This window comes from Rhinatrema bivittatum, chromosome 1 (assembly GCF_901001135.1).
Source record: "Rhinatrema bivittatum chromosome 1, aRhiBiv1.1, whole genome shotgun sequence".
In the NCBI taxonomy this organism is placed as follows: domain Eukaryota; kingdom Metazoa; phylum Chordata; class Amphibia; order Gymnophiona; family Rhinatrematidae; genus Rhinatrema; species Rhinatrema bivittatum.
In genome coordinates, this window is record NC_042615.1 from 275,728,687 (window position 1) to 275,800,775 (window position 72,089).

Genomic DNA, 72,089 nt, shown 5'->3' on the forward strand with positions numbered 1-72,089 from the left:
TTTTTCCAGGAAATATTGCGCACATACTTTTGAAAATGCAGATGTATTTATGACATTTCCAACCCCATCCACAAGAATACATCTTCACACTGCGGGTAAAATATGCACAGAAGCCCTTCGCACATATTTTGCTAGACTGAGTGTGGACAATTTTTTAAAAGCCTATTTCCAGGATAAAGCATTGTTTTACCCACAGGAATGGCTTTTACAATTACTCTCATAATGTAAAACACTGAGAGATGAAGCCATTAAAGGTTAGTTAAAAAAAAAAAAAAAAAAAAAAAAGGATAGAGAAGATCCAGTTCTAGATATCTGATGTAGTAGCTGTACATGGGGTATGAAGTAATTCATAAAATCTAAACTTATGGAATACAAGCATGGGGGGAGCCCAGGATGTTTGTGGGTGTGTTGGGGGATGGAGGAGTGATAAACAATACATGATATCAACTTTATTTTCTTTGGAAACAAAATTTCTTTCAAAAAAATGTATACCGTTTGTGAGATTGGCCGGCCTGAAGATCAGTGAAATAATTAAGTCAATATAAATTTCTTTAAAAAATAAAACAAGCTTTCATCTACTGCTTAGTAGTTACCAGGTAAGTGTTCTTAAAGGATTTTCTGTTTTGTTTTACAAATTTCCCTTGAGATATGTGCTCTGTGCCAAAACACAGTTGTGTTGAGGATATGATATTAACAAATTTTAATTGCCTTTTCTACAAATTATCTTTTGATAATTACTTAAGAACATAATTTGTTTTTCAAAGTAACATTTGAAATGAGGACCCAAAGCAACAAAGATCACATTTTTTGGATGTAATAAGAATATGTGTCAACTCGCAACTTTGCAAACTGGGTTAGTTGGTAGCGTTTTTGCACCTTTATATTTGAATTTATGCAATAATATTTTGTTTGATAAACTCCCACCACATGGCAGTTTCAGCCAACCCAGCTTTTATTGAGATTTTAATTAGCCACATCTGAAACGATGACAACCCCACATGCCACAACAGAATTTTAAAAATGAATAAAAATAAAATTTCAGTGTGATGTCTCATAAAAGTAAATGCTGTCTGCTAATGTCATAAGCAGCTAAAATACAGCTCATTGTTTACAATTGGCAGATACTTTGCCATGAAGCAGCATGTGTCAGAAAAAAGGGTAACTAGAGTGTGCAGCGGAGGAGACCAGGAACTCGCACAGCAAAATCGAACTGCTGCCCAAAGGTCTTACAATGTGTTAAGTGAGGCACTTTGAACAAGGTTGTGACCAACTTTGGAAGAACAGTGCATCGTTGTTAGTATGTAAACAGTTAATGAATTTCAAAAAGTCTCCCCTCCTCTCCCCTCAAAAAAAAAAAAAAACCCGCAACAAAAAAACATCTTTGGCTGAAAGTGGGATTGTACATTGTATAACCCTTATTATATTTTACCTAACTGCTCCTAAATTACATGCGATAAGGGCACTATTCACAAAGGACACAAAATTGTTGTTTTTTTTTCCTAATGAAATTTGGCAGCACCCTGTAAAAATTGTTTAACTCATGATACAATGGCGACACCCGGTGGTAATTTTGTAGAAATGCAGATGTTTGTATTAGGTAGGATTTTGTTGGCTATATGTCAATAGTGCTCAAACCAGCTCTCCAATCTGGTTTTATAGATATCCATACTGAAAATGCAGGGTGAAATTTCCATACATTGGAACCCTAGTTTATCTCATGCATATTCATTACAGAATATCCTGAAAACCAGACTGATTAGGGATGGCACACCCTCTCTCTTCCCCTCCCGCCCAAGGACCAGTTTGAGCACCACTGCTCTATGTCATGGAATATCCATGCCCTCATCTTTAACCTAAAGACTCTAAACAAGCAGCATGTAAAAACACAGCCGTGTGGAAAATAATTTGCATGTTTTAATCATGTGGCCCCTGTGTGCCACAGAAAGGATTTAAGAGTGTATAATGTTGAGAGTGGGAAGTGTAAATGTGCAGAGTGTATGGTGGTTAGGGTTATTATGATTTTCCCCTATGGGAAGTACCAGAGAGGAAAAAAAGAACAGGGAAGGTTGAGCTAAGAAAAGGTTATCTGTTGTGAAGGGGTGGTTCTGATTTTCTTGAAAGACACACTGGCTCAGCCCCTAAGGCCTGGATTTTGGAAAGGATAGAATTATCCTGGTTAGAGCAAGGGTAGGGGCCTTCTCCAGAGTTTCCATTTCAGGAGAAGGCAGCAGCCAGGGCCGGTGCTAGCTTTTTTGCTGCTTCCCCCCAATCATCATTCAGTCTCTGTCCCGCGCCCATCAAAAAAAAGCCCAGTTCCCTCCATCAATCTATATTTTTAAAAACTGACACACCCACAAATGGAACACATGGTCAAGGGAAGGGTATTAAGTACCCTAAGCAAACCTTACAGCCTTGCGCACGCACACACACACACACACACACTCTCACTCTCTACTGATGCACACACACACACAATTCAATTATGCATTTATAACTGATTTGGAAGGACCCAAGAAACAAATCGGAAGCCAATCCAAATTGCTGATAAGCGAAAAAAACACAGGTAGATCGTTAAAAAGCAGCCTTTGTTAGATAAGCCCGACTCTGGCCGAGTTTCGCTCTCTCGGGAGCTGCCTCAGGGGCTGTTGGGGGCAAAATAAATCATCCATACATTAAAATAATAATACACATACAGGTGTCACATAAATAGATGAAAACACAAGTGAAACACTAATTGTACACAATTACTGACAAAAAAGACATAATACATATACAGAGAATATGATGTGTACATATCTAGGTGACATGCATACATATGATCAAATATGAATGTTGTGCAGAAAGTCATATATGAGTATAGAAAACAGTTTGATTGTAATTGTATGTGTATTGTCACAGACGTAATAGACTAGGACTCAAACCCTAAAATAATTAATAATAAAGTGGAACACATATGCGTGCTGAGCACACCGGGCACTATCTTACAGTGAAGGTGGTTAATGGTCAGAGAACAAATAGAAGTACCTATCGTTGGTCAGTGTCTTCAATTGTGAAGGATAAATAACAATCAGTAAAATCATAAACTCCAGGCTGGGCAACTTGGTGTTGTAATCTATTAAAAAGGAAAAACCAAAATATCAAAAAAATCCCTAATGGAGATAAGAATCAAAAAATTAAAATTAAAAATGTGAAATAAAAGAATGAGGGGAACAAATGCATATATAATCAAAACCAAATATATATTAAAAGTCAAAAATTAAAAAATAGAAACCTAAATGAAACTTTAAAAGGTACTACCTTAATGAATCAAGGTGAGGTGGGTATCAAATTTATAAAATTGAATAAAATAAAAACGATCAATAAGGGACATAATGTTTAAAAAACTTGTGCTCTATAAATGCATTAAATTTGTCTGTTAATATACCTCCAACATGTTTTGAAAAAACACGAGAAGCCTGATGCTGTTCCAGCGCATTTACTAACAAATAGTATGCCGTGATCTTTTCACAGCCACGGTGAGACCACTCAGTGTGTGTTCAAAAATCTGGTAATGTGAACAGAACATTAAGTTGTCAAAAATAACACTGCACTCAGTTTGCAAATAAATATGCTTGTGTACAATTGGGCTGGTAATGTAACCAAACTAAAAGCCGCTATTAAAAAGGAAATCATCAGGTTGTAGGAAGTGATTTAGACCCCTCAGCAAAGTCTTAAAAAGACTGAGTTTGACTGATACAGAATATTAATACAATTTGTTGCAGAGGTCAACCGATATTAAAAGTGAATTTAACCATGCTGTATTGAGCCCATATTGGATTTAAAAGGTAGACGTTAGGGATGTGAATCGTTTTTGAACGATTAAAATTATCGTCAGATAATTTTAAAATCGTCCAAAATCATTAGAGTGCACGATACAATACAAATGCCCACGATTTATCGTCAGGGGCATTTGTATTGTATCGTTAAATAGGGGGTGGGAAAACCGGCACACCAAAAAAACCCTAACACCCACCCCGAACCTTTAAAACAAACCCTCACCCTCCCGAACCCCCCCAAAATGTTTTAAATGACCTGGGGCCACGGCGCGATGATCCCGGCGCGATGTCCCGCTCTCTGCCCACGGCTGCTGTGAATAGAAATGGCGCCGGTGGCCCTTTGCCCTTATCATGTGACAGGGCAAAGGTAGCGCCGGCGCCATTTTGATTCCTAGCTCCCTACGTCACGCGTCCAGGAGATCGCTCCCGGACCCCCGCTGGACCCCCAGGGACTTTTGGCCAGCTTGGGGGGGCCTCCTGACCCCCACAAGACTTGCCAAAAGTCCAGCGGGGGTCCGGGAACGACCTCCTAAACTCGAATCGTTTTGCCGTACAGCAAAATGGCGCCGACCGTACGGCATGGTCGGCACCATTTTGCTGTACGGCAAAACGATTCGAGTTTAGGTCGTTCCCGGACCCCCGCTGGACTTTTGGCAAGTCTTGTGGGGGTCAGGAGGCCCCCCCAAGCTGGCCAAAAGTCCCTGGGGGTCCAGCGGGGGTCCGGGAGCGATCTCCTATGCTCCTGACGTCGGGGGACAAAAAACAAAATGGCGCCGGCGCTACCTTTGCCCTGCTGTCATATGACAGGGCAAAGGTAGCGCCGGCGCCATTTCTACAACACACCGGAGGTCTGAGAGTAAAAGATCACACCGGGACCCTCCCTCTGGACCCCAGGTAATTTAAGGCATTTTGGGGGGGGGGGTTCAGGAGGGTGGGGGATTTATTTTAAAGGGTCGGGGTGGGTTTTAGGGATGTTTTAGTGTGCCGGTTTTCCCGCCCTCCCCCGATTTACACGATATTTTAAAAAACAAAACCGCGACGATAAGATTCCCTCCCCCCCCAGCCGAAATCGATCGTTAAGACGATCGATCACACGATTCACATCTCTAGTAGATGTATGAAGTAAAAGGAACCGCTAAAACGAAACTCCGATTACTGACCCGTGTTCAGATGGCATTTAAAGGCTCTGTTATAAACAAGACCTTGGATTAAGATGCAGTATTACTGTGCTGTTATTGAGTACTAGCGAGGGCTTACCTTACGCATGTCTAAGAATTGAAGAATCGATCAGTCTCAGTTCGGGGTATTTAAATGGAAAAACACGGCGTTTTTTTTTAAAAGGAGCCCGCCATAATGTGTTTAATGCTATTAATGCGCAGCTGTGGTAAAAAAAAAACTTTGTGTGTGTGCTGTATATGTTCTTGAACAATATTAAAAAAACTGTCAAACCACAATTGAAACATTGATCAATTCACTTTAAGAAAATTTTTTAAATAGATAGAACATAAGAACACAAGCCGTAAAGCCCGTTAAAACGGGCTACATCCCTCTGTCTCTCACCTCCCCCTCACTCTTCACCACCCCCCTCCCCCACCCACTCCTCTCCACCCTCCCTCTCCTCTCACTCAGTCCCCCCTCTCCCTCACTCCCTCCCACTCAGTCCCCCCTCTCCCTCCCTCCCACTCACTCAGTCCCCCTCTCCCTCCCTCCCTCCCACTCACTCAGTCCCCCCTCTCCCTCCCTCCCTTCACCCACCTCCATTTCCTCCCGGCGCCGTAAGCGCGACTTCCCGCAACCCTCACCCGGCTCCATTAACTCCTCCCGCTCCTGCCGGCAGATCTCGGTGGGGGGGGCGCGGGAGTGACACCCCCCCCCCCCCCGAGATCTGCCGGCAGATCTCGGTGGGGGGGGCGCGGGAGTGACACCACCCCCGAGATCTGCCGGCAGATCTGGGGAGGAGAAGCAGCGGCACCGCGCGCGGCGCCGCTGCTTCTCCTCCCGCTCCTGCGGCCCCACCGCCATTTTTTTTTTCTGATCGACATCCTTGCCCGCACATGCGCAGTAGAGCTGCGCTCTACTGCGCATTTGCGGGCCGTCGGTCACAGGCCATTTATAAGGTAGATGCCATACTGGGTCAAACCAAGGGTCCATCAAGCCCAGCATCCTGTTTCCAACAGTGGCCAATCCAGGCCATAAGAACCTGGCAAGTACCCAAAAACTAAGTCTATTCCATGTAACCATTGCTAATGGCAGTGGCTATTCTCTAAGTGAACTTAATAGCAGGTAATGGACTTCTCCTCCAAGAACTTATCCAATCCTTTTTTAAACACAGCTATACTAACTGCCCTGACCACATCCTCTGGCAACAAAATCCGTAGTTTAATTGTGCGTTGAGTGAAAAAGAACTTTCTCCGATTAGTTTTAAATGTGCCACATGCTGACTTCATGGAGTGCCCCCTAGTCTTTCTATTATTCGAAAGAGTAAATAACTGATTCACATCTACCTGTTCTAGACCTCTCATGATTTTAAACACCTCTATCATATCCCCCCCTCAGCCGTCTCTTCTCCAAGCTGAAAATTCCTAACCTCTTTAGTCTTTCCTCATAGGGGAGCTGTTCCATTCCCCTTATTTTGGTAGCCCTTCTCTGTACCTTCTCCATTGCAATTATATCTTTTTTGAGAGGCGGCGACCAGAATTGTATACAATATTCAAGGTGCGGTCTCACCATGGAGCGATACAGAGGCATTATGACATTTTCCGTTTTATTCACCATTCCCTTTCTAATAATTCCCAACATTCTGTTTGTTTTTTTGACTGCTGCAGCACACTGAACCGATGATTTCAATGTGTTATCCACTATGATGCCTAGATCTCTTTCTTGGGTGGTAGCTCCTAATATGAAACCTAACATTGTGTAACTATAGCATGGGTTATTTTTCCCTATTTACATCACCTTGCACTTATCCACATTAAATTTCATCTCTGCCATTTGGATTCCCAATTTTCCAGTCTCACAAGGTCTTCCTGCAATTTATCACAATCCGCTTGTGATTTAACTACTCTGAACAATTTTGTATCATTTGCAAATCTGATTACCTCACTCGTCGTATTTCTTTCCAGATCATTTATAAATATATTGAACAGTAAGGGTCCCAATACAGATTCCTGAGGTACTCCACTGCCCACTCCCTTCCACAGAGAAAATTGTCCATTTAATCCTACTCTCTGTTTCCTGTCTTTTAGCCAGTTTGTAATCCACGAAAGGACATCGCCACCTATCCCATGACTTTTTACTTTTCCTAGAAGCATCTCATGAATAACTTTGTTAAACGCCTTCTGAAAATCCAAATATACTACATCTACCGGTTCACCTTTATCTACATGTTTATTAACTTCTTCAAAAAAATGAAGCAGATTTGAGAGGCAAGTCTTGCCTCACTACAGATAAATTATATGGTAGCAGAATATCTCACCTCAGTCACACATGGAGAACACAGACAGACCCTGACCAAATGCAGAATAAAGAGACCAGAAATTATAAATAGAACCATGCAGAGAACTGAACTGGAACCCACAACAAGCTATTAGGGATGTGAATCGTTTTTTGACGATTTAAAATATCATCCGATATATTTTAAATCGTCAAAAATCGTTAGGGCCACGATACAATACCAATTCCCCCGATTTATCGTCAAAAAATCGTAAATCGGGGGAAGGGGGAGGGCAGGAAAACCGGCACACTAAAACACCCTAAAACCCACCCCCGACCCTTTAAATTAAATCCCCCACCCTCCCGAACCCCCCCCCCCCAAATGCCTTAACTTACCTGGGGGTCCAGCGGCACACTAAAACACGGCAACTAAAACCCCCTAAAACCCACCCCGACCCTTTAAATTAAATCCCCCCCAAATGCCTTAAATTACCTGGGGGTCCGTAGCGGCGGTCCATAGCTTAAATTACCTCCGTAGCGGCGGTCCGTAGCTAAATCGGGGGAAGGGGGAGAGCAGGAAAACCGGCACACTAAACCGTGTAGTCTTCAGCCGGCGCCATTTTGCAAAATGGCCGCCGCAAAATGGCGGCGGCCATAGACCAAAACGATTCGACGCAGGAGGTCGTTCCGGACCCCCGCTGGAGTTTTGGCAACCCTCGCTGAACGACCTTCTGCAGTCGATCTCCTGCCGGCGCCATTTTCCATACGGAAAACGATTCGCGGCAGGAAATCGCTCCTTGACCCCCGCTGGACCCCCAGGAACTTTTGGCCAGCTTGGGGGGCCTCCTGACCCCCACAAGACTTGCCAAAACTCCAGCGAGGGTCCGGAACGACCTCCTGCGTCGAATCGTTTTGGTCTATGGCCGCCGCCATTTTGCGGCGGCCATTTTGCAAAATGGCGCCGGCTGAAGACTACACGGTTTAGTGTGCCGGTTTTCCTGCTCTCCCCCTTCCCCCGATTTAGCTACGGACCCCCGCTATGGAGGTAATTTAAGCTATGGACCGCCGCTACGGACCCCCAGGTAATTTAAGGCATTTGGGGGGGGATTTAATTTAAAGGGTCGGGGTGGGTTTTAGGGGGTTTTAGTTGCCGTGTTTTAGTGTGCCGCTGGACCCCCAGGTAATTTAAGGCATTTGGGGGGGGGTTCGGGAGGGTGGGGGATTTAATTTAAAGGGTCGGGGGTGGGTTTTAGGGGGTTTTAGTGTGCCGGCTCACGATTTTAACGATTGACACGATACTTTACACACCCAAACGGCAACAATACGATTCCCTCCCCCTCCCAGCCGAAATCGATCGTTAAGACGATCGAGGACACGATTCACATCTCTACAAGCTATCCTCTATATGCAGAGCAACAATGGAAAAACAGAAACAGTATCATTCTTCATAAAACATTAAAAATAAAATCAATAAATATAAAACATCACTTATAATAGTAAAATCATAGTTATAAAAAGAATATTTCAAACCAGTTAAATAGAATATCCAAAATTTCCCAAACAGTATGTGGGGGCCAGAGATGTGCTCGGAGGGGTTAGGTAGGGGGAAATGAGAGTGTGGGGGCCAGAGATGTGTTTGGAGGGGAGTGGGGAGAGGAGAATGAGTATGTGGGGGCCAGAGATGTGCTTGGAGGGGGCATTCAGTGTGTGGGGGGCCAGAGATGTGCTCGGAGGGGTTGGGGAGGGGGGAATGAGAGTGTGGGGGCTAGAGATGTGCTTAGAGGAGGGAATGAGTGAGAGGGGCTGGTGTTTTTTTAATTTGTTCTATTCCACTTGATTTCATCTATTTTTTTTTCTCATTTCTTCTCCCTGCAGCAGATCACCTTTATAAAACAAATCCTTATTTTGACAAAAAGAAAGCTTGTCCATACCTGCTGACTACAGGTAAAAAATGTGTCATGGAAACTTGTAATGCTATTTTTTTTTAATTTGTTCTATACCACTTTTGCTTTCATCTAATTTTGCTTTGTTTTCCTTTCATTTCTTCTCCCTGCAGAAGATCCACCTCTGTAAGAAAGCCTGTCCATACCCACTGTTTCCGTCCTTGGTTGCTACACTACTTTTTTGATCTACTATGGCTAAAGAACTGGGCTAAGTACGGTAAAAAGTACTGCAAAGCATGGGAAGAGGAACGGGAACTAAAAGCATGGACTCAGCCTGTTGTCGGCAATGAAAGTAAGGCTATGTGCAAATTTTGTAAATGCGAAATTCGGGCACATCATGCAGACCTCCTGCAACATGCTAAAACGGAGAAACATGTAAAAAATTCAGCTCCTTTGTCATCTATGCGACTCACAGACATTGGTGTTACTGCAGTAAAACGAAATGTTACCGTGCAACAGCAGGAACTGAAGTACGCTTGTTTTATAGCCTGTCACTCTGCAGTATCTACTGTTGATCACCTATGTGAGTTGACAGCTGCGATGCATAACAAAGATATTAGGCTTCACAGAACTAAGTGTACGGCCTTAATTTGCAATGTGATAGTGCCCTGTTTACTTGAAGAACTAGTGCATGACATCAACAACGTGTCATACTCATTGATTATTGATGAAAGCACAGACATAAGTTCGACAAAACAACTGTGTCGTCGTCGTGAGATACTTCAGCATAGCTTTAAACAGAATTGTTTCTACATTCCTTGGTTACATTGATTTGGAGAGTGAAACAGCTGATGGTATAGCCTCATCTGTGCTGGAGTTTCTAAAAAACTGAATATTGATTTCAGCAAGTGTATTGGAATAGGTATTGATGGATGTAATGTTATAATTGGCAAAAACAACTCGCTGTACACCAACCTGAGACAAGTAAATACAGATATACAGCTGGTTAAGTGCGTGTGTCACTCACTTCAGTTGTGTGCAAGCAAAGCTGTAGAACAACTTCCTCTGGAATTTGTTGCCAGAGGATGTGGTTAGTGCAGTTAGTAGAGCTGTGTTTAAAAAAGGATTGGATAAGTTCTTGGAGGAGAAGTCCATTACCTGCTACTAATTAAGTTGACTTAGAAATTAGCCACTGCTATTACTAGCAACGGTAACATGGAATAGACAATTTCTGGGTACTTGCCAGGTTCTTATGGCCTGGATTGGCCACTGTTGGAAACAGGATGCTGGGCTTGATGGACCCTTGGTCTGACCCAGTATGGCATGTTCTTACGTTCTTAAAGTGGCAGGTGATCGATCGAATACAGCTATCAGCGAGGGGGGGGGGGGGGGGTGATCCACAATATCTTCTCAACTATCGGGAACAGCAATGGATTTTTTTTATTTGAAAAGCATGCAACCTAATGTTTTGAATGCGTCAGTTGAATGGTACACTATTTGATGATGTTTGATAATAGCAACTACTGACGTCACTTTAAGTCAACGTGGAATTTATCCATTGGTTGAATGATCTTTAAAAATAGCACATGTGCGGGCCCCTCTGGCAGAGGAAACGCATTACCGGCAGGTCGGCGTAAAAGCCGCTGGAAACATCAAATGTTAGTACCGCATCGATGAGTGTCTTTTGAAACTGTTTTAAAGTATTTACTTTTGCTTTGTATATTGATTCAGTTGACATTTACAGATACATTCGGCCCCCTGATGAAGGCAGACGCTGAAACACAGTCCGTGTCGGGCTACTACATCTTGAGCCTCTCTTACTTTGGATATATGTGTGTTTCTTCACAAACATTAAGTTAAGTAAAAACAGCATCTCAAGAAGCTAATACAATGCAATGACATGTTATGAATATGATCTTCAAAACGCTATAACTATTTCCATAACTGGACTGATTTCACCAAGCATAAAAAATTCATTTTGAGACCTATGATTATACTTATTGGGGCATACAAGTTCATGCTATTTAGCATTATGATCTATGCCCACATATGAGGTCCATCAAATGATACAAAAAAACTGTGATCCATGGTGTATTTATTTGGGTTGTAAAATTTTGGTACTTTAGCCTTTACTGTCAGTATCATCATCTTGATTAGCCTTGACAGTTCGGTATCTGGAGGTCAGCCAGAGCATAGCCCTGTGCAATACAGTCTGCCAGCCAGCAGGACTGCGAACGCTTGGCAACAGTTATATCCAGGATCAAGAGAAGAAAAGTTGAGAAGCCTGAGTTCTCTTCAGATAATATGCCAAGGCCCTTTTGCAGTCCAGTGAATGCAGGGCCTTTTCTCTTATGTGCATGAGGTATTGGGAAAACCCTGAGCAAAACAATGACTTGATTCAGATGAAAAGTCCAAAACTACTTTTGGCAGAAACTTGAGATGAGCACCATTCTCTATTGTGGAAAAGTTGCAGGTACCGTGAGCAATGAACCAATGGCTGAAGCTCATCAGCTTTTCTAGCCAATGTGATGGCAACTAGAACACTACTTTCTAGGTGAGGAACCTTTAAGTAAGTCAACTAATAGTCTGTAAAGCAGCTTCATTAGTTGTGCCAAAACAATATTATGTTCTCGTGACACTGGTGGTTTGGTGACTGGCGGTCTCACATGCCATAAGACTTCCATGAACTTCAACACTAAAGGATGTATGGAGATCAGTCTGCCATTCACTATAACATGCTAAGCCACAAGGGCACTTTCTGTCTTTAGCTCCTTGACCCACAGCCTCCTCAGCACTTAACCCTATGTTTGAGCCTTGAACATCTCTCAGCAAATTTCATCTTAGTACTTCGTTATGCTTTATTGTAATTTCTTATTTTTATGTATGTGATTTTGTATCCTGCCTGAACTTTTGGAGGGCATGGGAAACAAATATTTTAAATAAATAAATGCTATGACTAACAACATGCTGAGACCCGATGAGGAGAGGGAAAATAAGTACAGGAGCAAATCCTTTGGAGCACAGGTAAAAGGCTCCAGGGAGTTTGCTTGACACCACGATGAAAATCTTTTCCATTTAAAAAATTGTAAGCTCTCCCAAAGGAAGGCTACCTGACCAAAGTCATAAAATCTCAACTTCCCTGGACAGCGACAGCTACGAGACTATAAAGTGCTCAACATCTATATTGTCAAATTGAGAGAAAGATTTGGAAGTTATAGATGCCCCTCTTTTTTTTTAAATAATTTTATTTTTAATACATTTCACATATATAACACAAAAAATACTTTGTACCAGCAAGGGAGAAAACATACAAAAATAAAAAATAAATGTAAGAAACAGGTACAAAAAGAAAATCAATACCCAAAATTTCTAATGGGAAATAGGAGAGATCAAAGAAAATAAAATGGAGCAATCAGCTATAGAAAGGAAAAAAGGATGGAAGTGTACCCAGCACCTTAATTTAAATGCCTTCTAGAATGAGTGACTCTTAGGTGTGTGCATCCAGAAAAGTTCATAACTGTGACAGTGTGAAAAAGACAATTAGTATTTTGAAATTTCCCTGTGCATTTATATAGGTAAAATAATAAAAATTGACCACCACCACATGCGATTGCTTCTGATATCATTGAGAGAAATTTCCTTCTCCGCTCCTGGGTAATCCTGGTGACATCTGGGTGAATCCATACTTTCTGGCCGTAGAATAGAGAACTCCTATTCCTAAGGAAGAATCTATTTCAGTCATGCACAAAAGCGAAGGTCACTAACAAAATCCCCCTTTGTAATATCTCAATTTCTTGGGTCAACTCCAAAATATCTGTAATATTCATAGAACGCTGTTCTTGCATTTCACTTCCAGGAGATCCCATTACTTTTTGAGGAAGATAATAGGCCTTCGTAATTAAAGGCATAGCTTCTGCTGGTATCTTAAGGTTATTTACCAAGTAACTTTTAAAGAGATCCATTAAGGGCATCAGCTTAATAATAGAGAAGTTTAGCACCCTTAAATTCAAACACCTCAGGGAATTTTCAATATTTTCCAGCTTTTTAGCAAAAACACTCAGATTGCACTAAATTCTGCTGAATTTTTTTTCCACAGGAGCAATTCTTTTTCCACAAATTCTAAACTTGATTCATGTTGAGAAACCATTTTTTCTGTATCTATTCCTCATTTATTTGTTTCAAGAAAAACTTGTGTCAGAGGTAATTGCAGTTTCAATCGAAACTAAGGCATTCCAAACTGTGTCCAGTGTAACTATTACAGGCTTAAGAGTAAATATGGCACCTGGAATTACAGAGGTAACACCACCTTCACTCAATGGAATATAGTCCCATACCGAGTCCGTCGTCTGTGTAGCAGAGGTGATCTTTGCAGAGAGATTAAAAGTAGAAACCTCCGTGGAACATCTTTTAGAAGTTTCACCAACAGCTAATTCGGCGTCAGAGGTAGGCCCCGGGCTCTTCGCTTCCTCTCCCGGTAACATTGGCTCTCCCCTAGTATCAAACAGGGAAGCCGTAGCTGGACCAGAATTCACCGGGCTCAGTCCATGGGGCGGGGATGGTGTTGCAGGAATGCTGGGGCTGGGCGATATCTCTTCGGCCATCAGGGGTGGCATTCACTCCTTGCCTACACCTGTTGTAGTCTTCGCTCCCGGCAGTATAGGCATGGAGGAGAAGATGTTCTCTATCTTCTGTTGAGTAGTATCCATACTTCCTGCATTAGGTATATTTTATCGCAATTTAGCTTTACGCTTAGTATGAGGCATTATTTGGGAGGATTTAATGAAGAAAAATATAAAAGAAGCAATTAAAGACAGAGATCCGCTCCAGCTCCTCATGCGTCGGCCATCTTTGATCTCTCCCAGATGTCCCTCCTTTTGAGTTAGAAAACTCAGGCAATATCCCAAACTGATTGGAGGGTTGACTATCAGCCTGACAAGGTAAGAGAACCACACTTGACTGGGCCACGCTGGAGCAATAAGGATCAGGCATGCCCAATCCTTGAGTGCCTTCAGCACCACTCTAACCGATGGAAATGGTGGAAAAGTATTACAGCAGATCAGCATCACACTTGAGCAGAAAAGCATCTGGCCCAGATCAAAGCTTCCATTGAAGAATAGAGCAACATTTCTCGATTTTCCTGTGGTCCTCTGATGTGAACTAGTTCATTGATGAGCAAACCAGAGAACAAATATGCTGTCTGCTACTGTTTGATGGACAGTAGTGGAGGAGTAGCCTAGTGGTTAGAGCAATAGGCAGCGAACCAGGGAAACCAGGACAAGCCACTTTAGCCACTATATTGCCTCAGGTGCAAATTTAGGGGCTTATTTCTTAAAGGCTGTCTCCCATTTTGTGTCCATGGGAAAATGCTTAGTACATGACCCTCTGATTGCAAGCCCTCGGGAGATAGGGAAATATCTACAGTACCTGAATGTGATCCACTTTGAAGTGCTAAAAAGTGGAATATAAAATAAATACATTGAAACCACTTGTGGGGATGAAATACTTTGCTGAGGCAATCCACTACTGTGTTGGAGATCACCGGAAGGTAGGTTTCTTGGAGGAAGCTCTATGGCTGCAAGCCCACGCCCAAAATTCTTAGACCTTCTTCACAGAAGGTCCACAATCCTGTGCCCCCTTGTTGGTTTACATAGAACATTACTTCCTGGTGGTTTGGATCAGGAGATGAGAAGAAGACATTCTCCATGCATGTTCAATTGTTCGAGACACCAGAAGGTTGATCTAAAACAGATGTTCTGTTGCCAACCAGATCCCTTGGGTTCAGAAGGAAACCATGAACCCCCTGGTGGATGCATTCATTGTCAGTGTTATTTGATGAGGGATAAAACAAAGAGCAGCCCCCATCTCCAGGACATTTGGGTCTAGCTACCACTGGAGATCCCCCCTTCTAGTCTGCAGTGACCCCCATTGGGTGCAACAAGGGCTAAAGCAAATTCCCCTGAACAAGGACTGCCCACTGATGAATCCAGCATGCTGAAGCGAGTCATGGGAACCACGTGTACTGCTTCCACCATATGCCCCAAGACAACCACAACTTCTTAGGCCAAGACCTTATCCTGTTGTAGTAGGTTCTGGATTAAGGATCAAAGGCAAAAAGCCCACTCAGACGAGAGGCATTCTCTCCTACAGGAATCTGTCCATGCCTTGATGAATTTGATTCTTTGAATAGGAATGATGTTCAACCTGGCAAAATTGATTATGAACTCTAGTTAACTGGAGGAGATGGCTCATCTTCTACAGGGAGTCCAATACGCCTGCTTGCCATCGATGATACCAGAATGTCGTCCATGAAAGGAAAAAAAATTCCCTAGCAATGAAAGTGCACCACTGCTAGGAATTTCGTGAAGATCCTAAGGGGTGCTGAAAGCCCAAATGGGAGAACTTTGTATTGATAGTTGAGAGGAATCCACTATGAAACAGAGGTATTACTAATGGGCGTGACAGATAGGTATATGAGCATAAACATCTTTCAGGTCCAGGGCACACATCCAATCTCCTGCTTCAATAAAGGGAAGGTTGGTGTGGAGGGTGTTCATTTTGAACTTCTCCCATCACAGGCCCTTGTTCAGTCTTTGTAAATCCAGGATAGATCTTAATTCCCCTAACTTATTGGGGATAAGGAAATAGTGAGAGTAGAACCCCTTGGCAAGCTCTTTGGAAGGGACAGCTTCTAGCCCCTGCTGGCTGAGAAGCAACTCCAATTTGAGATGGAGCAGAGTTGAATAAGACAGATCTGAATTGAAGGCCAAATATTGGTGCAGTGCTGGAGGACAGGAGAAGTGCCAATAGTAACTAGATTCCACATTTTGAGGACCCAACATTTCATTTTGATCTTCCTGTACTTTCCTACAAAAAGGTCAATTGTAACCCCTCCCCCCCTCATAGGAGAGATTGTAGCTTGGAGGTCAACGCCCATCAAGAACTAAGCACAGGTTTAGTCTGGACTTTGGCTGATGTTGTTTGTGCTGTTATCCGCATGCCAAAACTGCTGTTGAAATTGGCAGAAAGGATGTCTCTAGAAGAAGGTGTCCTTTGCTTTTAAAAGCAAAGGGCACCTTCTTTTAAAAGAAGCAAAGGGCACTTAGAAGATGACAGCTATTTGGTTCTGTTGATAAGAGACTGAATGGTGGCATGTTGCTCCTTAATTTGGGCAACTGTTGCCCTGATGTTGTCCCCCAAATGAGGTACATCAGCCAATTTGAAAGGAACATCTCATACAAGCTGCTGGCTCACAACCAGGCCATCCAGCATGCTCCGATGGCTGCTGCAAAAGATCTCACTGTGGTATCAGTTCATATACCGAGCAAAGAAAAATTGACATTCACATTCTGATTTTAAAAGAGCCCAGTTAGCTTTCCTGCTCTCCATCCAGCAAAGCTACCAGCTGTTTCAGCTTGTCAATACAATTATTGTATCATGTAAAATTGGTGGGCTGTGGGTACTGATCATCACGATTTGAAAGACCTTTTCCAAAACTGTCCAACAATCAGGGTCCTTACCTGGGGGGGGGGGGGGGGAGTGTTGGAGAAGATTCTAGTCTTTTCTGCTCATTTTAAATGCTGACTCTAATATCACTGAGTGATGCAATAGTTGGCCAACTTCAAACTCTGGGGTTTGTTGCACTCTGTATTTCAAGTCCAAATTCCTGGCTACTGGGGAACAGAAGACTGGATTCTCTCACATTCCTATTTGTAAATCCCATTGTATCGAATGAACTGGGATTGCTGTAGACTCCGATGGTATTTACAGAATATGGAGAAGGCAGAAGACCTTAGTGCAGGGTCTCAACGTTGACTCCCATTGCCTTGGCCACCTTGTTCAAACTTTGAGTATGAAAGGTCTTCTGGTGGTGAAGACAGGTCGTCTGAGGGAATTTCTTAGAAACAAGAGGCAAAGGGACACTAACCTATAAACCCAATGTTGATGAAGGTGATTGAAATAAGGTCCTCTCATCTTGGAAAGGGAATACTCCCAAGGCACACTCAAGACTGTGGTGGCTCTTGCTCCTTTTTAAGACTGGCAAGATTTCTCTACACAGAGAAATGGTTGGGAACTAGATCCTGCCGTAGGGACCTCTGAAGGGAGCTGTTATAGCATGAAGACAAAAGGGACTCCTCCTTGAGGGAACAAATCCGCCACCCTGGGCAGGATTGAAGGATAATCTTGTTACTTGCTGCCAGGGAGGCAAAGAAAGTGATCAAAAGTTGGGGAAGAGACATCTTCTGAGACGAGTATGGGATTATCCTCCTGAGAAGCTACTGGACTCCAGAAGGGAACTCCCTCCTGGATCAACTGCACTGATGGACATGAGGAAACCAGAGGCAAAAAAAACAAAAAAGCATATGAGATCTGGAGTCTCCAAAGTCCTTGATCAAGGAGATGGAAGGGAGATCAGGATGTTGACATGGAGGGGCATAAGTGCAATGACTCATCCCCAGTTCTTGCCTTGAATGCTTCGACAGGGCTGGGGACCAATGTTCCAATTTGCTGGCACTGGGTGCATCTGAGGTTGGATGTGACAACTGAGCAAATAGCTGCATCAGTTGAATCAAGGCCTGATGCTTTGGAGATGCAGGGTCCGAGGGTCGGTGTGTCGATGGGACTAATCCTGATCCTAGCTTTGATGGCACCAACCGTGCTACCGGCTCCAACTTATGGTGCTTCTTCTTCTTGTTTGCTGAGTCCTGCGAGGCATGCAATGAAGGGCTCACTGATTCCTGCTCATGTCATTTTTGCACCCTGCTCGACTCTGGCAGAGTGATGGATCTTGGAACCAGCATCACAGAAGAGGGAGTTTTGCTTAAGAAGCTCCTGCTCAACTAGGAGCATGGATGGCGCTAGAGGAGGCCCTGTTCCAAGAGGAGGAACAACTCCAGCTTTTTACCAACCAGTAAAATTCTTTCATCTTCCAGGCCCTGTTCCTCTGGGACCTCAGTGACATCTAGCCACAGTCATAGCATTTGGCTGTGTCATGGTGTGGCCCCAGACATTTGTAGCAGATACTGTGGACATCCGTGATAGACAATCCTTGAAGCCACTAGAAGTGATCTTCTTGGAGTTGGATGCTCCTCAAATCTTCTCTGTATTGTTTTTTTGTCTGATAGCTCTGAAAAGTGCTATAAAGGGGCTGTCATGTCAGCTTGAAGTGAGTTTAAAGAAGAACTACAAAGGAAAATTAGTTCTTACCTGTTAATTTTCGTTCCTGTAGTACCACGGATCAGTCCAGACTATGGGTTAAGCCTCCTTTCCAGCAGGTGGAGACAGACTAAAACTGAAAGGATATCCTAGATGAGGACAGAGCCTATCCCGTAACCCTTCAGTATAACCATTGTCAAAGCAGAAAATAACAAAACCAGAATAGGATCAAGCAAGTAACCATAAAGCTCAATGGAGCAACTGTAAAACAATGTAAGAAAACATGGTATGACTAACCGCTCTTGCATATACTTGGTACTTGTACAACCAAGGCTTCCGGTATAATTGCTCAGTAACTTGCAAAGAATGAGGTATCAAAATTTGCGAATCTGCAAGAATAAGCTTCAAGAGGACAGAAAAGAAAGACAAACAGGGAAGAGCGTCTGGACTGATCCGTGGTACTACAGGAACGAAAATTAACAGGTAAGAACTAATTTTCCTTTCCCTGCAAGTACCCGGATCAGTCCAGACAGTGGGATGTACCAAAGCTTCCCTATCCCTGGTGGGACCAAGACAGTCGCGCTCGAAGCACTTGCCGCCCAAAAGAACCAGAAACCGAAGCTTGCACATCCAGACGGTAGTGTCGAGCAAAAGCATGCAAGAACGTCCATGTGGCGGCCCTGCAAAACCCCTGCGGAGAGACCAATTGACTCTCCGCCCAGGAAGTAGCTTGAGGATGTAGCAAATGAGCCTTTAGACCCTCAGGAACCGCTCGACCTTGGCAGAGATAGGCTGAGGAGATCGTTTCTTTCAACCACTGCGCAAGAGTGGTCTTAAAAGCCGGCTTATCCCGATGAGGACCACTCCAGAGGACAAAAAGATGGTCTGGGACCAGAGAGTCATTGGTAACCTGGAAACCCTGAAGTAAAACTAATTTAACATGCAGCTTACGAAGATCGCCCCCCGCCGTACCCGCAATCTCCCTGAGGAGAACGCATTGAGCTCTACCAACTGGTGGACATGAAAGGTAGGGATAACCTTAGGCAAGAAAGAAGGAACCATCTTGAGGAAACCCCTGAATCGGACAAGCGTAAGAAAGGTTCCTGACAGGACAGTGCTTGGATCTCGGAGACCCGCCGAGCGAAGGAGATAGAGACAAGAAAAAAAAAAAACCTGTCTTGAGCGTGAAAACCTATAACGTAGCCCGACGGAGTAGTTCTAACGGGGCAGCACAGAGGATCCAGAGGACCAGGTTAAGACTCCACGATGGGCAAGTGATACGAGAAGGCGGACGTAGGTGTTTGACTCCCTTAAGAAACCGAAACACGTCCGGGTGGCCTGCTAAGGGATGACCCAGGAAAGAGCCAAGAGCGGAGACTGGAACACACAGAGAACTGAAGGAAAATCCTTGGGAAGACCCTTCTGAAGGAAAGAAAGTACCAACGAGACCAGGTCGGAGCGCGCTGAGACACCAGACTCCACACAAACAGACTCAAAAACCTTCCAGATACACACAAGGCCAGGGAAGTCGACTGTTTCTGGGCCCGCAGCAGGGTGGAGATGACCTCCTCCTTATAGCCCTTACGCCTCAGGTGTCGCTGTTCAAAAGCCAGGCCACTAGACAGAAGCGATCGGCCTGGTCGAAAAATACAGGCCACTGCCGAAGCAGATGACCTAACCAAAGAGGTCCGTCCATCGCCAGGTGATGAGATTGGCGAACCATGGCCTGCGTGGCCACTTGGGTGATACCAGAACCACGGGTCCCTGGTGGAGCTCTATTCTTCTGAGAACTTTCCCACCAGAGGCCACGGGGGGGGGGGGGGGGGGGAACACGTACCGAAGGACGTCAGAGGGCCAAGGGAGAGTCAGAGCATCCAAGCCCTCCAAGCCGTGCTCCCTCCAGTGGCTGAAGAACCAATTTGCCTTGCAATTGCGCAAGGTTGCCATGAGGGCCAGGCGGGGGGGGGGGGGGTGGGGGGAACCCCACCTGTAGGCGATCAGATCCATGGCCGTGTCCGAGAGCTCCCACTCCCCAGGATCGAGCGATTGACTGAGGATATCAGCCTGAACATGCTCCTTGCCTGCAATGTCGTACTGCCCAGGTGAAGAGACGGCTGGCTTCTCGGGCCACCAGAGGACTGCGGGTGCCTCCCTGACGACTGATGTAAGCCACGGTGGTGGAGTCTTCGGACAGCACCATTACCGCTTTGCCGCGGATCAGGGGGAGAAACTCCTGCAGAGCCAAATGCATCGCCCGAGTCACCAACCGATTGATGTGCCAGTGAGAATGGATTGGCGACCAGATCCTCTGGGTGGACTGGGATAGACAGACCGCCCCCCAGGCCAAGAGACTGGCATCCATGGTTACTATCAACCACTGTGGAGCTTGGATAGGCATTCCCTGGAGAAGATGAGGGAGCGAGAGCCACCACTGCAAGTTGGCGACGGTAGAGTCCAAAAACGGGAGGACTATGTGAAACTGTTACGACACCGGCCGCCAACGGGATAGCAAACACTTTCTGTAACGGTCGCATATGAGCAAATGCCCAGGGGACGAGGTCGATGGAGATCATGGACCCGAAGACCGGCAGGTAGCCTCACCCCACGCGAGTGTCGAAGTGGGCTCCCAGGATCCCTAAGTCCTGGGAGGGCTGAGGGTTGCCCACGGGAGAATTAAATATCCACACGAGAGACGCAAGGAGAGCTAATACCCGATCCACCGTTAGATTGGCAAGAGCCACTGACTGGGCCCACACAAGTACCACCACCAGGACCTCGGGGAAGGTGCGCGGCTCAGTCGCGAGGCCGAAAGGCAGCGCCCGAAACTGGGAAAACCTGATGAGGAGGTGGGAGCGAAGATACATCAGGCCATCGCAGAGAGTCAGAATATGGGAGCACGCTGCTGTCAAAACGAGCGAAGGCAAGGAACTCTCAGAGGCAAACCGCCGCGATGACTGCTCGCAAGGTGTCCATGCGGAAGTATGGGATCTGAAGGCCCCGGAGGGTCCCCTTGAGTGCTAAGATCGGCTGAAAAACCCCGTCCTTCATGGGAACCACTAAGGAAGTAACATACCGGCCTGCGCCGCGCTCCCTTTCCAGAACAGAGACCACTGCGTCCGGACCCCGTGGTGTGGCGAGGGTTCGGACAATGTCTGAGAACCGCCGGACCACCGCGATCTAGAGCCATTCCTCCAAGAAAAAGGGGGGAGGTAATCGCCCCAACAAGAGACCGAGGGACGGGTCCGCTGAACTCGCTTGCGGGGCAGGCTCCGGGGCGGAGCGCGAGGACAGCCCTCGTGAAGGGAGCGACGCCCGCTAAGAAGCTGCGAGCAGGACTGAGAGCGAGAAGGATAAACCCTGAAGGAGTAACCTTGTCCGCGGGGCGTAAACCGTCTCGAAAGGTGGGCGTGAGGTGTGAAGGAGCGTGAAAGTTTCGGATAGTCCTCCGGAAGCATATGGACCTTGTCTTCCCCTAAGGAGCCAATAAGCTTCCCAAGGTCCTCTCCAAAGAGCAACTCACCTTTGGCGGATAAAGCGCTGAGCCGCGCCTTGAAGGACGGGTCGGCCGACCAATTTGGCCAGAGGAGTCGTGTGGCGGACACCACCAAGACCATCGTCTCCGCTAGGACGCGGAGGAGGTCGCAAAGCGCAGCAGGCCCGTAGGCGATGACGGCTTCCAGACGTTCAGCCTGCTCCGCCTCTGCAGACGGGAGGTCCTGGGTGCCGAGTAATTGTTGAACCCACCTGAGACCTGCCCGCTGCTTGAGACTTTTGCAGACAGCCGCATGGACCCCCAGAACTAGGATTTAAAAAATGCATGGTATGTAGGCCTCGAGCTTACGGTCTTGTCCGCACAGAGACCAAGAAGTATCCAGCTCTCGCAGAGGCCGAGAAATGCCCAGCGGGAAGTTTCAACATATCTAGAACATACCTCGGGAGGGTGTGGAGCACACCCCACACCCCTGGGAGGGTGTGGAGCATGCTCCACCCGGAGTCCCGCTACGGGAGCCTCCCATGCCCTCCAAAGCAGGAGCTTGCGCGGGGGAGGGGGTGGAAAACACTTGCCGGGGCCCTGAGGCCCGCCAGAACCTGGTCCATATATTTATCATACATTTGTTTTTTGTTTTTTTTTTACAAGGAGGCCGTAATAGTATCCACGGAGGACCCCTCCAGCCCCAATTCCCCTTGTGAAAAACATGCGGAGGACCCTAGGAACATCCCCCTCCAGGGACGGGAGGGTGCTCACAGAAAAAGACGTGGGATCAGTATCCTGAGGAACTGGGGCTGCCGGGGGAGGGGGGGCCCACCCCCGGAACCACCCCCAACCCAGCGAAGTGCCCCGGGGGCTTTGCGACCAGAGAACGACGCGTGGCACGGACCCTCCTCCTCCTGCAGGCTAGTTAAAAAAAGATTTGTGCAGGAGGGGAAAACGCAGAAAAAACAGGCCCTGAAATTCCTGGGGGTTGGGGGAGAAAGGGGGAGGCGAAGGGGGGCTCAAAAAAATACGCCCCCCCCAGCCCCAGGCAGCTCCAAAATCGGAGCCACTGAAAAATTCAAGATGGCTGCCATTCCCGGGCTTTGCCAGCCCGGGAACAGCCTGGCCATGCTGAGGGGAAGCAATCCCCGAACTAAATTTGCCTGTCCTGCCGAGGAGGGGCCTTCCCAGGCAAGCAGGCAGGCAGACAGGCGCGAAGAACGCAACGAGGGTTGCTCACAGGGGAGGCAGGCTGCCAGCCGCGGCATGAGAGCCGCTCTTGAAGAAAAAAAAGTTTAAAGATAGATTTAATTGGCAGCCTGCTGGCAGGAGTGAAGCAAGGGAGAAACCCCAGCTGACTCCTGCCTGTCTGGCTGCTGGTTCAAAACCCAAATACAATGTAAAATACAATATTAAATCACTGCTTTAATATAATAATTATTATTTTATTTTTTTGAACACAGATGGAGCACAGTAAGGTCTGAGCAGCCAGAGGAGAAAGAGGGGGGGGGGGGGGGGGGGGTGGAGACAAACACTGGACCACCAGCCTCGGTCCCCACACCGGGAATCACTTACGGACTCAGGCTATGCCCCCCTGAGTCTGGCAAGAGCCAGGCGATGGGGCTGTCTCCTGTACAGAGGAAAACTAACTTCTACATTTTTTTTTTTTTTTTTTAACCGAGATAAGCCAATCAAGATCCTAACAAAATAGTACTTGCTTGATCCTCAGAAAGGAAGAAGAGAAGGCTGACTAGCCTAAATCAGGAGACTGAAGGGTGAGTTGATGCACCTGCTGGAGACAAATACTAAAGGGTTACAGGATAGGCTCTGTCCTCATATAGGATATCCTTTCAGTTTTAGTCTGTCTCCACCTGCTGGAAAGGAGGCTCAACCCACAGTCTGGACTGATCCGGGTTCGTACAGGGAAAGTACAATATCAAAAGAGAAAGTGTATATCTCTATGAGGAAACAGACAAAAAATTAAAGACTGAGGGGCTCAAAGGAACATGCATGGGAACTCCTGTGTATGCTCAGGACAACAAAAGCTCTGAGGTAGAAGAGAAGGATTGGATGATATCACCATGTGTCATGGCTAATTCAGCACTGCTTGTCAGAGGACATGGATGGAAATAGTCACCAACATAAGGCATTCTCCAGCCATTTCCTCTATAGACCAGTTAAATATGGAAATACATTCTGAAGACAAGTTGGAATGGTGAAGGGCTACAACAAAGTCTATTGACTGAAGCAAACAATGAAAGAGCATGGTAACAAGGTGCAGAGAATGCTCAAATGTCTGTCAGAATCCCAAGTAGCCCTCCAGCTAACAGTGTCATATGCACTTAAAGGGGCAACAATTTTCTTAAAAATAATTTTAAAAAGTTGTCTTATACAGTTGCAGGGCCACAAGTGACTAGAACCCCAAGTACCCCTTATCAGTAACTGATCTATAATCCATATGCAGAGCATGCACTACCCCAGCTGCACCCTCTGGTACCACATAGAACCCCAATTTAAAACTATAAAATAAAGTGTGCTTAAAAACATATTTGTTGTAATACAGTGATAGCACTTTGAACCCAGCTATGGGTCGTGTTGCAGCACTGTAGGAAATTAAAATAGTTAAGACTGGAAAAAAAGTTTGGGGTTTTTACCACTACATATAATCCTTAAATTTGCAAAAGTCAATATCCTATTCCAATTTTCATTCTCATTGTGTTTTACAGGAGATGTGTGTTTATGGTTTCTGAAAACTCTTTCTGCTTATCCATGCCCCACCCAAAGTAAAATTGGGATGCTATAATGCTGGTCCCCATCCTTGTCAGAAACCCATGCAGGCATCGTGCCACTACATATAAAGTACAGAACCTATTTTGAAAAAGGGAATCAAGTCTGATCAATAAGACACAAGAGGAAGGGAAAGCCAAGGAAAACAGAATCTGGCTACTGCTGCTGTTTTTGTCTTGTAACATATTTTATTTCCTTCTATTTCAAGATCATACTTTGAAAATTTACACAAGAGAAGAAAAAAATAGATATTTCTTTATTATTAAAGTGAGCTTTTCTCAGTTTTGTCTGTGATATGGTATCCTGCAGATGTGCTTCCTAAAGTTTCATCTTGTAATCTATATGTAGCACAGGGATTCACTATTTCTGGAATAATTCACAGAAGTCTGTCATATTATACCCTAGTCTTTCTGATTTTTCCCCTTTAAACAAAAACAAACAAAAAAAAAACCCCCACATTCCTGCTTGAATATTTCTTTAACGTTAAAGTCTTGGGGGGGTCCATATTCAAAGCGTTTGTCCGGCACATAGCCAAACTGCAGATTTTGAAAATCCACCAGGGTTCACCAGCCCTGACTTATTTGGCTAAATAATAAAAACGTATCCACGGGTGGCCTGGGGGCACTCCAGGGTGGAGCACTGTTATCTAACTTAGCCAAACACCACAAATATTCAACATTATCCAGCCATGCTAGTCTGTTAATTCTAGGACTGCCTAAGAGCAGACCTAAAATTATCCGGCTGCCTATACCCAGACAGCTTGATACTTAACCGGCTATATTCAGAATATAGCTGGTTAAGTGAATTAAAAAAAAAACAACCCAAAAAAACCCCCAACTTTCCAAGTCTTGCAGGCCTGATCCCCCAACTTCTGACCCTCGCCTCTCCCCTAACATACTTTAAGAGCAGACAAGTGCCAAATCCCCCCCTAATTCCCAAAATTAAAAAAAAAAATGCAGCCCTAGCAAATCAAGGTTGCCCCCTCCTCAGGATATTTAATATATCCCAGAGTCCTCTCCTGCTCCCCCACCCCAATGCCAGCCTCTACTCCACCAAGACTCTCCCCCAAACTGCAGCCAGGGGCACAGTACACTCCTATCCATTTCCAGCCACTTGCAGAATTGCTCTCAAAGCAATGTTGGAAGCATACGCCAATACTCCTGCTAGCAGAGAAGTGGCTGGGAGTGGATAAGGGTGAACTGTTGGCTGGATTTCAGGGTGGGGGACAGGAGGGGCCCAGTGATTTTATATTAAATATTATGTAGGAGGGTGGACATGGGTCATTATAGCCCACCTTCCATATTTTTTTTTTTAATTCTGGAGGTTAGGAGAGGTTGTGGGGGAAGAATTGGGGGGGAGGGGGGGGGAGGCTGGGGCATTTCAGGTTCCGAAAGGTTTAAAAAAATTATTTGGTAGCTGTCTGGCTATATTCCAAATATAGCTGAGTGTGATTAAAATGTGTCCAGGTTACTTTAGGAGAGTTTATTCAGTGGGAGACTTGTCCAGATTAAAACATCAGTCGCTAACCTCATCCAGCTAACTTAACTGGAAAACTTGTCTGCTCACCACATTTCTAAAATATTGACCTCTTGATTTAACACTCCTGACTTAGAACAGGGTGTACTGGAAAGGTGATGTACTGCAGGGCCCAAGGTGGCTGTGCATTCTGGAGAGCACACAGGCAGTAGGGTTAGTACACAATCAGCCAAGAAGCCAGCTTGCTAGCATCTCCTAGATCCCCTTTGTCATCACCGCACTAAAAAAAAGGCTTTCCTTTGAGCATTTTTTTTTGTCATTTATATATATATATTTTTTTTTTTATAAATGCTCCCACTGCTAGGTGAGGAAATCTTTTAAAATTGCAAATGCTTTAAAATGTGTACTTGTTTCAGTCTTCTCTGCAGGGAACAGGAAGTGGTGGTCTTTGGTTTGACCAGTAGCCCTTTAAGACTCAATAAGGAGATTACCACCCATGGCATTTTCTAATAAGTATGTGCAAAGATTCAAAGCAAATAATTCGAGCAATGGAAAAGAACAAAAGTATACAAGAGAAGCATCATCTGGGGGTGTTCAGGGGGGGGGGGGGGGAGATTTTTTTTTTTTTAAATTTCACTTTGTTTTTTCAGTTTTGTGATGCCATAGTATACTGGTAATACTGATATGACATCACAAAAGCAACCCAGGTAACCAGGCTTACTGCTTTCATCCAAAGGCTTCACAATACTCTCTTTTCAACTTTGGTCTATGTTTCTGACGACACCGACTTGAGCAAAAGACCCTCTTACCAAAATAGAAAACTACTCAAACAGGCGATAATTACAGCCAACACAGCAAGCGTGGATTTCAGCAGTTCAGCACTGTATGTTACGCAGCTGAAATGTTCACGGTAGGTTAATAAAGAATTGGATGGGCTGTCAGGAAATAGTATGACCAGAAGCTCTTGTGTCAACATATACTTAGAGAAACCTTGGGAGTTTCCTAGTGTTTTAAGGCCACTTGGCTGCGTCAGTCCTCCCTACTTAGTTTCTGGAGGGTAAAAGTTATTTTCCCTTGCCTAGAATTCACCTGGTGCTGCAGCTCCATGAGGATGCTGCTTGCTGGGCTCTGCCATGGAACCTACAACCTTGGTCTCCTCGGTATGGCTAGAGCAGGTTTTGACTATCACCTGAAGGAAGGACATCAGTCTCTTGCTCCAACAAAAGAGCAGTGCCATCCAAAGCAGGCGCAGGGTCAGAGCCTGCAGCCTCCCTATGCACAGCGCAGAGAGTCCCCCGAGATGGCATTTTATTTCCAGCACTGGCTCCTGTGCCCTCAGTCAAGGTGTGATTACTATAGCCGGTTTCACTGCCAGCTGGAGACAGGCAGAGGCTGCAGAACGTCTGAATGGAACCAGGGGCTGGAACTTCTGTATCCATGGTAACAGTATTTTCAGTATCCGTCTCGCCTCCGGGATCCTGAGCTTCCTCAGCAGCAGCCTGCTCTTCCTCTCCTCCCTCCTCAGCTGTTTGGAGCCCTGCTCCGTCAGCCTCTGGGGATGAGGGTGCCACCTGCTGGTGGCACATGGGGCAGGTGTCCTGTACATAGAGCCACTTGCGCAGGCAGCCACTATGGAAAAAGTGGCCACAGGATGTGATCACAGCTACATTCATCTCCTGCAAGGAAAAAAAAAAAAAGTTGAGACAAAGTCAATACTGTTCAAAGGGATGCTCATGAAGAACAGAAAACAAACTGCAGGGTTTCCTAACTTAGCATGGGATTGGACAATGGGTGAGTGTAGCAGAGTTGCTAAATGCCCCATATACAGGACAGGACAGGAAAACTGGCCTTCTTAGCGTTGTTTCTCTCAGCAAACTCCTAATCCAATGTGTACCGCGGGGAGTGGGTGGCGCAAGCACATTTAGTATGAAAAGTGCTGGACTGACAATACAATAAACACATGCACTGCAGGCCTTCCTTTCCTAAAAGGCAGAATAGTAAATGCTATAAAAATGCTATAAAAGGGTCCATTTTTGCCAATATACCCAACTATCTTAAAGACCGTCACATAAGTTTATCCAGCTAACTTTAGGTCTGCCCTATGGCATGTCTACATTTAGCTGGATAATCTACCCAGCTAAGTTAACTCCTCCACAAAACACCCTCAGGCGGCCTCCAAGTTATCCGGGTAAGTCTGCCAGCAGGGATTTTCAAGTCCTGCCAGACAAATGGCACAGACTATGGAGCTCAGAATTCCCTGTTTATGCACAGAATAGTTACAGCATGCGCAGCAGTTCATAGTGCAAAGCTTCCCCAATACTGTTGTGCAAATACACCTCAAGTCTTTGGAGAGACCGCCTCCTGGGATGAGATTTATTTTAATCCTTAGGCTTGCAATATTTGTGCCTCCTACTGAGGTGGCCAACCAGAGCAGAGTGCCAATCCACCATGGTGGTGTTTGGGATGACTGACACCTCTCAAATCAGGAACCGGACAGAGGACACTGATTCATGCCATAGAGTCCTTACCACCTGAAAAAATAAAAATCAGGCAGCCTGCCACTACCAGCCCAAGCCAGATTTGAACTGCTAACCTAGAGATGAGAGGCTCTGTAACCCTGTGCCAATCTTCAGAGCCATTGTGTCCCCGCCTCCTGCTCAACAAACCCAATACATTTCAACTGAAGAACTCAAGGTGTCTCCCCCTTCTGTTTTAATAATGCATCCTTTGTCAGAGATTTCAAACAAGCACAGCTCTCGATACTGGCGTCAGCATGGAGCTGTTAAACTAAGGACCTCCAGACTGATTTCTCACACTTCCACTGAAAGACCTACAGCTAGCCACTTAGTGCTCAGTCTTATTTAAGGGGGGGGGGGGGGGGGGGGGGGGAGTGTTTGTTCTGAAAATTAAGAAAATTGAACAGGCATTTCCCCACTCCCCACAGGCCTTCTGGTGTGCTGAAAGAGACTGGAATCTGGGGAGATGAATATTAGGAACCCTTCACTACAACAGGATATTCACTACAACATATTTACTGATACGCCAAGGTTACCTTATGCAAAATTTAGAGTTTACTTTAACCAAAATTCTCTTTAAGAATTCAACTGGCTCTATGGACTGGCGGATGCTTCAGAGAAGGAAAAAAAGGTAATTTTATTTACCATACAAAACATCTTTTGGGGTTAAAACTTTAAGAATCATTATTAGTGATTTCAGGTCCTCCTTCTTATTCCCCTCAGTAAATTGTTAATAAAATAGGCAGCACTGTGCAAATCTAATAGCACGATACAGGGCCGGTGCAAGGTGATTAGGTGCCCCAGGCACCTTCTGCCTTGTGCCGCCGCCACCACCACTACCCCCCCCCCCCCCCCCCCCCCGGACACGGCTCAGACTTCTTCCTCTTGGTTTTTCGGGCCATCACCGCCGCTCGTGCCCTACATGGCCCAACGCCCCTAATAGTCAGCGCCCTAGGCCCAGGCCTAGCTCGCCTAGTGCTTCCGCCAGCCCTAGCGCTATAGGAATGAGTAGTAGCATCTATTACCACACAGCTCGCTTTTATATGGTCATCTTATTTACTGAAGGTTGGTGCACTAAAGGTTCCCATTATGGTTTTCTATAATTTTTTTTTTCATAATACAAAATTAAGGCTGAAGTCACTCAACCAATCAGCCAGAGACATCTTTTGGTCTCTACTGATTTGTGCTGGAACGGAAAATAGAAGTGAAATTCTTAAAAAAAAAAAACTCTTTGCGCCAAATCCACTGTCACCTTCCCCTGTTATGCTGCACCACAGCATCCCTGATTTTTTTTTTCCCTTTCCAAGGGAAGTAGAAAAATTATGCTTTCTGCAGGAATTCGGACAGATTGCTACATTGGTCCTGGATTCTCTGCAATAAATCCAGCTTTATTCAGGGCAACACATGTTGTAGAACTCTGCTCTATAATAAAAGCAGGCTATGAAGAGGAGGCACCACTTGTGCCTTAGGCAGAAGGCCTCTGGGTTTCTAGTACTTGGCATGGCTTGAGTAAAGCCAGCAGAGGTTACCTGGAAGCAGATGGAGCAGATGTCATTGTGGGCCTGCAGCTGCCCTCTCGAGGCCCTAGGAAGCAAATTGATCTTCTTGGCTGCCTCCCGGCGCAGGAGAAAGCTCTTCCAGCCTGACTGGGCCCGCAGCCACACATTGAAGTATGAGTGGATGATAATCACAGAGGCACCCATCCAACTCCATTCGCCGAAGAGGGACTCCCAGGTTCCATAGCCAACCACGCAGACGGCCACCAGGAACTCCAGCACCCGGCTCACCGCATTCACGCAGTAGATGATCTCATCCATTTTCTCCAACGGACTGCCCTGGAAGAGCTCCACCATGAACAGACTGTAGATGAAGAGGGTTCCCATCACCTGAAGTGGAAGTGGGTAGGTACAATAGCAGAAAATGTCTAAGAGAAAATAGTGAGCAAGTGTGCGTGTCCATCCCTCACTTATAAAATTCAACAGCTGCACACCAGGGTCAAGTCCAGAATCAAGCTGATGTACCCCAAAACTCAGAACACAGTTGCCACAGGGTATGCAAGCTGGGTAGACTTTTACCTGCAAGGATGTGAGCATACAGCTAGACACCAGAATCAGCAGCCAGAAATCCATGTGAAAAAAATGGGATATCTTATATGCCATGAAGCAGGGGAAGATCAACAGGAAGACACACATGCTGATGCCACGAAAATGCTTCCAAGGACTCCTGGGAGGGAGACATAAGAAATAACATGCCTGGGATGCACAAAATAAGGCTGTGAGGCAGTGAAAACACTTGGCAGTAGGATGCATAGCTGCAGCAAAGCAACATGTGACTATAGCGTTAAAGGCTGCACACTTCAGTATATTAAAATGGTTCAAAATAACCTTCAAAAAAAAAAAAAAAAAAAGACTTTGTCCTTCCCTCCCTCCACCACAAATGCTGGAGCTAAATGAATTGCATCTTCAACCTCCACCCCCCCCAGATATGCGACTGGGTTCTTCTTCCCGTTCATCAGAATATTTACTGCACTTCAGTTGTAGCCGTGATCCAGCGCAAAGAATCTCTGTGTTTGCTTAGCAAATTGGGCACATGGCCAATAACTTGCCCGAGCTTTCACAGACCTCTGCCTAGAACACAGCACACAGCAGCGATGTAGCTGGCAGAGTAACTCTTTCCTCTAACAAGTCCTATGACGTGAACCCCCGTAAGCAGCACACGCCAGGAGCCGCCCCCCTCCCTCGCTTTCTTTTCCCCCAGGACATCACTGGGTCACACACTGGTATTCTCTGATAAATTTAACCCCACGACTGCTTCTACACTTCCGGGGTTGAACCAAAAATCACCATCAACACACACACACACTAGGAATGCTCACACTCTGCCAGGAGTGGGAATACATTTCTTGTGTTTTTTTTTTTCCTCCTTGAAAGCAGGTTCCTACAGCAGGCACTATACAGTGAAGTACGCATGACCATCACAAGCGTGTCCTTCTACCTTGTAGGAGTCCCCCCACACCAAGACAGAACCAAGGAATGTTTTGTTTTTTTTTATAGGCCAGTTTTTCCCTTAAAATGTGCAACCGCACAAAAAAGTTTGAATAAAAAGGTGAGCGCGTTTTGTCACACTTGCTAATCCAGTGATAACAATGTACCCTTCAAAAATACGCTTCCAGGTCACCCACTGCAGACGTGGCTGCCTGCCCGATTCTAAAGATCTACTAATTGTACAGCTGCTTGGATAAAATCCACTTAGTACCTTACATTAGAACTGCATCATTGTCATTAACAAGGAGGAGAGCAGATGGTCAGAGAACAGGTGAGCACACTGCAAGATGGGTGGTTACCGGTTGCGGGAGGCTCCAAGTGCCAGCACTATGGGATCAGCAATCTCAATCATAGACTGCAGGGTGGAGGTCACCACGATGAAGAGAATGATACTGAGGAGGAAAGTCCTCTGCAGAACCTGCAGATCCAGTAATCCTGTTTGCAGGGCCAGAAGAAGCAGCGTCACTCCCTCTGTCACACCCCTGCAAGGAGAGGCCAGCACACCCCGTCAGCACCATACAAACTGCATCAAGAGATCTTACCTCATTCAGGACCTGATTCATCAAGACCTTTCTCTCTCATTCTGTGTCTAAGGGGGGGAAACAAATCCCTTGGTGAATCAGGCTTCTTAGTGCCACTCCCTCTGCTCCACAACCCTTGCACAGCCCCTCACAACACAGGCAAGTTTCTGTAGCACAAATTTGCTGAAAACCCGTACACGTCAGAGGGAACAGCAGAGGTCCTGCGGAGCTCTCTAGCTGGAATGATCCTGCTTTCACTGCCGGCGTGATCTCACCTGTGCATGACGTTGCCGTTCTGGAAGGCACTGTATCCCATGAGATAGAACTTGCAGAGGGTAAGCATGCCCAGGGCGAGGTAGGAGACTGTGAAGGTCAGGCCGATCAGAGAGTAGGGGGTGCCGCAGCACTCTGCAATGCTGAGGAGTCGGATCACAGACCAACAGTCAAAGAGGGGAATTTAATCTCGGGACGCGCCTCTGAAATGAGCAGCCTTATTCCCACTACAGGCAAGGATCAGAACATTATTTACTGCAGCACCTCAAACTACTGCCCAATCCCAGGTGCAGAGAAGAAAATGCATGCCCAGAACTTCCACTCCCATCGGAGTGGATCCAGTGGCATCTCTGCCGTTATTCATGCCCCATCAGCCTCACAACCCCCACCATTCATTTTCTTCATCAAGCCTGGTCTGAACCCCTATTACAATCCTGAACCAGAGTGCTTTTTCTTTTAAAAAAAAAGAAGTCTGGCTCAGAGCACCTTCCCTCCCCTGCACATATTCCCAGATGCCCTGCCATGGCCTCCCATTCCCCATATACTCACTATTATTCCTCCCCTCCTTACCACTATCCCTGCAAGCACTGGTATTACCTGCTAAGAAAGACAAAAAGCAGCCCCTGCCGATCCAGCAAGCTGGTGCGAGATGCGAGGGAGTAAATCTGAAGACTGAAGAGCACCAGCCAGAAGACTAGGAAGAGGAGGGGGATGGAGAGTTGGTTCCAGAGGGACATCACCAAGGCCACCAACCGGTACACTTCCAGCACCTGCAGAGGGAGACAGACACACAATGTCACTCGCCAGGGATGCCAAGGCACATCTGGAGACCCCCAACATCACCAACTATTGCCCCTCCAGTCCCCAATGTGCCAGTGGCTGAGCACAATACCATAAAAAACAAAAACAAAAAAATCCACATACGTGCAACATTGATATCTACTGTCAAAAATGGGAAAAATTCTCCACACACACCCATTTACATGAGTTTTTTCTTCCAATACTGTGCCTTGTTTCCCCAAAATGAGCGCCCACAGAGCTGAGATGTGCTTTGGAAAAGGCAGCTGTGAATGGCTAGCTGCCATATAAAATACATCAATGCCAAGAATGAAAGAGAGGAAGACAACTTCAAAAGCATAAACAAACACGTGGTAGGTACATCGTATTTGGCTGTCAGTCCTCGTGTCTGTGTTTACGTTCACACTTTGTGCCTTTGGAAAAAGTACGTGTTACGCTCTTCTAAATGCTTTGGTACATTTGGTCAAGAGATGTGGCAGAAATTTATTTGGAAACTTTTCACAAGCAGCAGGAAGGGACAGAAAATAAGGCACACTCCATGGCTAAAAATGTCCATCTCATTCCGAACGTACTCCTCAATAAAGCATCGTTTTTCCCTGGACACCATGAGGTAGCTACTGGCCCACTGCACAGCTCGGCTAGTTAAGCCAGATAAACTTAGCTCATATATTCGGCAGCGCATCCACACCGCTGAATATATCCGGCTATCTTAAAAGTTAGCCGGATAATCTTACAGGCCAACCAGACTTAGGCAAATAAGTTATCTGGCCAACTCTGAATATCCAGAAAAACAAGACAATGGATGGGAGCAGGGGCGGGGTCACTGAAGATCTGACCTCTCTCATGATCTAAGGCAGTACGAGTAATTAATGAACCCAAGGGGAGGATTACTAACCTGTGCCACCTCCCTGCAGGCAGTCTTGGCAAGGTGTAGCGGAACAAACAAGTTGGTCGCCACGACATACAGAACTTCCAAGGAGGTGAGGATGGTGGCAAAAGTGTTCACCACTGGCAGCGACTGAAGCGGAAAACCACAGAGACGAGCCAGCAGGGGGAGCAGTGGTGCAGAGAAGAGCCACACCTGCCTGGTCTTCATGAGGAAGGAACAGAGGGTGCTCACAATCACCTGTCCTGGGGGGCGCAGGGAAGAGAGGATGAAGGAGCACGAGGGAAACTTGCCATTGCTATACAAACGCACCGCACATGAAATCCTATGCAAACGCTTGTCATATAATGTTAACAAGGAGCTTACATTCAACCTTGCGAGCTGTTTTAACAAAAACAGCCTCCATGCAAGCAGGTGTAGAAGAAGGGTTTCGGATTCATGGAGTTTATTTTTATGACACCCCCCCCCCCCACCAAGATAGATTTTTGTACCCTCACCAACATCAGCTCCATGCAGCACTCTCCAACACCCAACTTCTGCAAGCCATCTTTTCAAGAAGTTTGTATAGACAGAGGACCAGAGGTTGGCCTTCCCAAGCACACCCTTCCCCTGCTAGGCTGTGCACATTGGCAGCTTTGCATTCGATGCCTGCTCAGTCCCTCGCTGCAGATGGCTGGGAAGTGACTTCCCCAAGACCCCAACAGCCTAATAAAATTTAGATGACAAATCCAGAGCATTCTGAGAAGGTGGGAGGAGCAAGCCCCCCGAAAGGATTCCGGTAGCAGACCAACTTTGCCCTGAATTTGTAGTGCCACGACTTTCTACCACCAATGCAAAGTTTCTAAAAAAAAGGGGCTTCCTTCTCAAGCTGACAGGGAACTCCCAAAACAGTGGCGAAGTGTAAGCTAAGGACGTTACAAGCGCTGCTGCCAGTGCAGGTTACAGAACAAAAGGATGTCAAACACCGCCCTCCCCCAAACATATCTTTTAACAGACATTGAAAATACAACCCTGTATCACACTAATAAAATAGAGAGCAGATTCAGAGCATTTAAAACTGGGAGGGGCGGGGGGGGGACATTAAAATCGTGAGCAACCACAAAACAAGGCCCCCAGAATCCACTTATAGGAAGAGCAGAGGTACAGCATCATAGAAATAGGCCTGTGCTTCCCTCAAACAGGCATGCAGGATCCTTAATATGGAAACATTTTCTCTGGTTTCATGCTATGGATTCTGCACCCCATTCTCCTTCCCGCTAATCTTTTTTTTTTTTTTTTTTTATGGATCTAAACTTGTTTTCTGAATTTGCTTTCTTTCATGGAAGATATCACCACAGCACTAGTAAAGCTTATACAGTATTCTACTCAGCTGTTTGTCACAGCAGCTGCATCTCCATGCTTATTTCCTAGCGGTAATTGCAAAAATCCTCTCCTCTCACTAGCAAAATGAATGAAAAGCCAGATGTGTGACAGTTTTATGAACCCTCACTTCCTCCCCACCCCATCTCACCTTTGCCCAGTCAGGCCAAAAGTGAAAAGCGCATACAAAGAAATAACCCTAAAAAGGAGACATCAAGGAATTCCAGTTAGGCCTTCACCTATTTAGAGCAGTCAGCCATGCTTTTGTTTCAGGTTCCCTGCTCTTTTGCTGTAGCCCTTAGCACATACTCTGCCTTTTCCCCCAGAGGATGCAATGGCGGTCTCTCTGTAACGAAGGGTGTTGAGGAGAATGAATACCGAGCTGAAGCAGCTCACCGGTCAGTGCCGTCACGATGCGATTCAGCGCTATGGGATCCCTGTACACGGCTCCTTGGTACTCTGATTCAATCTCTCGGCGAATGTAATCCCTGAAAGAGAGAGAGCGGAAAGGATGGGAGGCGGGGGGTAAGGAAGACTGCCAGGAGCAAAGCTAAAATCGTTAATGGTTAAAGGTCTCAGTTACTCTAGCTATGTTGCGTCAATGTGCAGAGATTCAGTGTTGGATGGTCAACAGCAACTATTGACAGCGAATGTTACTAAAAAGTTACCATCAGGCTTCAGAGATGTTAGCTTCCATAACATATCAAGATCTATCATTTGGTTTTGTTCCTCATCTTCTACAACCCTCAGACTAGCAGCAGGGGAAAGGTTATAAAGCAGGGCAGTGCTCAAACCTGAATGCCGGCGGGAATCATCTAGAACCGGGGGGGGGGGGGGATGGCAAACCCTGGTACAACATCCCTCACTGAATTTTGGCACTGCAATGGTTTTAATACTCCCAAACCTGCTGTGCTAATCTTTGAAGCGCTGAAAGGTGAAACAAACCTATATAAAAAAAAAAATGTCCTAACCTAACCTTGTGACAATGTATTCACTGATATTAAGTCATTAAGACTACTGTAGCATTTTATATCTGGGTTGCACTGAAAAATTGTTAAAGTGTCCTCAGATTATTCAAAACACTACTTATTAATTCTCTTCTCTTAAACACATGTGGAGCAGATTCAGCAATCAGACTTTTCATTTGCCACTCCATACTGGAGAGGCCGATATTCAGTGCTACTTACCCAGATAAGTGGCAGCTGTCAGCAGTCGCCACTTAGCCGGACAACAAGTACTTATCCAGCTAAGTAGAAAGTCTGATATCTAATGAATGATGTGGACTCTGTGGCTCTGGTGAGTGGTGGGGACTCCCCGGCATAGCATGATATGCAAGTGCCGGGTCCAAGTGAATAAAAGTAGGTGGTGGCACCTGAAGATGTATAGATGAAAACAGATTTTTGATGATCATGATCTGTTGCATGGCTTGAGCAGATTGGCTTACTGGAGACTGAGGCCTAGGTCTCAGGTATTAATGGCAACGGAGATCCTCTCATCCAAGTTTGGAGACAAATCACCCTCAAATCGACACAATGTAGAGCTTTTGGAATAAGGCTTGGATGGTGATGACCATGGCTCCGCTGCTAAGAAGTTAAGGATTGGATCTACATGACAGCTGGCAAGCGATGCTGGATCCTCTCTTCTTTTCTTCTGAGAAGGTGAGAGCGGAGACATTTGCTGGTCAGGCTCTTGTGGACGCTTTGACTTAGAAGTTTGCCTGTGATCTCCTGACAGCATCTTAGTATGCATCGATTTTTGCATCATAGATTTGTGTGACACCGTATGGAGCCTTGCCTCTATATCATGAGCAACGTGTCATGGCACCCTATCAGCGCTAGAATGAGCCACCTCACTGCACGTTGTCGACTGCTGTACCCCGCAGTGTCCTGCTTCGATGATTTTCTTGGTTTGATGAGGCTTGACGCATCATGCGTTGATGATGCTCTCAACGACTCAGTGTACTTAGGTACCATCTTGAGCGCTTCAGTCGGCTTCGTTGGTTTTGATGGGGGGAGTTTTGGTGCCTTAGCGACCAAGGACCTCACAAGACCTCACTTACTCTAGCCAGGGTAGTGGACTCACTCTGGACTTGTTTGGAGGGTTTAGAAGATGATAGTTTTTAGGCCTGGGTGAAGAATGCGTAGACAAACAATAATTGTGACCTTTACTGACAGACATAATATGTCCGCGCTGACAGAACTTAAAGCCCGGCTTCTTTGACAAGGCAAGAAGCACTGAAAAGTGCTGTTGTGGTGATCGCTTGCGCGAAAAAAAAAAAGATCAGAAGAGGAAAAAAGGTCAGAGAGGCTTCTGCACATCCATGTGAAGTACGGGGGGGAAAAAAAAAAACCAAACAAACCCCCCAAAAAAAAGACTGAGGAGGAACATACCTAATTGTTCACGTGATAACCACGGCACATGTGCAGCAGAGAAAAGCTCTGATTTACTGTGGGAGAGCTCCACGTGGTGAGCCGTCAGATAGTAGTCACCTCAAACAGCAGGGCTAATTCAGCCCTGCTCATCGATGGATGTATCTCTATTTTTGCTAAGGTAGTGAGGCAACAAAATAATCAAAAAACGATAAACAGAAAATAATTTCCTCGAGAGAAAGAACACACCCGTGCTGATGCTCAGACAAAAAAAAGCCTGAGGACCCTCACAAGGCAATGCCTGCAGAGGAATTCCCACTCATGCTCAGTATAGCAAAAGCTCTATGAGCTTAGAGAAGAATCTTTTCAGAGCTGTTGGATGACATCACCCATGTATCATAGCTAATTCAAATAAACCTACAGATGTCAATTTTCAAACATATCCATTTAATTAAGTTAGCCAGATAAGACTTATCCAGTTAACTCACATGAGATATTCAGCAGCACAGCGATGCTGCTAATATCCCCATATTTGCCACTACTTGGCCACATGATTTATATCCAGGTAAGTTTAGACCTGCTATTAAGCAGGTCTAACTTATCCGTTAACTTGCTTGCCTGGTGCAAAGGTGGCAGACCTCACGCGTCACCTAGATAGGATGATAGACAGTGCTGGGGAGGTGCCGGCTGTCGTAGTACATGTGGGCACCAACGACATAGGAAAATGTGAGAGAGTGTTCTGGAAGCCAAATTTAGGATTTTAGGTAGAAAGCTGAAATCCAGAACCTCCAGGGTAGCATTCTCTGAAATGCTCCCTGTTCCACATGCAGGTCCCCAGAGGCAGGCAGAGCCCCAGAGTTTCAATGCGTGGATGAGACGATGGTGCAGGGAAGAGGGATTCAGTTTTGTTAGGAACTGGGGAAACGTTTGGGGAAGGGGGAGACACTTCCCCGAAAGGATGGGCTCCACCTTAACCAGAGTGGAACCAGACTGCTGGCACTAACTTTCAAAAAGGAGATAGAGCAGCTTTTAAACTAGAACAAGGGGGAAACCAACAGTCAGCAGTGCATGGTTTGGAGAAATGTATCCTTGAAGGATACTAATGAAACAGGAGAGTTAGGGCATCCCAACAGAGAGGTTCCAATAAAAGCAAACGCAGTCCATGTGCCTATATGTAAAAAATCACCGAAGCTAATGATTTCCAAATTATCCCTAACAACTGAAAAGCATGTTGTTAAGACAAACAAAAAACACATTTTGAAATGTCTGTATGCCAGTGCCAGAAGTCTAAGAAGTAAGATGGGAGAGTTAGAGTGTATAGCAGCAAATGATGAGATTGACATAATTGGCATCACAGAGACTTGGTAGAAGGAGGATAACCAATGGGACAGTGCTATATCACATTATATCTCAATGATAGGGAGGATCAACTTGGTGGGGGTGTGGCACTTTATGTCCGGGAGGGTATAGAGTTCAACAGGATAAAGATCATACAAGAGACTAAATGCTCAGTAGAATCTATATGGGTAGAAATCCCATGTGTGTTAGATAAGAGTATAATGATAGGAGGATACTACGGTCCACCGAGAAAAAATGGTCAGACAGATGATGAAATGCTAAGAGAAATCAGGGAAGCAAACCAATTTGGCAGTGCAATAATAATGGGAGATTTCAATTACCCCAATATTGACTGGGTAAATGTAATATCAGGACTTGCTAGAGACAAAGTTCCTGGATGTAATAAATGATTGATTCATGGAGCAATTGGTTTAGGAACCAACAAGAGAGGGAGCTATTTTAGATTTAATTCTAAGTGGAACATAGGATTTGGTGAGAGAGGCAACGGTGGTGGGGCCACTTGGCAATAGTGATCATAACATGATCATATTTAAACTAATAACTGGAAGGGGGACAATAAGTAAATCTGCAGCTCTAACACTAAACTTTCAAAAGGGAAACTTTGATACAGAGGAAAATAGTTAGAAAAAAACTGAAAGGTGCAGCTGCAAAGGTTAAAAGTGTTCAACAGGCATGGACATTCTTTAAAAATACAATCCTAGATGCACAGTCCAGATGTATTACATGCATTAAGAAAGGTGGAAGGAAGGCAAAACGATTAGAGTTATGGTTAAAAGGTGAGGTGAAAGAGGCTATTTTAGCCAAAAAAAAAATCCTTTAAAAATTGGAAAAAGGATCCATCTGAAGTGTAAAACATTGATAAGACAGGCAAAGAGAGAATTTGAAATGAAGTTGCCATAGAGGCAAAAACTCATAATAAAAACTTTTTAAAATATATCCGAAGCAAGAAACCTGTGAAGGAGTCAGTTGGACCATTAGATGACCGAGGGGTTAAAGGGGCTCTTAGGGAAGATAAAGCGATTGCAGAAAGACTAAATGAATTCTTTGCTTCCGTGTTTACTAATGAGGATGTTGGGGAGAAACCAGTCACTGAGATGGTTTTCAAGGTTGATGAATCAGATGAAATAAACCAAATCACTGTGAACCGGGAAGATGCAGTAGGCCAGATTGACAAACTAAAGAGTAGCAAATCACCTGGACCAGATGGTATGCATCCTAGAGTACTAAAGGAACTAAAAAATGAAATTTCTGATCTATTAGTTAAAATTTGTAACATCATTAAAATCATCCATTGTACCTGAAGACTGGAGGGTGGCCAATGTAACTCCAATATTTAAAAAGGGCTCCAGGGGTAATCCGGGTAACTATAGACCAGTGAGCCTGACTTCAGTGCCGGAAAAAATAGTGGAAACTATTCTCAAGATCAAAATCATAGAGCATATAGAAAGACATTGTTTAATGGAACACAGTCAACATGGATTTACCCAAGGGAAGTCTTGCTTAACAAATCTGCTTCATTTTTTTTTAAAGGGGTTAATAAACATGTGGATAAAGGTGAACCAGTAGATGTAGTGTATTTGGATTTTCAGAAGGTGTTTGACAAAGTCCCTCATGAGAGGCTTCTAAGAAAACTAAAAAGTCATGGGATAGGAGGTGATGTCCTTTCGTGGATTACAAACTGGGTAAAAGACAGGAAACAGAGAGTAGGATTAAATGGTCAATTTTGTCAGTGGAAAAGCGTAAACAGTAGAGTGCCTCAGGGATCTGTACTTGGACTGGTGCTTTTCTCTCTCTCTTATATATATATATATATATATATATATATATATATATATACACACATTCACACACACACATACATATATATATACACATATATATACATACACACATATATAGATATATATATGATCTGGAAAGGAATAAGACAACTTAGGTTATCAAATTTGAGGATGATACAAAATTATTCAGAGTAGTTAAATCACAAGCAGATTGTGATACATTACAGGAGGACCTTGCAATACTGGAAGATTAGGCATCCAAATGGCAGAGGAAATTTAATGTAGACAAGTGCAAGGTGTTGCATATAGTGAAAAATAACCCTTGCTGTAGTTACATGATGTTAGGTTCCATATTAGGAACTACCACCCAGGAAAACATCAAGGCATCATAGTGGATAATACTTTAAATTCATTGGCTCAGTGTGCTGCAGCAGTCAAAAAAGCAAACAGAATATTAGGAATTATTAGGAAGGGAATGGTTAATAAAATGGAAAATTTCATAATGCCTCTGTATCGCTCTATGGTGAGACCGCATCTTGAATACTTTGTACAATTCTGATTGCCGCATCTCAAAAAAAATATAGATGCGATGGAGAAGGTACAGAGAAGGGCAACCAAAATGATAAAGGGGATGGAACAGCTCCTCTCTGAGGAAAGGCTGAAGAGGTTAGGGCTGTTCAGCTTGGAGAAGAGACGTCTGAGGCGGGATATGATAGAGGTCTTTAAGATCATGAGAGGTCTTGAATGAGTAGATGTGAAACAGTTATTTACACTTTCGGATAATAGGAGGACTTCCATGAAGTTAGCAAGTAGCATGCTGAAGACTAATCTGAGAAAATTATTTTTCACTCAAAGCACAATTAAGCTCTGGTATTTGTTGCCAGAGGATGTGGTTAGTGCAGTTAGTGTAGCTGGGTTTAAAAAAGGTTTGGATAAGTTCTTGGAGTAGAAGTCCATTAATGGCTATTAATCAAGCTGACTTAGGGAATAGCCACTGCTATTAACTGCATCAGTAGCATGGGATCTTCTTAGTGTTTGGGTACTTGCAAGGTTCTTGTGGCCTGGTTTGGCCTCTGTTGGAAACAGGATGCTGGGCTTGATGGACCCTTGTTCTGACCCAGCATGGCAATTTCTTATGTTCATTACGTCCAAATATCAGTACTTTCTTGGCTGTTAGCTGGATAAGAAGTGCCACCCCTATCCTCCCACCCCTGATTTTTCCAGCTAACTACTTAGCCAGATAAGTGACTTATCTAGGTGTGATTGCTGAATGTAGTCTGATATTCAGCGGCTACTACTTAGTCAGATAAGTCCACCTTTTTGGCTAAGCAGCGTTTGAATATCTGCTTCACAGTACCTGAAATGTAACTCCCTTTAGTTTGGTTTTGGACAAACAAGTTAAGAAAGAAGAGGAAGGAATTTCACAAAAATTCTAGAATTAAAAAAAAAATGTTCTAAATTAAGTTCTTCTACATGGAAGAAAAGACCTCAGAAACAGCTTGCTCATCACAAAATCTCTTTGCAACCTTCACATAATGCTTGGCCAAAAAACCTCCAATCTACCTAAAGTCCAACTTATTATTCTTCACAACTGGCAACTAGTTTTGGCGCTTGTGAAGTTCATGAAGTGCCAAACCTGGATTTTAACCAGAAGAAAAATTCTTCAAATATTGACTGAGCATCAGCAATTGACAAGATCACAACATAAGATAAATTGCTCTTTTAATAGTTGGAGCTTGTGAAGAACAATAAGTTGGACTTTAAAAGTAATGTTATACAATTAAAAAAAAAAAAAAAACCAGGACAAAAAGGACTTAAAAATCTTATTCACAGAGGGAAAGTCACATAAGGGAATAAATTATATAGAATGTTTCATGAAAAATAATTTAAAAAAATTTAAGTAGGTCAGAGGTTTTTTGACCAATGATTATTTGAAGCTTGCAAAGACATTTTGTGATCAACAAGCTGTTTGAGGTCTTTTCCTCCCAGTAGATAAATTATGTGAAACCCCCCCCCCAAAAAAAAACCCCCAAAATGCATTAAGCTCATTATATTGTTCTATATTGCGAGATTGAGATTTGAATCCCCGATTTAATTTTTGTGATTTTTCTAAATTAAGTTCCGACACATGGATAAAACTTCATCTTGCCTTTCATGCTTCTGCCCTGCCCTCACAATCAATTTCTCCGCACTAACTCTTGACGCACATTATCCGACACAGAAGTACTGATAAATGAAAAACAGCTGGGAAAGTTTGTTGATATACTACATCGCCGGGATTATGACATCATCGGCCAGGACTCTAATTACTCCTATCAGGAATCCCCCCCCCCCCCCCGCCATTAGAAAATGGGTGTTTAGACAACAGAAGAAATGCCTTAACTGCCCCCCGCTTTCACATAATACTCAGTTCGAAGTGGAGACCTCTGTGCCCGAGACGGGTTGAGCTAAAGGCATCCAGCATCTAAACTCACCTGGAGGTTTGGTGAGCCACATAAAGCAGGAGCACAGTCAGGAGATACAGATACATTTTCACCAAATACCGAACTGGCAGCATCAGCAGCACCACACACAGCACATGACCTGCAAGGCATAAGAAAGAGAAGCAGAATAAGCCGCACAAGTATTGCTGCAACAAAGCTGTCATTTTGACCACAGCCGTCTTGAGAGTCTGCGCTAGTGACCCCCGATTACTGGAACTCATGCTGCTGGGATTCCACCTCATTTTCTGCACCACACTGCAATCCCCACCCCACAGAGGCTGCCAGAACGAAAGGCAGATAGGTGCTCAGCAAGTGGTTGACGGAAATGGGAAAGAAATCTATGTTCCACAAACACCGGCCTTCTCACCACCCCCTCCCCAAAAAACAAGCCCAACCACAACTCAACCAGAGAACGTGCTCTCTCCATAGCCGGACCCTCCCCATGGAACACCCTGCCCACAGACCTAAGACTCGAACCGACGACACAAACCTTCAAAAAGAAACTAAAAACATGGCTCTTCCAAAAAGCCTGCGTGACATTCTGAGGACCACCACACTCATCTCACTCTCCCCCTCCCCCAATCACCAACCAATTTCACCTTGAAATGCCCCACCCCCTCCCTCCCATCCTCTGCCTCCCCACTCAGAATCGAACCCATTATCGCAGAATGTTAAGCCTTTACGTACCTAAATGATCATAAGAGATAAAGCTATCCTTTACTAGCTTGTTAATTTACTCTCCCCCCTGTTACGTTCTCCCAGTTCTCAACACCCCGTTATGATGTAACTTAACTCGTTCCATGTAAACCGATGTGATAACACATGTTGAATGTCGGTATATAAAAACAAATAAAGATACATTCTAAATGGGAGTTTCTTGACTGGCTGGTAGCCAGACTACAGGACAGTCACAAAGCTGTAGAGGAGCCGGCTAAGAACCAGGGAAGCCAAGGCTCAAATCCCGCTGCCACGCCTTGTGACTTTGGGCAAGTCGCTTCATCCTCCCATTGCCTCAGACTGGGAGCCCTCCGGGGGCAGGGAAATACCTACAGCATCTGAACTTTACAACTTGAGCTATCACTGAAAAAGGCATAAGCTAAATCCAAATAAATAAAACCAACTATTAGAGACTTTTTAAAGGTAACAAAAAGAGAGGCACCCTTGCCACAATGGGATCAGAAAAAGGAAACAAAAAAAAAAAAAAAAAAAAGAGTGGCTTGTAGAAAGAAACATAAAACCTACAAAAGAAAAAAAAAAAAAAAAGGGGCAGAAGCAAGCTAGATGGAAAGTAACACCAAAACATAACATAATTAGGTTCTTAATATCCAAAGTTATTAAAGATTACCAAATGTCTAATCACAGACTCCAAAATAAAGAAAAAAAACCAGCAGATCACAGGGAGGCTAGTTTTCAAAGGAATTTCTACAGGTAAAACAGTATTTTACACGTAGAAATGATTTTTACAGAATCACCTGCTCAATAAGAGGATAAAGGTTTAATGATGTACGATCCTCAAACATTTCTATTGGAAAGCAAACAGTAGAACTAGGGGAATTCCCTGCCAGAAGAGGTAGTAAAGATGAAAAAAGTAAACAAATTAAAAAAAAAAAAAAAAGCATGGGATAAACACTGTGGATCCCTAAAGGCTGGAGGTGGAATGAAGAAAAGGAGGCATGGGATTAACCTGCAAGGAGCAGTAACTGCTACCCCTAACAGGAGGCATGGGGATTACTACCCTTAACCAATTAGCAGTGATGCAAATGCAACATAGCTCTACGCTTCGATGGCAGGATGGACGGGGGGAGGGTAATTGGATTCAGATGACAGCCAATGCTGGGCCCTGACTTTTACGGTCTAGGGTACCGATATACAAAAATCAGGGGAAATGCACAGGACTGCTTCTACGGCCAAGTCCAAAAGCAAAGCACGCTCGAGCAGCATTGTCTGAATTATCTAGAAGGCTGCTCACCCTGCAAACATGTTGCTAGCAGTAATTTTGTTATGGATTTGATGTTTGCTTGGTTTTGATTTTTATTACTACTACCCTTAACATTGGGCTCAGGGTAACCTGCACGGACCAGCAGTTACCACCATAAGAAGCTTGCTGGGCAGACTGGATGGACCAGATGGTCTTTTCCTACTGTCATTATTACTATGTTAAACTTAGGCACACAAAGTTCCTGAGCAAGCTTTTCCTGAAATATCATGGATTTATCATCTGCCTCCTTTTAAAACAAGGTTCCTCAGACTCCAACAATATGCAGACCCTTTCACCTATAAAGCCTGAGAGCTTGAATCTTACTGCAATTTTGGAAACATCTGAAGGAAATACTGTTACCCTGGCTACCTTAATATGTTCCTTCTTATTACAATCCAATAGAGACTGGATTCTTAAGATGTTTTTTCGTCATCGTTTGGAATCTTTTCTTGATCTGAAAGTGCAGATTTTCCGGATCTTGCTAGACAAACACAGAAGAGGACAAAACATTTCTATTATTGAAACCCCAGGTTCTTCAACTTGGGGCCTTTTTCCTTCTTAAATTTCCCTGTAAATGTTTGATAAAGTATCAGGATATTTCATATGTATTTTTCCAACCTTCCCAATCAACAGTTTTCTTGAGTAATAAATGCAGGGCTAATCAAAGTCCATCTCCTCTCGTATAAATTGAGTGAGATTGTCTCGTCCTCTTTTTGTAACAAGCTACCCCATTTTTGCTAGTGCTATTTTCTTGTTTAGTTTTGTAACTTTTCCTGAGATTGTGATTTTGGAACCTCCGTTTTTGAGGACTTGTAGTTTAATGTGATTTGATTTTCCTATTGTAATTAATATTCTTTGATTAATGTATGTCATATTGACTTTTTCCATTCAAGTGGATTCTTGATTTATTTTGCAAATTTATAAATAAAAAAAAAACTTGGGCACACAAGTTATATCTGCATGCTGGTTACCTGGCATGAGTGATGGAGTTTCCCAAAGGCAGGGCTGGGATTTGCACTTATGCACATAACGTTTGCATTTTCAAAAATATAGGGGCAGATTTTTATGCGCACCAATCCCGGAAGATAAGTGCATGGCCGCGCTGAGCGCATTTTCCAAGCAGCCCGGCCACACATGTATCTCCCAGGTCATGCAGAAGTGCTGGGCTTTTTAAAAAGGAGGGCCAGCGGTATGCTCTGGGTTGTGTAGGGACTGTCCTGTTGAAGCACATCAGCAGCTGGTTGGCGCGTGCAACTTACGGTACTTCTGCTCGGAGGAGCAGGTAAGTTGCAAAACAAAAACATTGAGAGTAGGTAGGTGGGGTTTAAGGAGAGGAGAGGGAAAAGGGAGGAAGGATAGGTAGGAGGTTAGGGAAATTCCCTCCCAGGCCGCACAGATATAAAATCGGGCACACATGTGCACACGTATAGGCAATTTTATAACATGCGCGACGCACACGTTATAAAATCAGCGTGTCCATGTGCACGCGCCGGGAACCGCACGCACATGGATGTCCGCTCGTCTTTTTAAAAAAAATTTACCCCAAAATTTCTGTGTGCAATTAGGTATAATTGCCCTGTATGATTGTCTTCATTAGATTGTAAACATCTCCCAAGCAGGGACAGCCTCTTATGAGTGCTTATGCATCGCTGTGTACGTCGAGTAGTTTTGTAAAAGTGATTAACATTAACAGTAGGTAGCTTTGCTAGGAATTTTCAAAAAGGGAAAATATGCACGTGCTTTCCCTCTGAAGGCTGGTGTAACTTGGTGCAAATATTTGCCTTACTTGCTCTCTGTCCAATTTAGACAGGCTGTTACAAAAATGACCCCTTAATGAGGAAAAGGCTACTAAACAACTGTAAAATACCCGACACGGTGAAACATTGAAACTCCATCCATGGCCATGATTCAGCAGCAAATCTGCCTGCTTCATAGTTCACTCCCAGTGAAGTAAGTGCAGGGCAGCATTAAAAAGCCTTGATGGCATCACAAATGCACTGACCTCCCCGAGAATACAACAGCACTGACCTCCCCGGCCTGTTTCCCTATAGGCAAGAAAAAGAAACATTCAGGACACCACACATGAGAAGCATGGGATGAACAATTGAGATCGAATGTCGGTATATAAAAATAATAAATACAAATACAAACGTTTTTTTGTTTTTTTTTTGGGGGGGGGGGGGGGGGGGGGGCGGGCAGGAAAGTGGCACCAGACAGATTTGATAGGCTAAAAATGTACAATCTTTTTTCTGCATCTCGGCTTTTGAAAGAAAAGAGAAGAGATGCAACCAGAGAGCCTGGTCGTTATATTTTCCTTGGCACCCTGCAGCTTCATATAGTTTATCTCACCATAATTAATTCTGCTCTATTACGCTGTCCAGCCACTTATAAGCAAACCTGATGAGAGGTGTCTGTAGCAACGTTTCAAGCTTCAAGTTCTGCCTAAGCATTCTGTGTGGCTCCCTTTGGTCTATTAAGCAAACAAAGGGGATCAGAGAGAAATGAAACAAGAACATTTATGAATAGTTGACAAGGGCCAATTTTGTTCTCTGGCAGAGATTCTGCACATTTAAGGCAATGCTCATTGCATGAATTGCTGTTAACAGAAGCCTTCCGTAAACTAGGCTAATGAAGTAAACTGGTGATCCCAAGCACCAACCCAGAGCAGAGAAATGTCACCACAGTTCACTCCCATCTCCCTAAGTTTTCAACTGATTCAACTACTCCCTGTAGGAAATATAAATAGGGCTTCTAATTTTAGCATACAAATTGTGAATTTTGGTGTTTATTTTTGTAGCTAATTAGGTGCATTTAAAATTTTCATACTGTTAGAACGTGTGTGAGGGGTGGGTTTTTTTTTTAGTTATTTCATTTTGTAAACACTTGTCAGACGCTCCACACCGTCCACTCCTCCCAGTTTCAGCACAGCCCCTCACAGCCTCTGCACTCTCTGCCATCCCAGCACAGCCCAGTGAATGAATAATATCCACCTACAGGAGGGAAACCATCAATAACTCCCCCTCTAGGCTGTGTGGTATAGAATGGGCAGGTGTACCACGCCGCCACAGTCAGAGGGAGGACAGGCTACAAAAACAACCCACACAAAATATTACTATTACAGGTAATATAAGCAAAATGAGTGCAGGCCTATTTACAGAACATATTTAGACATGGTATTAACATTGAAAAATACAGAAAAATGTGCTTTATTTGCAACTTATGACAAGAAACCCCCTCCCTTTCTCTCAGGTTCAAGCAAATCATAAATAAAATGGACAAAATGTTAGAATATACATTTTTCAGTTCAACCTCACACGATTATCGAATACTTTAGATGAAGGGGGGGTCTTCGAACATTTTAAACACCAAAAGGGCGGAAGGGAGAGTAGTTTGTCTTTTAGAATCTGCTCCCTTTTTATTGATTTGAAATGCTGTGGAAGAGGGGAAGTGAACTTATGTGCAGTTCCGCCCATTCCATATGTTGGGCTATTTCCTGCAACACTTGCTGGCTCTTGGTTCCTCCCTGCCGATTGATGTAAGCCACTTTTGTTGCATTATCCGACATTATCTGGACCGCTCGACCCTGCAATCTGTCGTCAAACCACAAGCATGCCAACCGGACCGCACGGGCTTCCAGCTGATTGATGTTCCACAGAGACTCTTCTGCACTCCAGCATCCCAACCCTGGAGGCTCGCATCTCTAGCGAGTACTAGCCAGTCGGTGACCTTAAGGAAAACCCTTTTCTTAGATGGTCCGCTTTTAACCACCACTGCAGTTGAGTGCAGACCTCCATCGACAGGTGAAGCCGAATCGAACAGTCTTGAGACTGTGGGCTCCAACCAGACAGCAAGCTTGCTGAAGAGGACGCATATGCGCCCTCACTCATGGCAGCACATCTAGGGCCACCGCCATCAATCCAAGCACCTGTAGACAGGGCCACACTGCCGGGTGTACTGTGTTTGTCAATAGACACACCTGCGCCATTAGCTTCTGAATAAGGCCCTGCAGCAGAAACACCATGCCCTGTTTTGTATCGAACTGAATACCAAGATAGTCTGTGATGGCGGAAGATTTCTCTTGGCCAGGTTCATGACCCAACCCAGCTCCTACAACAAGGATATCATCTTGCGAGAGACCCAGAGGCTCTCTTCCAGACTCTTGGCCCGAATCAGCCAGGCGTCCAAATATGGGTATACTAGGATCCCATCTTTTCTCAACTCCACTGCCACCACCACCATAACCTTGGAAAAAGTTCTGGGCACGGTGGCCAAACCAAAAGGTAGAGCTCAAACCTGATAATGCCACCCCAAAACCATGAAATGCAGCAATCATTGATGCTCTAGTCAGACGGGTATTATGCAGTACGCCTCGGACAGATCCAGAGACATCAGAAACTCCCCCAATTGTACTGCCATCACCGAGTGCAAGGTTTCCATGCAAAAACGAGTCACACGCAAATGACGGTCAACTCCTTTGAAATCCAGGATAGCACGGAAGAGCCCTCCTTCTTGGGCACAGCAAAATAAATGGAATATCGCCTGTATTTTCTTGAGACGTGAAACTTTATGTATATATATATTTAAGGAAGCATACATAAATTGTAGAAATACATTTGGTTCGTTTAACCTTTAACCTCTGGTTTGCTAGTAGACTGAGTTGCCGTGTTGTGAAATTATGTTTTTCTAAAAAGTGTGTCACCAACATGAAAAGTTTGAAAGTTCTGCTCTAGGGAGTAAAGATTCGTCTCATTATCTGTGCCATCTGGGTCTCTATCGGGAAGACTGGCTCCAGGCGTACCCAGATGCTTACCTGCAGCACCAGCGTGCGGGGTTTCACCGCCTGCAATCCTGACTTGTTAAGACTGGCCAGGGCCAGGGACTGCGCCTGAAGGAAGGCGTACAGTCCTTGAAAAAAAAAATTCTACCCAAGAAAAGGCAAAAGGATCCATACCAAAACCAGGTGACAGCTGTCCTGGGCCCAGTGAACTCTCTTACTTCGCTGACAAACCAGTTAGGGGAGCTCCAAAATCAGATGACCTTTCTGGCAGCTCTTTTTCCATTCCCACACCAGGCTGGGAAGAACCAGGCTTAGTAAAATCAGACGGAGGCAATTCTCCCTCAGCATCCAAACAGCACTGTCACAAATTAGAGAACACGCCAGGCTGAGAAGCCCAAATATGACAAACACATATGGCAAGGTGCTTAGACTTCTTTGCTATGAGCGCCAGTCTGCCAACACACCCTAACAGGCGTCATAATAGGCCCTCAACACTGTGCCTATGTAAGTGCCAAAACTGAGCTCTCCCAGGACATTTAGATAGTGTGTGCAATAAAGTGCATGTGGTGCGCACAAGTGGACGCCCCGGTAGGTGCTCCTATGGCCCAACCAGGTGCCCAAAGGGCCGCACAGTCAGGCACACAACCACTATCCGACTAACTGAAGAGGGCAGTCTGTGGCGCACAAAAAATGTGCAAAAACGCCACCAAGGCCTACCATGTGGCAAACCAGATGAGCCTTAGAGCAAACCAGATGAGCCTTAGAGCAGGGCCTAGCCGCAAGGCCTCTCCCATCCCCTGAACTGCACGGGAGCAGGAACGACCGTTGGATTGCGCACCGAGCACAAAGAATGATGGGGGATGGGATCCCTACTCAACTCCACTCCTCTTTTATTTTTTAAATTACCCTTTACCTGAAAACTCATCTGAGGGACCACGGAAATCACATCAGGAATTCTCAACTGAGGGAGGAACCATAGAGATATCACCACAGACGAATGGGGCGAATAATCCTTCTCTTCCTTTTTTTTTTTTTTTAAGCAATCCCCAGTAGGGAGATGCACATCCCCCATTTGCCGTAGATGGAGAATACTGGCAGGCTGTTGTCACTGCAGGGGTTTATATACTGCAACATTAGCTTTGCTCTGTCTCCATCTGCTGGTAGAGGTGCATAACCCACTGGTTTTGGATTCACCTGTCCATATGCTAAGAAAGTCACCATTTTCTAACTACTGTGCATGGTTCATTTTTCTTCCAAAAGCTTCAAGACATCGCTCTAAACTTCAGTTCACTTTTAGCCAAAATGCCTTCTATATAAAATTACAGCATACAGAATGACAATTCCAGGGTTCTGGTTGGTGGGTCCCTGTGCAGTTTGCAGGCTCACCCTGAGATTGCTGCTCCTTACGGTTCATTGCCGTGGATGCTGCACGCAAGGTATCGACAGCTTCAGTAGAAACCATTTACATTTGTCAAAGCTGCCAGTTTTCCAAGCCACAAATTCATCAGGTGCTAACAAGTTGATATCATGTGCTGGAAAAACTAGCATTTTGTCAGAAAAAAAAATGTTGCTGTTATCACTTCTATGCATGGTTTCTTCTCTCATATTTTAATTTTACATTTACATGAAAGGCACATCAGTCACAGGAAAACCATCAAATCTGTCAGCAGACCCCCCCCCCGCATCCAGAAAACAAATATACATACTTGACCTACAGTCCACAATGAAAGTTCAATAAGGTGGCACAATAACATTACCCAATTAAATAATGCAAGAAAAAAAAAACCAGCAAAACTTTCTTAACAGAGTAGTATAGCTAATTCAATCCCACATCTAATCAGAGGGAGTCAAACATGCGCGCATGTTATAAAATCCGGGGTCAGCGTGCGCAAAGGTGTGCACACTTGTGCACTTTGCGCGTGCGCCAAGCCCTAGGGGAGCCCCGATGGCCTTCCCTGTTCCCTCAGAGGCTGCTCTGAAATTGGAGCGGCCTCGGAGGGAACTTTCCTTCTGCACCCCCTCACCCCTACCTAACCCGCCCCGCAGCCCTGCCTAAAACCCCCCCTGACCTTTATTTTTCAAGTTGCACCTGCCTCTGGGCAGGCGTAGGTTGCGCGCACCAGCCGAGTGCCCACGCACGATCCCCCAGCCTAGAGGCCCTACTGAGGCCTCTGGCCACGCTCCCAGGAGAAAATGTCAATACATCCAGGAATTTTTTCTTCAATACATCATAAAGGAGCCAATAACCTAACCTGAGGAAAAATTAGAAGATTTCTCTCTCTCATCTTCTAAACAATCAACTTTATTCCTTAAAAAGGTAATAACCCTGACTAAGATCACGTTGGTGTCTTGTGGCTTGATGAATTGCAGATAATTTTTTTTCTGTCCCCAAAAAGGCAGGGGCTCAGAATACTCTTAAAGTTCCCTTTTGTGTTTGCAATATTGTGATTTATTGTGATTAAGTATTATTACAAGAAGTACTGGGGCACAGAAGGGGGCAAGTACAAATGGAAGCATTGGCTCCCAGACACCTAATACCGACTGTACACCACTGGTCTTGCCAATAAAGTTTTCAGAATCCAATTTAGTTGCAGTCATCCCAGCCAAGCACAGAATTCACAAACACGTTTTCCCCATTCCATGTCTATGGAGGAAAAAGTTTAAAGAATAAGCCTGTATGTTTTGATAGGTTATTTTTTTGCAAGGCTTTACTGTGTTCCTTCCTGAAAGCCTCTGCCAGCTACAAGTGCCTCCCCTAGAAGCCACAATATTATTTGAGTGTTTTATATATTGTCGCTCCATGTGAGAATCATTAGTTCACAACAGTGTACAGGGTTAACACTTACAAACATAAGATGAATTACAAAGACAGGGAAGCACACAGGTGAACTGGGGAAACATTCTAAAGCTAAGGATGTACTTCAAAGACAGACATAACATGCAATCATAGCTAGATTTTAGGGGGTTGAGAATAAAGGGGGTATGATTCAGGACAAATTTCGGTTATCTGAGTCAAGTTGAGTTGGATATAGCAGTCAAACAGTAGGCATTAGTGAAAAGCCAGGTTTTCAGGTCTTTCTTAAATGTAATTGCCTTATATTGTTCGAAGATTCTCTGGCTTTGAGTTCCATAGCTTTGGGCCAGCAATTGATATAGCTCGGTCTCTAATTTCTGTGCGATGAGACTTTCTTACAATACACTTCAAGGAAAGTTTAAAATCAAATTCTAATAAATCATATTTTCAGAAGACTGACTTCTTGCAATACTGCAAGCCAGCTAAAAGGAGAGGAATTTAGGGTTACAAGTAAAGAAGCTTTTATGACTGAATTTGCGATCTTTCCCTTCATCCCACCGCCCCCCATGCTAGGATCCCTGCGATAAAGCTTTAGGGCAGGCGCTCCCGACTCTTACCTAAGTAATAGATGTTCCACACATATCTGGACTTAAAGATCGATTCCTCGTACTTCGGCCGAAGCAGCTGCGTGAAGCTTTCTACGTCCCACCTGTACAGGAGGTCAAGCAGGACGATGTTGGGCACCCGCAGCGCCACATTGGCTACGTCCTCCATCCGGGACATGGCTACGGCCAGGACAGGGGCAGCCTCCACTCCTTATCCTGCTCGCAGGCTGGCTGCGCGGGGCGGGAGCAGCCGCCGCCCCTGTCCGTGCACAGCCGCCAAGACCTTCATGCCACAGCCAGAGGCAACCAGGCCCTGCAGGACGCGAATGTGCAGCGTCCCCCTCTGCCACCTTAAGGTCACGGACAGCCCGTATCCGACTTCGGCTGTTCCTCCGAGCTCGCAGCCCACGCCGGGGCTGCAGATTTTCCCGGGTGACGCTTCCGTAGGGAAGCCACTCACGCGCAGGTGCACTCTGTCACATTCTCCCTGTCTCCAGCCGCTAACTCCTCCCCCCTCTCCAGCGCTGCACGTTTCCCCTACGTCAGACGCATGGGTAAATTAACCGCTTTGTGGCTTCCAGTGCAACCCGAGGCGAGTAGCAATAACTGCTGTTCCAGCAGCGCAGGGTGCCCGCAGCACATCTGGAAAATCAGGTCCCCCTTCTCCCCTTTAGGCTTCGGGGGGGGGGAGAAACAACAGCAGAGGAGAGTCTGCAGTATGGAGTAGAATAGTTCTTCCTTTCTTTGCTCTTCCTTGTCCATTCCAAATTCACCCCCTCCCCTCTGCAAGCAAGAGGGGTGGGGGAGGAAAAGATCAACAGGAAGAGGGGGACTGGATTAGGGAGCCGAGTGTTGCTTCTGGACTGTTTAGCTGCTCCAACCTCAATCCCACCACCTCTCCTCCTGTTCCCTGCACGCTGCCGAGGATGGTAGGGGGCTGTTGAGTGGCATTCTTTCCACTATCCCTGTGCGCCCATGCCTAGCCAGGGGAAGAGGGCTAGAACTGGGACAGGAAACAAGGAGGTGCATGCTAGGATCAGTTTTGGAGATTGAGAGGAAAGTGATGGGCTCATCCATGGAGGGGGAGTGAGAGAATGTATGTGCCATTTACACAGAGGGAGTCTGCATGTGCATATGCGTGTGTGAGAGCAAAAAACAAAACCTGTGAATCTATGGGTACCTCACACTGCTCGCCTTCCCCCATCCAGCCCTTAGTGTCACCTGGGCATGCTGATGCTTCTCTGTTAAGTTTACTGCTGTTGTGCCCAGCCCCTACCCCCACCTTCCCTGTGTCCCTTTCATGCTGCAGCTTACCACCCGTAAATTTCAGCCATGCTGCTGTTTTCCCCTCCAGCAGCTGGCCAAAACAAGACCTCGTTCTCTGAATGGCACTCATTGTCAGTGGGCCCAGTAGCCATACTGTGTAACTGCACGGGATTTACATATATCAATATGTAAAACCTGCTTACAGTTTGCATAAATGCAGGGATACACAGAGTTCTTGTGGCCAATATACAAACTCCAAACACTCTCGCCCAAATCTTTTAGCCCCAGGGCCTGGCTCTTTTATTGGCCTGGGGGGGGGAGGGGGGAGTAGAGGAATCACTTCTCCAAGGCCCCTGGGTAGCAGGGGTGAAACTGACTCTTTTATCTGGGAGAGGTATTGGTTTCCTTTCCATCTTTAGGGATGTGACTGACAATAACAACACAGTAGACTCGGTGAGTGTCCAAAAAATAAAAGTTTATTGTAGAAGTTGTGGCTTGAATAAATGGCACAACTCACTTCAGCGGCATAACAGGTAGAATACAGTTCTCAAACACTTCTTTATCTGTGCAAGTGTGTCTTTCCTCTTAACAGGGCAAGGAAAACATTCACCCTCCAAGGCGTGGATAAGTAAGGTTCCCAACTGGGCATGAGTATTCTTTGAGCAGGGAAAAACCTTCAAACTAGCAAGAAAAATGGCAAGTCTTTTCAAAGAGTCCAAAATTCTCTCTTTTCCCAGGGTAAAGACTCCAAGAATATCCCAAAATAGTCTTACGGTTCTCCAGAAAGTTTCTTTCTCTCTTTCTCAGGATCCCTGACTGGAACATGTATCCAACCAGAACACCACAGCTCTCTCGATGTCCTTCCTTCAGGGAAGGAAGAGGGCAGCAAAATCTTCCTCTACCAGAATCTGTTTCCCCAAAACTGAGTCCAGATACCAGAATCCACTTGTAACGGGTCAGCACCATATCTCTGTCCTCAGAGAGGGGCAGGTCTTCCCTATTCTGGCTCTCCAGGGAGAGACTTCCCCATAATCTTTCTTCAGGCCATAAAAAAATATGGGTCTTACAAAGATTTCCTATCAATAAAATGGAAAAACAAATCCCACAAAAACAATTCAGAAGCCAAACCAACCAACCAACCAAGGAGTGGACTGGAAAGACAGCTTCTTGACTGTTTCCCAGGAACTACAGACAAGAGAGTGCCTGAGTCCCCAAGGTAGGTCCACAAATCAATTGAGGCCAAAATGCCCGATTCCTACTAACTCCAAACTCAAGCTGCACTGACCCACTCTCTCAAGAAGAGAGCTGCTTTTATAGCACAAGGTGATGGCCTTCCCAACACCCTCTTAAGGGAGAGGCTATACCAAATGATACTTGCTGTAAATCAGGGCCTCCAAAACCTGTCGTGGGGACCCCTCAAGCCAGTCAGGTTTTCAGGATATCCACAATGAATACGTATGAGAGAAATTAGCATATCATGAGACTGTATATGTAAATTTGCCTCATGCATATTCATTGTGGATATCTTGAAAACAACTGGCTGAGGGGTCCCCAAGACAGGTTTGGGAAGTCTTGCCCTAAATCACTAACCTATCTGAACTAGCTCAAGGAGTTAACAAGAGCCTTAATGGTAATGAACACAAAAGGTCAATACAAATACATGCCCTCTGCATGAGGGGGTAGGCAGTGTGATGTAAAGAGGCCACAGTGACATGTGAAGACCAAAGAAATCAATGGAAAAATTCAGATAAGGCCAGAAGTGGAACACTCCTAAAATTCCATTTTGTGTTTGAATTATTGTGATTTACTGTAACTTTTAAGTATTACTAGGAGAAGGACCAGTGGAGTGGCCAGGAAAGAAGAGGGCAGTTACAAATGGAAGCACTGGCTCCTGAGCCTCTTTCACCCACTGAATAATGTTTCCTGAATCCAATTTAGCTGCAGTCGTCCCTTCAGCAAGCATAGAATTCACAAATACTTTTTCCCCATTCTCTGTCTACAGGGAAAAAAAGTTTAGTAAATAAGGCCCTATGTTTTTGATAGGTTATTTTGAAAGGCTTCACCGTGCTTGGTCCTGAAAACCTGCATTCTGCCAGGGCTAAGCGCCCTGGCCAGACCCCCACCCCCACCCCCACTTCAAGATAAGTTTAAATTCATATTGTAATGAAATACTTTTTCTGAAGATGGACTTCTTGCATTAATGCTGAGAATAGCAAGTCAGCTAAAAGGAGAGGATAAGAGAGGAGAGGAATTTTAGGTTACAAGGAAAGGGGTTTTTATCACTGAATTTGCAATCTTTCCCTTCATCCCTCACTTTCATCTCCCTGTCCCGTCCCCCGTCCCTCCCCCCTCCCAACCAGGTGGAGACATGGTTCATGGTGTCTCACGATTGGGATGTGGTCATCCTGGGCTATAACTTGTTAAGGAAGGACAGAGAGGACAGAAAAGGGGGAGGAGTAGCTCTTTATATCAAAAACAATATCCAAACAACTGAAACTGCAAGGAATGTGAGGTAGAGAAGAAGCATTATGGACCGTCCTAAAAAAAGATGATGGAGCATCCTTTTTTACTAGAGTGGAATACAGGCTTCCGACTCAGTCGGAAGAACTTGACAGAGATCTGGTTGAAGACATCTAGAAGTTGGGAAAGAAGGGAGACGTGTTGATTGTTGGAGATTTTAATCTGCTGGATGTAGACTGGAGAATCCCTTCTGCAGAATCTATCAGAAGTAGAGAGATAGTGGATGCCCTGCAAGAGGCAGAGCGGTTTTTTATCCTTATTATTTTTAATTATTGGATCTTTGTGTCTGCTGTTTTGAAATATTTTATTGGTGTCTAGAAATTTTTTATATTAGTTTTTAATTATTGGATATTCCATTCATCAGCTGTTTCAAAATAATCTGTTCTTTATATTAGTATGGTGTTATTGCTATTGATTTTATATTTCTTGCTTTATTTTATGAGGACTAGTGATTTAATTTTTCCTTTGTTGCACTGCATACAGAGACTTTGACTTCTTGTAGTTTCCAGTTCAGTTTTTGTCTGCATGTTTCTAGTTATGCCTTATGGTCTCCTTATTCTTTGTTAGGTGAGGGTCTGCACATGTAATTGAGGTGAGGTATCCTGCTGCATGTAGTTTCTGGGTAGGGCTCTATAGCAGCCTGGCTTGTTCCATTTTCCTAATAGAAGTATTGGAGTTTTTAAGGCCTGGTGTAATATTTTCAGTGTTGCCTTTTCTTAGGTAAGGTGGTTACTATTTGAGTGCTGGAAGTTGGTGCTGTTCTGGTATGGGAGGTTTACTATTTATGTAATTTCTGTTCAGAAAGGTTACTCTTATTTTTCCCATGTGTCATTCTTAACAATAAAAGTAATAGGGGGCCTTTTTTAATATTATTATTTCTGCCATAGATTGCAATGAGCAGTGTGTCACACATGTGAGCATTGTCAGTCAGGTGTGACACGATGGGAAAAAGGTTGAGAACCACTGTCTTAATGTACTCAACAGCTCTGCTCTCAAAGTTTGCAGGGGAAGAGGGAACTCAAACCCCAGAGAGATTCTGCAACTCAACTCAAAAAAGACTTGTAAGTGTAACCTCACCCCGGAGTGCCTGTCTTGCATGGGTGGGACCATAAAAGAATTTGTAAACTCTTCAGGGTAGGAACCCTGGCTAGCTCTTTTTTGCTACTCTTTTCCATGGTGTGGATCCTTTTTATGGGGAGAAAGATTTACTTTTAGGACCCAGTGACACATTTAGGATTTTTGGTGCCCCTAGGCACTGTTGGTGCTGTCGCCCCCTGTCATTTCCTTCTTCCCCCGCCCCCCCCCCCCCCCAACAGGGGGCAGAAGGTCTAAGACAGTCCCTCCTAGTTTCCTGTGGCAGGTCAGGGGTAGATTCTGTGGCAAAAATTTAAAAATTCTAAAGCAAATTGGCAAACATTTCCATCTTTTATATTACATTATGAAACTAAAGTAGTTTTACACTATATTTATTAGTATAATTTTTATTATTTTTATTGGAAGGTAGCAAATATTCAACTAATCTGCTGCCCCCTCCAGATTTCTGCTGCTCTAGGCACAGGCCTAGTGTGTATATTGACAAATCCAGGCCTGTTAGGGCCCAATGTTGGGGTGAATGACCTCTTCGGGTTGTCCCTGGAAGAGGTGCAATTTTCTTCATTGTATGAAAAGCGTGCCCCAATAACCACACTTGATTCGCTGGGTTAGTATCCAAAATAAAATCTTTACTGTAAAATGCTGATGAATAATGGCACAATAAATATGACCAATCAACAAATAATGTGGAAGGATAAAAGTATTATAAATGTCCATAAGATTCATCAAGTGTTTATAACTGCTGTATTCAGAGAAATAAGAATTTTGGGCTATGTGCTGACATCCTTCTTATTTCTCTGAATAAAGCAGTTATAAACACTTGATGAATCTTATGGACATTTATAATACTTTTATCCTTCCACATTATTTGTTGATTATTCTTTGATGGTTGGATATCATACCTACTTCCACTACAATAAATATGACTCCATCACCACAGACTTTCTTGCTCTTGTTACAGTCCTTTTTCTCGGTCTGTGCAGAAATAACTTATACCTGTTGCACCCATCTGTCGCAGATGTCTGCGCCCTCTATTGCTCACCCTTTTTCTGCCTGATTGGGTTCCTTTTGGGAAGATGGCTGCCTCCGCTTCTCCACTCCGACCCCTCTGGCGTCCCCAGTCTGGCATGGGCGATTGCTTCGCCATCTTTCTCCCGGAGTCACCTAGGGCACGCGCGCAGCCCCGTCCTTTACGTGCGTCATGGCGGGAACCTCGCGGGCGTCCCCACCACATGACGTCACGAGCTCTGGTATTTAAACTCCGTTCATGATTCCTAATACAAGCTAGCAAGAAAGCCTCCATGCTGATCTCTTTACGTTACCAGATGCTGCCGCTCTGTGTACTCCCGCTCCAGGACGACTTAGGTACCCGCTTCTCGGGGGCCTTGCCTCGCTCCTCTACACCCTCCGGGGTTACCTGCTACCAACAAGGACGCCTAAGGTACCCACTCCTCTGGGGCCTTGCCTCGCTCCTGTCTACCCTCTGGGGTGGCCTACCACCTTCAAGGACGCCTAAGATACCCGCTCCTCGTGGGCCTTATTTCATCCCAGACCTCCACTCCTCGGGGGTTCTCTCCTACTACAACTGCCAACATCAGAGTGAGTACTACCGCTCCAGTTCTGTCTCTGCATTGTCTCATCGCTCTCTACCTAGATCCTCGGCCTACCCCGCACCGCGGACCACTACCAGATCTACTCTCATTGGCCTTCTATCTAGGCCTGGGTTCTCGGCCTACCCCGCTTCACGGATCACTATTGGACCCATCTCCCTCTCGGGACCTGGTGAGACTGTGTGACTGCCTTGCCACTCTGCAGCTTTCAGATGGAACATTGCCATCAGAGATCTCCTCTTCTGGCTGGGATCATTGCCCTTTCCTCGGATTACCATCTACGTTACAGTATAATAAAGACTACCTTTCCCTGTCTCCATCTCAGCTTGGAGCTAGCCTATCACTGCAAGTCCCCGCAGGGCTCCACCCTGTGGGACGTGCCATCTCTTGCAGTGACCAAGGGCCCACACCTCAAAACATAACAATACCAGGGTCCAAGAACTTCTAGCCTCCAGGGTTTGGATAACCAAACTTCCCAGGTGGGCAAAGTATCCCTTGGTTAGGCGTAAGACCCCTTCCAAACTGACAAAATTGTAAAAATCCCTGTTTCTGCACAGAGAATCCCTCTCTCTCTCTCTCTCTCTTTCTCTCTACCCCCAAGGGGTGAAGACTCCAGATGGGCGTCCTCAAAGATCTTTTTAGTTCTTTTGCTCACGTTTAGTAGACCTTCAGGATCTTTTTTACTCTTTCTCAGTTCACTCTCTCCTGATGGGAGGTATCCCTTGATGTAGGTGACTTACCCTGCTCCAGTGCAGGAAGGAAGAGGCAGTAGATGAAGAGCAAGGTCACACCTTTGTCTGTGACATCATCATTGCTTGTTGCCTTGGTGCAGCTACAGCAAAAGCCAACATTCTGTGTCTCCAGCAGATGGCAGGACATACTGTTTTGGTGCAGCTCGTTATGTGCCTCTCAGGTTTGGGTTTATTCTCTTCCTGGTTGAGTATTTGGAGCCATTATTTTTACTGCTCGGTGGGCCCCTACTGTTCAGCAAGCCCTTCCAGGAGACTCCCAACCCCAGAGGTTGGTGGGTGTACAGTTCTATGCCCCGTTCCCTACTGGGTCTCCTGTACATGAATGGGGTCCAGAACTCACCCAGCAATGTCTCCCAGAGGCAGGGAGGAGAAGCAAGGAGAAATTTAGGATAACTGTCCTGAGGGAGGATGTTACCTGGAGTACCTTGGAAATAAATAATTCTTGATGACGAATTTAACAAGTTTATTTTTTACCAAAAAGAAAAGGATTAGAAGTAATCTGGTAGTAAACAATGCAAGTATTCAAGTTCTATAATATGTACCAATGTAACCGTCTCTTTTTAGTCAGTAAGGAGGTCCAGACAACTGATCCGTAAAGATAGACTTTTATTGCCAGCAAGATGCAGCTAAGACAAAGGCTCAGTACAACTGCATGCTACGCCCCCTTCGGAGCAAACTTTTATGCACTTACAACTCTTATCTTTCACACATGCGTTCTGGTTTTTGCTGAACAAACATTTCACAAATTGCTGAACAAGCATTAGCTAGCGTGGTCCTCTAGTAGGTGTAGCTTATGATCAGACTATTGTTTCGTCATTTAATTGACGTGTTAGACATTTTACATCGGCATTCGTATTAATACAATACAAAGTATTATTCCAAAATGGAGTTACGTTAAGTTACGCTAAAAGTTAGTGCGCCACTGCGTCACTACACATTACGTATCATTTGCGTTGCAAATATTAGTACGTTCAAGATGGCTGTGCGTTTCACTGCTGGCATGATTAGTCGGAGGATGTTCAGTTGTTCGTTCGTACTTCAGGGGGGTCACGAAATTGAACCCCTTCATTCCCCCCTTTGATACTTCAACTTTGAAGAGAAGGCAGAAGTATCACTTTATCTCTGGAAAGTAACTGAAACGACAAATAAGAATTAATACCATTGACATTGAATGGGAGCCCTAATATGTTGTCAGGTCGTTGGTGGCTTCACGGGTTTGAGACGGGTGAACCCTATTGGTGTCACCCCCCTTTGTAGCCCGACTTACCCTAACAACACGGTGGCTCCATTATGGTAATGCTTAGAGGTTAGAGTTTATTAGACTTATAAGTTAGTAGTTAGGTACTCTTTATCAGAATCAGTATCTGAATCATTGTTAGTGTCGTAGTCAGAAGAATCAGATGAAGGGAATGTGGAGACAGACACATACTTATTAATCATCATGACGTGAGCAGCTGCTCGCCGATCAGCAATATGTTCAATCATGGATCGGAGATGTCTAAAAATAAGAGGGAGACAAATAGGAAATAGAATGCATGTCAAAACAAGAAGTATCAGAGGAAAGAGGAGTTCTTTAAGGCCAGGAATGGAAGTGAGCCAGTTGGGTAAAGAACCTGTCCAGTCAAGTATTCCAGTCCACGTCTGCACCGGTACATGGGCCAGGCGAATCATTCGATCAGTAATCTCCTCAATGACTTTACTCTTGTCATCTACCTGTAAACAACAGTTAGAAAGATTAAATTTGCCACATACACCACCTTCCTGGGCTAGGAGGTAGTCCAAAGCCAATCGATTTTGGTAGACAGCTGTTAAAATTTTAGTGTTTTGCTTGGCTAGGATGTTGAGAGCCAAGGCAGAATCATTTGTCAGGAGTTCCAGTACTGCTTGTAGTCGTATAATTCGATTGAGCATATAGATAGGTGTTCTATATCCATAAGAACCATCCTCAGCCCAGGTGGCCGGACCATAGTATTGTACAATTCGTTCAGGAGGCCACTCTTGATCTTTCCAATCTCCTATGGATACTTTAGGAGTGCTTCGGCGTTTGTTGGGTCTCATGGGACTGTATACTGGAACTCCTAAGGTTTCCCCAGCAGTGATGGGAAGTAGGAAGAAACTTGGCCGAATTGTAGCCAAGAAGCAAGTTCCATACCAGCTTGTTGGTAATTGTTCATAGGCTCTTCGTCCACATACATAATAATAACCATCTGGAGCATTGAAAATGGAATAATACTTCAAAAAACTTTTGTTAACTGTAGACAATTAGATAGCACTAAGAAATTGTAAATACTTTCCAAATTTTCTTTTACAGTAGTCAAAAATAATATTAAGAATTCTATTCTCTTGTTTCCAGGAACCTTCTGCTGGATTAAACGCCAAATCAGATAAGTATTACTTTTATTCTTTTGTGTTTTGGTCTTCACTTTACTCTGTGTTTAACCTTCAGATCTGTATCATAAGAAATTAAGTCTTTGGGGGTACTTTTTTTCTTTTCCAGGTTCTTATAAAACCAAGAGTACCTCTTATGATAAGTATCCTCTTTTTTTCTTTTTGTCTTTTGTGTTTGCTGTTCACTTTCAGTGTTGTCTTTCCCTTTGTGTTACTTTCCTATTGAGCTCAATTAGATTCTGCTAATTGCTAGTCTATCCAGATCTAAGGTGTGATTTTTTGTAGGTGTATGCACACACTTATCTGGGTTCCAAGCTCAGTCTCTTGTGATGCAATCTCTGATGCGATGGTCTCTGGCTTGGCAACCAACTCTTCCATGCAATCGGTCCTGAGGTCACCGGCTTCCAGTCTTCCTCCGTTGGTGACCGCCTCCAGAGGGGTACCTATTACCTAACTACTCTTGTTTTTTTACCAACTCAAAAACAAAGACTTCCTCCTTGGCACCGAGTTATCATCCGCAAGCTAAAATTCTTTCTCCTGCGGGTGTCCAGTGGCTTGGTGAAACTGTTTTATCTAGCTAAAAAAAATAAATGATAATCAGAAAATCCCTGTCTTTAATTTCAGGGAAACAGCAGGTATTTTTCACACAAACAAAATCCCACTCCCCTCTAGTTAGGAAAAAAAAATTACCACATTCTTGTTCAGTTACTTCTGCTATTTTTTTTCCTTCAGGACACAGGAGTCTCTCTGGGATCTGAATCAAAACTTCTTTTTTTTTCTTTTCTTTCTCTCTTTCAAATCTCCAAGTGACAAAGTAACTCAGTAACAGTAGTGTTACTGGTTTCTGGGGCTGTTCTCTTGGGTACAGGCTGGCTCCACTACAAATGCTTTTGAGGCTGGACAGAGCTTATGACAAGCTCTTCTGTCTCCTGAAAAAACCTCCTGCCTTCTGCTCAATTCCCTTTGTGAAAAATCATTTTTTCCCAGAGCAAATCCTTGCTCCACTGATGCACTGTAAAGTAGTGTCACTTTTAAAAATCTTGACTGTCACTCTCAGCCTTTTTGGTGACAAGGCAGAATTTCAGCCACTTCTATTTAATTTTCCTTATATTTTAAAAATAGCTGCACTGTCCCAAAATGCGGTTCCAGGGACTAGTCACTTTACTTTTTAATGTTCCTACACTAGGCAAATTACTGACAAAAGCGAGTGAGATAATCAAATTTGCAGATGATACAAAATTGTTCAGAGTAGTTAAATCACAAGCAGATTGTGATAAATTGCAGGAAGACCTTGTAAGACTGGAAAATTGGGCATCAAAATGGCAGATGAAATTTAATGTGGATAAGTGAAAGGTGATGCATATAGGGAAAAATAATCCATGCTATAGTTACACAATCAGGTCGATCCAGTAAGGCCGCGGTAGAAACAGTGCGGCAGTGTCAGGCGCACCCTTCCTCCCCGCACGCACAGTTCTCTTCACTAACTCCCCGATACTCTCCTCTAATCGCATGCAAATGCATGGCGCGGCTTTAAAGCGGTAGGGAAGGGTTATGCCCGCGTAACCCATTTTACTGTATAGGCGCTTAATACAGCGCCTATACAGTAACCAGGGTGCGCTGGTACCTGTCATTTCAAATGTCATTTCAAATGACATTTGAAATGACAGGCACCATGAAGTGAAAAAAAAAATACCAAAATATGTAAAAACCTGAGTGTTCAAAAAAAAACAATTTTTAAATACCTGTTGGAGGGCCGCGTGGGTCCAGGCGGCGGCGGGAGCCGGGTGGTCGCGTGTTAAATCTAGGCCGCGGGCGGGTGGGCGCCTGTTCCAGGCGGCAGCGGCGGCGGGGGGACACGCGTTAGTTCGAGACGGTCGGTGGGCGGCGGGTGGTCGCGTGTTAAATCTAGGCCGGGTCCGCACAGGCGCGCATTCATTCACTGCCGGTGGGGCCTGCCTCTCGGCAGCCCCCTCCAGCAGTGAATGAATGCGCGCCTGTGCGACCCCTGCGATTCGGCGCTCAAGGCAGTCACATGCCGTGACGTCACGGCATGTGACGGCCAAGATTTAACACGCGACCACCCGGCTCCCGCCGCCGCCTGGACCCACGCGGCCCTCCAACAGGTATTTAAAAATTTTTATTTTTTTTTCTGACAGGTTTTATGTGTCCCACATCATTACATTTTCTCGATCATCTCTGTATCGCTTTTTTTTTTAATTGTGTTTTATTGTTTTTGAGTGTCTTAAGCGGTGTCGATGGATTTGTTACTAGACTCACAGTCCTAACTCTTACTAGGGGGAGGCGGTAAACTAAGACGTTACGGCCGCGGCAAAACAGTGCGTTACTAATGAGATAACCTGAGCGCGCGTTACGGTATCGGAGGGGAATAGCTAATTCCTTCATTATACAGCTAATTCGTTCATTTACATGCCGGGTGGGGAAGGGTTACGCGTCTGTTTTAAGAAGCGCTACGGACGCGCGAAACTGGAGACTGTATCGCTGGTTTGCCTTACGCGTCCGAATTGTGCGCAGCGAGCTCGTTACAGACGAGAAATCTTCAAATGAATGTTACTGTATCGAGCTGAATGTTAGGTTCCATATTAGATGCTACAACCAAAGAAAGAGATCTAGGCTTCATAGTGGATAACACATTGAAATCGTCGGTTCAGTGTGCTGCGGCAGTCAAAAAAGCAAACAGAATGTTAGGAATTATTAGAAAGGGAATGGTGAATAAAACGGAAAATGTCATAATGCCTCTGTATCGCTCCATGGTGAGACCGCACCTTGAATACTGTGTACAATTCTGGTCAATGCATCTCAAAAAAGATATAATTGCGATGGAGAAGGTACAGAGAAGGGCTACCAAAATGATAAGGGGAATGGAACAGCTCCCCTATGAGGAAAGACTAAAGAGGTTAGGACTTTTCAGCTTGGAGAAGAGACGGCTGAGGGGGGGGATATGATAGAGGTGTTTAAAATCATGAGAGGTCTAAAACAGGTAGATGTGAATCAGTTATTTACTCTTTCGGATAATAGAAAGACTAGGGGGCACTCCATGAAGTTAGCATGTGGCACATTTAAAACTAATCGGAGAAAGTTTTTTTTTACTCAACGCCCAATTAAACTCTGGAATTTGTTGCCAGAGGATGTGGTTAGTGCAGTTAGTATAGCTGTGTTTAAAAAAGGATTGGATAAGTTCTTGGAGGAGAAGTCCATTACCTGCTATTAATTAAGTTGACTTAGAAAATAGCCACTGCTATTACTAGCAACGGTGGGTACTTGCCAGGTTCTTATGGCCTGGATAGGCCACTGTTGGAAACAGGATGCTGGGCTTGATGGACCCTTGGTCTGACCCAGTATGGCATGTGCTTATGTAAAAGCCACTAGGCTAGCCCCTATGCTTTTGAGCTGTATAATGTAGGAAAACCTGGACTGGATTTCTGCTTAGACGGGACTCCCAGCACAGGGGCTTTCCTTAGCCATATAAACACACCAAACCAATCTTGCACAAATGATGGGGCTAGCACTGGCCACCCCAACACTCAATTTGGTCCAAACATTTATTTTTAAACTTTTTCCTGGGTGCTACATGGACTTGCTTACTGGGATTCACTTTTTTTTCTCCAGGATCTTCTCTCATACAGCCAAGCAGCATAGGCTATCCCAGCATCCCTTGCTGCTATCCCTGCTCTGCTCTGTGCTCTGATGTGCCTATCAGTCCTGGGGAGGCGGCTGTCCATTTTGTCCCTAAAGGGCTATAGGAGCTTGTCACTGCTGCAGGAGCTTGATAAGTTCCATCTGCTGCTTGTCTTTTCCCTCCTTGCCTTTTTTTTTTTTTAATCCATCTTAGTTTTGTTTCACTTTGATTGATTTTACTTTTGAGCCTGCCCCTGCAGTGCTGATATAACCTGGCCCCTTTTGGAGGCCAGGCTATGACATCATCGCCTCTGGGCTGCCAAAGTCAAACTAAACCAGCAGCTCTTTTTGATCTCTCCTGATCATGGGTAGCAGCAGCCCTTCTCTCCTGCCTCAAACAGCTGACACACTGGGGGAGAAACAGCACCCAAATAAAAGAACAGCATGCTGGCTCTGCCTGGCCCTGCCCCTGCAGCAGCCCAGGTAACTTTTATTTATTTATTTTTACCTGTTCACATTAAGCAGGTGAGGTGTCTTTTATATCTTTGAAGGATCCTTTGTGAAGAAAAAATGTCCCTTCCCGTCTCTCTAATTTTTCTTTTTCTTTTTTGAAATTTAAAAAAGAGAGGTTTTAATATTGTTATGGCAGTTTTCATTGCTAACTGCTGCCTTAACCCACTGGAGAGGGGTAGGTTTCTCAGGGATAGGGGGGCAATTTGGGGCTGTTTGAAATTCTCTCCAGCCTTTGTTATTATGTGCTAGTGCTTTTACAGCGTTGCCAGCCTCTTCTGTTCAGTTTGTGAAAAGACTAACTCTTCCAGGCGTACACCTCAAAAATTGAAACGCTTGGAAGAAAAATCACCAAAACTAGAGGAGGTGATGCTCACAGGCAAAACTACATTATGTTGACCCATAGGAGCGGAGGCTCCTAAATCTGCAGAGAGGGAGAAGACTGCAGTGGATTAGAAATGCTGGATTTCAAATTGGCTGCCATTCCCTCTGAAAAGGCCATCTAAGCTGAGATAAATTCAGAAGAATTGTCCTGGAATTCAAGGGTTAAAACAGAGGACTCATCAATAGTATCATCATGAGTAGCAGCCAAAACGGATTTTTACACCAGCTTTTCTGTGCCATACAGAGGCCTGGTGAAGGTGGGGTGGAGAAGGTGTTCCATCTCTCCCTTTGGGTCAGTATCCAGTCTCAGGTCTTTCAACAGTGGCATCTCTGACAGCAAAGTGGCCCCAGTTTTCTTTGGATGTTTTTAGTTCAGGGGGCTCTTATATTAGAGTCCCTCTTATTTCTACATAGAAGACTGCAGAGAAATTGATACTTGTGATTAACCTAAGGGATGGAGAATTATTTTCAGAGAGTACTGATGATTCAGTTATGCATCTGTTTACAAGGATGGTGTTGTGTGTCAGCCGGGTGGGTACCGCAACCGGGCCTGCTCATCTCGCATTACCGTCCACTAGCGTAGGCTTACCCGCTGCCACTAACCCCCGGCATCCCTGTCGCTCACTGTAGCCTCCCTCGGCGTCTCCATCTCTACAGGCCTCACAGCGGAGCTCCCGTTGGGGCTCCGCGTCCTCGGCTGGCTCAGCCCCACCCCTAGGCATGTGCGCAGCCGACCTCACTATACTTAAAGGGCTCAGCGCGGGAGGCCTGTAAGGCTGAGAGCTGAGCCGGGTCCATGGAGTTAGCAATCTATTGTGTTTTAGACATTGAGTTGTGGACCCCTGGTCACTACAAGAGATGACTCCTCCCACAGGGCAGAGCCCTGTGAGGACTTGTAGTGATAGGCTGGTTCTCAGCAGTAACACACACAGCAGAGTGATAGACTTTATTAAACAGCAAGAGAAGAGTCTCTGATGGCGTAGTCCAGTCTGTACTCTGCAATGCAGATAAAGAGTCTCACCAGATCTTAAGAGGATGATGGGTCCGGAAGTAGTCCGCAGAGCCGGGTAGGCCGAGAACCTGGGTACAGATGATATTTTATTTATTTATTTTATTTGATGCTTTTCTATACCGACGTTGGTATGCACATCACATCGGTTTACAAGGAACAAGTAGCAAGAATAACTTTAAAACGATTACAAGGAACAGGTAGAATAAAGATGGTGATAATCAAAAAAACAACTCGAGAACTTGGGGGGTTGACAAAAATCAGCAAAGTTATTAATTATATATGGTGTTTAAAAGCAAGGAGGGGAACAAAAACAAGCGAGCAGGATGCATGAGTGTTGCGTCCATCGGTTCCCAACACCCTCCTCCTGCTCTCCTTTCCTCATTGGCGCCTCCCTCTTCACCCTCAGGAGGACTAGCTGCTATGAACCACCATGGCTCCTGTGGACCTAAGGGAGTGCGCGCGGCGTGACCCCGATAGAAATACCAGCGATGGCGCGAACTTCGGGGGCGTTCCCCGAAGATGACGTCACCCGCAACTCAGATAAGGACTCGGCGTTTGCTAACATATTGAGTTAGCAAAGGTTTACTTTTGAACGGTTTTACGACCTAGCTACTCTGTTTCCGGACTTACTAGAGGTACCCGCTCCTCGGGGGCCTCGCATTCTTTCTTCTTGATTCCAGATTGCCAGAACACTAGGAAGACTCCTCATTTCCTGGAAGCGATCGCGGACGTGAACACAGTGAGTTCTATTACATAGGAATTGGTACTTGCTCCACGAGGGCCTACATTCCTATTGCTCTGAAGACTCCCTTCCGTCCAAGACGTTATCGCAGATATAGAGAGCAAGAGTTACATTGGCAACATTACAGATAGGAACCGGTACTCGCTCCACGAGGGCCCATGTTCCTAGAATCATATACAGACTCTCTTCTACTCTAGAAGCCATTTCATATACAGCAATTGTGAGTTCTTATTACAGACTGTTTGTGGGAACCAGTGCTTGCCTACGGCTCCTGTTCCTGAATGTACTGAAGACTCTGTGGCATAGAGAGCATTGCAGACATCTACTATTGTGAGTATACCATCTTGTATCTAGTATACCCTGTCTGCTCACTACTTCTAGTCTCTCTCTACAGCTCAGCAACCCAGAGATTATATTCCAGTATCAGAAGGACTTCAGCCTCGACGGACACAGCGACTCACTGCTGCCACCTCTGGTGGTTCAACTTCCAGTCTAATAAAGAAGTATCTGTGTTTGTCTCATACTCCAGCCTAGCCGGTGGTCCCTCTCAGGATCTCCTCCTGGGGGCGCTGTCATCGGCCCATGGATTCACCAATTCTACTAGTGTCACTCCTTACACTATAGAGTGGTATTCATCTGCCACTCTGTGGGAGCCAACCACCACAGACCATTAGCTCCGCCTAGGGAGTATTATAAATTGCTAGCTCCTCCCCATGGAGGAGCAGCATTGAACAATGAGTAGATAAAAAGGTAAGCATAGGAGGGTTGCAAGAGAGGGGGAGTTAAGCATAGGCTTGTTTAAAGAGCCAGGTTTTAAGTTTTTTTTTTAAATTTCTGTGTGCAGGGTTCCAGGCGGAGGTCGGGGACATTGAGTTCTAGCTAGAAGATCCTGCAATAGAAAGTGCTCGTTTTCTTGTGGTGGTGAGATGGGTAAGTTTAGGTGCGGGAATGTGTAGGGTTCCAGCATAGGCAGATCTGTTGGGTCTGTTTGAGGTATGGAAGTGAAGGGAGTCATTGAGCCAGTGTACATTATGGTTGTGTAGGGTCTTGTGTATAATTGTAAGACTCTTATAGAGAATTCTGAAAGAGATAGGAAGCCAGTGTAGGTCTCTTAGGATAGGAGTGATATGCTCCTTTCTGTGAGTGTTAGTGAGGACTCTTGCAGCAGCATTCTGCAACATTTGGAGGGGTTTGATAGTTGTAGGGAGGCCTACAAGGAGGGAGTTACAGTAATCAATTTTGCAGAATATAATGGACTGAAGGACAGTCCGGAAGTCAGTAAGATGAAGAAGAGGTCTTAATTTTTTTAGATCATGAAGTTTTAGTAGCATTCTTTCATTTTGGAGTTTATGAATTTTTTTAGGTTTAGTTGACTATCTAGGATGACGCCTAGGTCTTGTGCATGTTGCGAGATAGATATTGAGAGGGGAATGGAGTTGATGTCGGATGAGGTCAGGGTATTAGGGTTATGTGAAATTATGAGGAGTTCAGTTTTGGAGGTATTAAGGGCGAGATTAAGATTTGTGAGGAGAAGGTTAATTGATGTGAGACAGTTTTCCCAGGTCTTGAGGGAATTGGAGATGGAATCAGTGATGGGGATGAGGATTTGGACGTCGTCCGCGTAGATGAAGTGCATGAGGCTTAATTCGGAAAGGAGTTGGCATAGGGGCAGCATGTAATTATTGAAAAGTGTGGAAGGAAGGGAGGAGCTTTGGGGTACGCCTCGTGTTAGCGAATCTGTACCCATCAACCTATTTCCTATTTTGACCTTGTCGTGTCTATTATCAAGGTAGGATTCAAACCAGCGAAGGGTGGTTCCTGTTATACCAATTTCGGTGAGTGGCTTTAGTAGGATTTTGTGGCTAATTGTGTCAGAGGCAGATGAAATATCTAGCATTGCTAGAATGTAGGACTGGCCATTGTCTAGTCCTTTGAGGAGGGTGTTGGTAAGGGAGATTAGCAGAGTTTTGGTGCTGAAGAATTTGCAGAAGCCAAATTGGGAACGGAATAATATATTGTGTTTTTCTAAGTGATCAGAGAGTTGGAGGTTTACTATTTTTTCAGTAAGTTTTGCTAAGAATGGGAGGAATGAAATTGGTCGATAGTTGGAAGGTTCATCTGGGTTGACATTAGATATGCCAGAGAGGGTAGATCCGGTAGTGGTCCGCGATGCGGGGTAGGCTGAGAATCTACAATAGCAGAGGTGAGACAAGGCAGAGATAGATCAAGAGCTGAGGTACTCAGTTTGAAGCTGGAAGCTGCTGTAGAGAAGGACCCCCCCCCCCCCTCCGAAGGTGAAGGTCCGGGACAGAGCAAGGTCCCTGAGGAGAGGGTACCTTAGGCATCCTTGCAGAAGCTAGTAACCCCGAAGGATAGGAAGGAGCGAGGCAAAGCCCCTGAGGAGCGGGTACCTTGAGAGTCCTTATAGGTAGCTGGTATCCCTGAAGGGAAGGTAGGAACGAGGCAAGGCTCTCGAGGAACGGGTACCTAAGTCATTTCAGAGCGAAGGTACACAGAGCGAAGGCGTCTGGTAGCAGGCAGAGATCAGCAGGGAGATTCCTTGCTAACGCGTAGCTGGAATGGAGAGCGGAGGCTAAATACCCATAGGTAGTA

At 44.9% G+C, this 72,089-nt stretch overlaps 1 protein-coding gene across 6 annotated transcripts; it reads right to left on the minus strand.

Moving 5' to 3' along the window:
* Positions 1-24,708: 24,708 nt before the first annotated feature.
* Positions 24,709-54,087, minus strand: LOC115087607 (RING finger protein 145-like). Of its 6 annotated transcripts, none has more exons than XM_029595010.1 (10): positions 53,577-54,086; positions 43,402-43,510; positions 35,728-35,906; positions 34,069-34,304; positions 32,973-33,145; positions 32,378-32,518; positions 31,881-32,063; positions 30,613-30,760; positions 30,067-30,423; positions 24,709-27,697 (listed from the first exon to the last, which is right to left on the minus strand). In XM_029595010.1, the coding sequence occupies exons 1-10, from the start codon at positions 53,740-53,742 to the stop codon at positions 27,188-27,190; spliced, it is 2,202 nt and encodes a 733-aa protein (XP_029450870.1). In that variant the 5' UTR covers positions 53,743-54,086; the 3' UTR covers positions 24,709-27,187. The 6 variants fall into 6 exon arrangements, with proteins under 6 accessions (XP_029450870.1, XP_029450877.1, XP_029450884.1 ...); XM_029595017.1 differs by having other exon boundaries at positions 35,815-35,906; positions 53,577-54,085; XM_029595024.1 differs by lacking the exon at positions 32,378-32,518 and having other exon boundaries at positions 53,577-54,087.
* Between the last annotated feature and the right edge of the window lie 18,002 nt (positions 54,088-72,089).

Excerpts from the sequence above, each read along its gene's own strand:
- LOC115087607 (XM_029595010.1), bottom strand. The coding sequence starts at position 53,742 with ATGTCCCGGATGGAGGACGTAGCCAATGTGGCGCTGCGGGTGCCCAAC. Across the intron at positions 43,511-53,576 it reads GTGGAACATCTATTACTTAG|GTCATGTGCTGTGTGTGGTG; the intron begins GTAAGAGTCGGG and ends TATGCCTTGCAG. Across the intron at positions 32,064-32,377 it reads AACGGCAACGTCATGCACAG|GGGTGTGACAGAGGGAGTGA; the intron begins GTGAGATCACGC and ends CTCTCCTTGCAG.